Below are 72,089 nucleotides of genomic sequence, written 5' to 3'. Positions count from 1 at the left end.
CCCATTGGTGGCCTTCGACTGTTGTCTGCTCTTTTGTTGGGTTGTTGTCTTTTTGACACATTCCCTATTTCCATTCTCAATTTTATTTGTTCTGCTTTAACAATTTGACAGCTTTTTTTATTTACCTCTTTTGTGTTGTTTTGATCTTTTTGTATGTTATACTTTGGCTTTTTTTGTTGTTGTTTTTATTGGCGGTGGTGATGACAGTGATGATTGTTATGTGTTATGATTATTATAATTTTTCATTGGCATTATGTGTTACTTCTTTAGTTTGCTCGTTATGATCTTTAAAACAAAATAATTCAAATAATTCAAATTCAGATAAAACATTTAAGATTTATGCGTTATGATAACAGTTTGGATGACTATGGCATTCCATTTTTCCAGATTGTTTACAGCAACATCGTGTCTTTCCAATACAACCACAGAAATTCTCGAAATAGATAGTTCCGCTGGACCCTGTACAAACTGCCGCTCTCTTATCCGGAAATGCGGATGCGCATGTCACTGTCACCAATAACAGCATGATCAACATTGCTTTAACCATTGTTTCATCTGTCTACAATAGATATCAGAAGTCAGTATTATTTGTTTCTAATACACATAAATACAAAGATTGTCAAATTTTTCATCAATCATCATAGAAAACTAGACAAACTATGTGTATTTCAAAGGACGGTGTTCAATGCGGGGCCTTTGCTCACACCGAACAGCAAGCTATGAAGAGCACCAAAAATTACTAATGTAAATTCATTCAAATAGGAAAACCAACGGTCTTATATATTCAAAAAACGAGAAACACTTATGAACCACATCAACAAACGACAACAACTGAACATCAGATTCCCGACTATATACTAATAATGAGACGAACGGACGGACGAACGTATGGACTGACAGAAGGACGGACAGGGGTAAAACCATAAACCCTTCAATTTTTAGTTGCAGGGACATTAAAAGGTGCTTATATTCAATAGAAGACAAATCTAAAGATAATCATGTCCCGACAAATTTTCAAGGGACAAAACCTCAAAAACAAGTACATGGATCTTATATTATTTCTACTTGTGTAGTTCATGTAGTGCCGTTTATCATATAAGATCAATGTATAACAGTCCTTCAACAGTTAGGCTAATATAAAAAAGAAGACGTGGTATGATTGCCAATGAGACAACTATCCACAAAAGACCAAAATGACATAGACATAGGTCATCGTACGGTCTTCAACAATGAGCAAAGCCCATACCGCATAGTAAGCTATAAATGGCCCCGATAAGACAATGTAAAACAATTCAAACGAGAAAACTAACGGCCTTATTTATGTAAAAAAAAAAGATTAGTTTGTTTAAACATGTGTACATATAAATTATGTTGCAGGTAAATGACTTCTTCGTGTTGACTGTTTTATTCTGATTCAAGTTACATGTATTACATGTATTACTACGTAAATTTTTATGTATATACTTTAGGCAGGACAGGAGTTTAAAGTAAAATAAGTAGGATGAACAACTTTGCCAAAAAAACAGGTATAATGATAAGTTATGTAAAAAAAAGTCAGGATAAATTAAAAAAAAAAAAATGGAGAGAGACAACCGAGTAGAGTGGGAGAAAAAGGCAGGACAGAGATTACAACTTAAAAAAGATGAAGGACAAATTTGTTCATCCTTGACCCCTCTCGCTAAAAATCAAATTGTCGCTCCCTTATATTAAGTGTGTGTTGCGAGTAAGTGTATACGACGACCGCTGATTTGACAATTGTGACTGTCTAAATTGAAAAAATACTAGTAGCAGCTTGGTTTCTTTCTTATACATTTTTCCTTAATCATGGTGTTTTTGCCAATTAGTTATTTGATATGTTAATTATTTCACACATTTAACTTATTTCCCTTTGGCAATTGTAGACTGGTTTCATACCAAAGAACATAGCTTGCTGTACATGCATAGCAAGATAAATGAGAGTTATATATAGGCGTTTTATCCAATTGTAAATGAAACATGTGAAGTTTTAGCGCTTATAAATATTAAATGTAATTAAAATAATACAAACACTTTACACGGTTAAGTCTTCACCATCTACATTTTATACAAATTTGACTTTCAACTATTTGACATTGATCGTTCGTGATGCAAAGAAGAAATATTTATAAAAGCGCTGTGGCCACCGACCATAGGACAGAAAACAACCCAATACCATCAATGGGTCTTCAACAAAGCGAGTAAATCCCGTATCCCGTAAAAGAAAACATAGAAGCTTAACAAAGACCCGGGGTTGAAGTCATAAAACTTTGCTCAGTGCTCGGAGCACAAAAATCATGCTCGAAACATGAAATCAAACATTTTGATTGATTGATTTTGGATAATGAGTACAAAAAAACTGACTCAAAAGTTTTATGACTTCAAGGCAAGAGGCTCCTGACTTGGGAAAGGCGCAAAATTGCGTTGGATTTAAACATACTGTGTAGGAGCTCAACCCTCCCCCTGTACCTGTACCTTATAAGAAATCAACAAACACGCAACAATATGCAAAGTCGAACTCAGTCTAACAAAGTCCGAGTCCGCTGTCAGAATAGGTAACAGAAGAAACTATAGTAAGCAAAACCACACAACTCAATTTTAAATGATGATATATTAGAACGTATTCGTACATATTTATTCATGTTAACCCCTCCCACCTTTAAACACAAAAAAATGTATTCATGACTGTACTCACTGTTATTCAATTTTGATATTAGTAAATTAAGTTTCCGTGTTACATCAACGACAAAGTTTTAACTAATAAATGCTAACTTGGAAAATGAATAAATTGATCGCAAAAGGTGACCAATTTACAATAAATATTATGCGGATGTGTACAATCAAAGCCTAAGGAATAGTTCGCTGTTATTTCAATTGAAAAGATTAAATCTATCATATGAGTCGGCCCGTAGGTTTCAAACACGATATTTCTATTAACCATATGGCAAATGTTGATATGATCTAGTATTTATTAAAACAAGTGCAATAAAGCTACCACAATGCACGATAAAAAAGGGTCATCAAAATTTCCTTCTTACGCAATACCCATTATGTATGTTAATTAACCATGTATTTTTAATTTAAAGTGTTGCATGTTAAATCAGTACTTTTTTGCACAATACAATAGGATTGGGGGAGGGGATGGGTCCGGGGTTAGACTCTCCTTTTTTGCGTGAAAGGATCAAGACATTCGTATGGGGATATACATGACGTACGGCTGGATTTGGAAACTCCACCTCCTTTTAAAAATGGCTTATATTTGCCTCATTGTCATTTTTAGAAACAAATTACAAATGAAAGAAGAGTTAATTAATCAAGAACCTCATTTTCAAAAGAGAGGTAACGGTCAATTGGGAACAAAACATAAATTGAAAAGAATAAAAAATCCCATTGTTGACAAATGAAAAAAACCAAATGCAGTCACAATATTCAATAACTATTTTGAAAAACAAACCTCGCAAAACAAGGGCTATGTGCATGTTTTCCATATAGTTACAAATTCCTAAGTGGCACCCGTCAAGAAATAACATGTAGCTTTAATAGGGTTAAATAGTTCGTAATATGTGTGTGTGTGGTTTTTTTTTTTTTTTAATTGATTTAAAACGTTGCTTTCCATCGTGATGGTTTTGTTCTTACGTAAAATAGTTTATCTTCAAATAACCGACTTTGTCCCAAATCTTATATATAATTTTGACTAAAATTACTACTGCTCACAAGCCAACCGTGGAAGTGATATTTAGCCGTCAGGAAAAACCTTCATCGTCAATGCGAACAGCAAACTGAAAAGTGTGTGCATTTATTAAGTCATTAAAACAAATGTTTTGGGTGTACGTCACTTCTATGAATGTCAATAATGTGTCTCGTATGGTACATAATTTGTAATACGATACACGGACAAAATATCCCAAAGCTATGACATACATTTTGTATCTATAACTTATCACATATTTAACAATTATCGAGTACGTATTCAATTTGTCTTACTCAGAAGTAAAAAGTAAAATCACAAAAATACTGAACTTAGAGGAAAATCAATTCGGAAAGTCCATAATCACATGGCAAAATAAAATAACAAAACGCATCAAAAACGAATGGACAAGAACTGTCATATATTCCTGACTTGGTACATGCATTTTCAAATGTAGAAAATGGTGGATTAAACCTGGTTTTATAGCGCTAACCCTCTCACATTGATGAGTAGAGTTATTTACAATATCACACAATAGTATAACATAGTGTATCATTATCAAATATTTACATGTTTCATTATAATACTTTATTCTGATTGGCTAACTGCACATGACGTCTTATTCCTTAAGCAATTGCATTACTCAATAAAACTGTTCATTCATGGTAACACGTGGTCCCACAATAAAGTGCACAGGTGAATTGAATACAACAATTATAAAATTCGTGTTTTCATGATCATAGTAAAAAAAATGTAATTAAAAGTATTGAATACTTCTTTTTGTAACTTCATAGGGTTGTAATAGCGTTGACCGTGCGTACATTTTTAGAATAAAGACTTCAGTGTTTCGATCAGTGCTACTGATGTAAGAATAGTTTGTCGGACAGACAGACGGGCGGATTGACAACGGTATACCGTAATACATACCGTAAACGGGCGTATAATAAGACATTCATATAAGGTTGTTTGATTATTGACGTTACACACTCACGTATTACAATGTTCTAAAACATACCGAGGAACAGTACATACGTCTTACTTTAGCCTGGATTTTGAGATTTTTTTGTCATTTGATAGAGCTATGCTGATTATAAGGTGCACAGTTTGCTCTGCTTCAAAATCTACCACATCGTCGTATTTATAGATATAACAAAAAAAAGGAACAAATGTTTTGACGGCCTGGCTTTAACAAGCTCAGCTTCAGTCAGTTTTCAAATATCTATACATAATTCTACTCTAAGGATACTACATACATACAAATGTGTCATTAGTTTTGTCAGCAATATATACTTGCTTTCCTTTTTCGATTACTAAATAGGAAACCATCTTTTCTCCAGATAGTGATTTTAACATTTTGAGATGAATGAATTAATTAAATATCTTACTAACATGCACATATTTGATGCATGTTCAATCTATATCAATGAAATGTTTTCCAAATAAAAAACAAAATAAAAAAACCTGCAACATATAAAAAACGAATTGTGTTTTTGCATATACGTTTACTGTATGCCAATTTAAATATATATATCTCAAGACTAGCAATAAATGCGAGGAACCATAGAATTCGTCCGTCTGACTTGTAAGATATATACAGACGCTTATAATGACATTTCCATTCTTTTTCTTAGTGTTGAGAAACTATGGCAATACGATGAACCTTGGTGCTATCGACCATCTTAAATTTGGAATGGCTTAATTTTATTTTATTCACCGAATTTGGCGCTGTTTTCTCTGCTTTTGTGTAAGTTGGTGTGCATGCACTTATTTTGTGTTATAGATCATGTATACCCAATATCATTTTTGTTCTATTTGGATAGAGTTAACTTACAATTATTTAAGGGAGTTCGCTTCTCAGTTTCAAAGTAATTAACTTTTCAAAACACTAGTTTATATAGGTAGAGGATTAATAAAGAAATCCAAAGAGCAAAAAAATTATAAAGGTCACCGTGCTTGTTTTCGAGATATTAGCAATTGAAATTTTGGCGGGAAAATATTCTCTCTTGACTTTTCATAGCTTTATCATTGACAAGAAGAAGTTCTCAAAAACTCTTTAAAAAGTAATTAAAATTTTATAAGACTTTTACAAATGGCTTATCATTATACGTGTAAAAGATTTAATAAAAGAAAAATGGGGGTCACCGGGCAAATTTTTTCAAGGCATTTAAATGGATAAAACCAGAGGATTCCGAAAATCTGACAAAATATCTAAATCATGACAAGCCAGCTTCCTTAAATGTAAGACAACTTAGCATCAGATACCAACCTTGAATAACAATTAAACGCAAGTAATTAAACCGACAAACACAAACACACCTACATGACGTATTATAGAACAATGATATTTTTGTTTTGAGAAGTATTATTAGCAATCTTGATCAGATTGTTCAAAAGTGAAATTCGAATATATAACTTTGATAGCAAAATCGCTATCACAAAGATAAAGATATACATAAATAAACATCAAAGTGATAATTTTTCTTCAAAAGAAAGAAAAAATATAGAATCAACTTTCCTTAATCTGACAGATGAATAAGCATCAAGTGAATTAGAATCAAAAGTCTCGTATAATATTTATCAAACGAGCACAAAGGAGAACAGTAGTTCTGTCTATAATTAAAAATGTCATCTGATTCAACTTGTATGATACATTGTATTTATACGTGTTACGCCTCCGGGTTCGGGAATTTCTCGCTACATTGAAGACCTGTTGGTGACCTTCTGCTGTTGTTTTTTTCTATGGTCTTTGGCACATTCCCCATTTCCATTTTTCAATTTTATATAACGTCAAAATAACAAGATTTGTATGCTTACAGATGAGACAACTTCCAACCAGAGACCAAATGATACAGATGTTAACAATATATATAAAGATAAGAAGATTCTTGTCCGTATATTTTTTTAAGATATGGTGATACGCTGCACACTAGGTGATATTGGCCATCTCAAACCTAGAGAGACAAGCGCCGTTCTATTGCTTTTGTATTTCTTGTTGTGCATGTACGTATTTTGTGTCAGGGATCATGCATACTACTACGTGCAAGAAATAACACAGACAAAACAACATACAGTAAACACATTATACAGTAAATACATTATACAGCGTGTTTTGTTTTAAAATTTACTTGATAACCAGTGATACCATTTATTTTAACACTCAAACGGTGACGGGGATAAACAAAAAATTGTCACTTTTGGACCTCTTTCAAACAGCTGTAAATCACCTTTTAGCTAATTGGGACCCGAAGGGCATCATCTGAGCTTAAGCCATACCTTAGCCTCCGTCGTCGTCCGTCGTCTGTCGTCGTAAACTATTTTAAAAATCTTCTCCTCAGAAACTACAGGGCCAAATACCTTCAAATTTAAACTAAATGTGCCTTAGGGTATCTAGTTGATAAATTGTATACGCAGTTTTGATCCATCGTATTTTAAGCTCCGACGGCGTCAATTGGTGATTTGATGGTCGCAAATACCCTTTTACTGGATACGTAATAACGTCGCCTGTAAACTTAATTTGCGACCACCAAATCCCAAATTGATGCCGTCAGTGCTTAACATACAGTTCCCCCCCCCCCCCAATTATGTATTATCAAAACAAAGGGGCGTACGCCTTCTTCGTCCCTCTGTTTTAATCTGACGTGGCAATTACGCAATTTAAATAAAACATTTTTTTTGTAATCTCATAAAATTTCCAAAAGAGCTACATGTAAAACATGATTCGGATTACTTTTGTTTTCAGTGGAATTTATACGACAGTTGAAGACAGTTTTAAATCCATTTTGATGATGCATGTGTGTGTAATAAAGTAAGTTTTAAAACACACACATTTTTAAACTAGGTGTTTGGAGTGCGATCTGATTTCGTTTGACCTCAATCTAGAACTTATTTGTATATATGATTAAGCGAAATTAGAGATTACCGATAGTAGAAATAACGTACTAAATGTATGTTAATTATTTTCGGGATTACATGTCATTACGTCTATAAATACTGTTATTACATGTAATTTACCAGACAAGGATGAAATTTACAATTATCCCCTGATATTAAATAGCCTAATTACACCTTATGTAAGAATCCGGGGTTTTGATTGGTTAATAGCCAGTGTTTTTTTCACCAATTTACTGTTATCAAATGAAGATCGTTCATTTTTAACGCCGTCGGGGTATTTGCTAAAAGGATATGCCTTTTTTACCCTCTCTGCCGTGGTATTTGCCAAAAAATACTCTATCCGACTGGACGCTTGTAACGTCACGATCATCAATGCGTTTTAGTACATTAACATTCGGTGTAATTAAACAGATATATCATGTTATTGAGGGGTATTTGCGAAAAATACCAGTCTTGAGAATGAATTTCCCTCGCCTTACGGCTCGTGAAATTTAACATTCTCTCGACTGGTATTTTTCGCAAATACCCCTCCTTAACATGATATATCTGTTCAATATATAACCGAGGTTGTTACCTGCACTTAATTATTCGAAATCAGTGCTATTTAGAAATTTTATAATAAAAGTCTAACAAGTATGCTAATCAAATACCCGTTTACTGGCTCCGTAATAACGTCGACGGTAAACTTAAATTGCGACCACCAAATCCCAAATTGATGCCGTCGATGCTTAACATGCAGTTATCTCCCCCAATCATGTATTATCAAAACAAAGGGGCGTTCGTCTTCTTCGTCCCTCTGTTTTAATCTGACCTGGCAATTACGCAATTTAAATAAAACAATTTTTTGTAATCTCATAAAATTTCCAAAAGAGCTAAAACATGATTCGGATTACTTTTGTTTTCAGTGGAATTTATACGACAGTTGAAGACAGTTTTAAATCCATTTTGATGATTCATATGTGTGTATTACAGTAAGTGTTAACACACCCACATCTTTATACTAGTTGGTTGGAGTGCGATCTGATTTCGTTTTCATAGGACACGTCTTCAGAATGAATATGTATAATTATTATGTATGTAAACAAATTTTAGTGGAGCGGAAGATTGGAAAACAGTTTTTGTTGTTGTTGTTAACTTTGCAATGTGAATTTTAGTACATGTCTCTTCAACAAATCATATTCATTAGGGAAAGGAGAGCAATCAATCTATACTCAACAACCATTTCCAAATTTGTCTAACACCGATTTAAAAGTACATTACACGAAACCAAAATTGTGTGAGATACATGTATCATATGGAAACTTCTGAATCGTTTATGTCGTTTTATAAGTTCACTCGGACAACTTAGATCAAATTGTGAATAAATTTCACACAAACAACCAAACGGTTTATTTAATGTAATTTTTAATTTTGTTATGTATTGGACCAACCAAATCGGTAAACATGAATATCATTTAATCTGCACGGCTGGGATTACCCATTAATCCAAACAAACATCCGAATCAAGTTAGGAAGGGGGTTCACCCTAGCATTCCAATTATATACTGACTTGATTAGTAAAAACTGTCACTAAATAGCTGATCACGCTTAGGTTATACTTGAATTAACTGCACTTAAAAGGGGGTAAAATGGATGGTAAATTGAATACGGAATAATTCATCATCGATGTTTGTTAGATTATATCGTCAAGATCGAACTAAACTAGCTACTTCAAGCAAATTAATGAAAGTGAAATAGTAATTCGCTTTAAGTAGCAGGTTTAGTTTGAGTATTTCACTTTCCTTAATAATTCAACAAAAAACTAGACACAATTAAATGGCCCCGTCTCAAAAAGTTGAAAAATCTGCAATTTCAATAACGCATGTGGACATTCACTTTCCTTAATAATTCAACAAAAAACTAGAAGTGTCAAAGCGACACAAATGACCCCGTCTCAAAAAGTTAAAATATCTGCAATATCAATAACACACGTGGAAACAAACATGATGGTAGTCTTACATATAAAAAATCAGCTCAAAATCTGGATGCGTATAGAACAAAAGTCCGCATAACTGTGATTTTCAACAATTTTCAAAGTTGTAAAGCTATAATTTTGGCAAAAATTAGCGGAGCTGAACGCAACTTAAACTTGATCTGTAATTCATCATGAGTGACTCACATACCAAAAAACGGCCCAATATCTGAAAGCGTTTAGGAAAAAAGTCTGTACATGTACATGTATAACTGTGATTTTCAATAATTTATCGTAGTCCATAGCACGTAATTTTTCGGAAAAAATTAGCCGAGTGGAAAACAAAACTTAAACTTGATCTGGAACTCATCTTGATTAACTCACATACCTAAAATCATCCCAATATCTGAAAGAGTTTAGAAAAAAAGTCCGTATAACTGTGAATTTCAACAATTTATCAAACTCCAAAGCCTGTAATTTCGGCAAAAATTAGCGGGGCGGAACGAAACTTAAACTTGATCTGTATCTGATCATGTTTAATTCACATCCCAAAAATTATCCCAATATTTGAAGGCGTTTAGAAAACAACTCCGTATAATGTTTTTGGCGGAATGACGGAATTACGGAATTTCGGAATTACGGAATTACGGAATTACGGACAAGGGTAAAACTATATGGCACCGACATGACGGAATTACGGAATTATGGAATTTCGGAATTACGGAATTTCGGAATTACGGAATTTCGGCATATCGAAATTACGGAATTTCGGAATTACGGACAAGGGTATAACTATATGGCTCCGACAACTATGTTGCAGGGCCATACAAATCATATTTTAGTTTTTTTTGTTTTTTGTCTCGTACCTAAAATCTCTGATTATTTTTTACCGGAAACTCGTTTAATATGACCTCAATCTTGAGCTTATTTGTATATATATGATTAAGCGAAATTAGGGATTACCGATAGAAGAAGTAACGTGCTATGTTAATTATTTTCGGGATTACATGTCATTACGTCTATAAATACTGTTATTACATGTAATTTACCAGACAAGGATGAAATTTACCAGACAAGGATGAAATTTACAATTATCCCCTGATATTAAATAGCCATAGATAACCGAGGTTGTTACCTGCACTTATATAATTATTCGAAATCAGTGCTATTTAGAGATTTTATAATAAAAGTCTAATAAGTCTGCTAATCAATTTTGATTTTCTATGTTTTTCCTGTATAAACCCGTTTCTAAATTGTTAATCTAAAATTAAAAACAAAAGTATTTCCCTTCACCATGCGATATACATGTATGCACTATTTGCTGTAATTAAAATCAGGGATTCTATTGCATGTATTTACCACTTACATACCTGCCAACTTTTCAAAATGCCCATGGTTTTTTTTTCGCGCAAGATGGTTGGCATAGTCCTAAAAAAAAACCTTCAAATTCATGTTAATGTTGTTTTTTGGCTTCTTCATACTTTTATAAGCCTAAAGTCATTGTAAATTTAATTGTTTTGTTTAAATTGTGGACAAAAATGCTCTTTCAAAATTTCAATACAGGGAGCCTCCATGTGACAGTTGACAGGTATTCACTTACTAAAATCTACTACGGTAGATAAAAATAATTACAGAATATGATGACGACGATATAGACCCCTACTAAAAGTTAACACCGCACGAATAATCAATGAACAATAATCAAAGAAAAAAGATGTATGCTTATAAAACTACATATTTGCTTGCCAAGGGTTACGATCCACTTAGGAGGGAAGTGGATCATAGCTATTGGCTAGCGAAGTTGATAAAGCTATTGACCGGTGTAATAGTCCTTGAAACTAATCAATAGTCTATGGAATTAAATATCACAAATATTTCCCTTTTTTATGTAGAAAAAGCATACTGAGGTTTAATTATTCAACTTGTTGTTACGGAATGACAAGTTACCTTCATAAGTTGCACAACACGTTTGCCTCACAGGTATTTGGGGCATGGACCCCCCTTTTTTGGACCTCACTAACAAAAAAATTGTTTGGTGTTTTTTTTATTTATTTTCAATTTTCTACAATGTATAAACATATATCAAGTCTCAACAATCCATTGCTAGTCGATTGCAATAACTTTTTTACTATCCATACGAGCCCCAAGTGAAAAAAGAAGCTTTTTTCACTTGGGGCTCGTATGGATAGTAAAAAAGTTATTGCAATCGACTAGCAATGGATTGTTGAGACTTGATATATGTTTATACATTGTAGAAAATTGAAAATAAATAAAAAAAACACCAAACAATTTTTTTGTTAGTGAGGTCCAAAAAAGGGGGGTCCATGCCCCAAATACCTGTGGTTTGCCTTATCAAAAAACACTTCAGTGAGCTAGATTTACATCCTGTTTTAATACACATTTTGTTAATCATGGACAATCTCCAATCGATTCGTTGAGCTTGTGGTGTGTTGTGTCTCGCCGTACAATGTATACTTTTCCCAATTAGTAAGGGAGCTACCATTTGATTATTATGGGGGGGGGGGGATGAAAAATGTTGTCCTGCATTTTTTTTAGTTGTAATCTCTGTCCTGCCTTTTTATTTTTCACTCTATTCGGTCCTGCTTTTTTTTTTTAGTTTAACCTGACTTTATTTACATAAATTGTCATCCTGACTTTTTTTTTTTTGCAAGTGTCTCATCCTGCCTTTTTTTTATTCAAAACTCCTGTCCTGCCTATTTTTTTCAAATTTCATCCTAGCACCCCCCCCCCCCCCCCCCATAAAAATCAAATGGTAGCTCCCTAAGGGCCATTATAATACTAAAGTAAATGTTGCATGGATCACAGCGTCTTTTCTCGACAGTTAATACTGTCACCAAAACACACAATAACAACAAGTGTAAACAATTCAAACAGGAAAACCAAACCTAATATTGAGATACGACAAACACTTATAAACCACTGATCAACAGCCTCCTGAACACTACATAGGTCCTATAAAATACCAACATCATCCGGCTTAATGATAGGCAGTTTTACAGTTTTTTTGGTTTTAATTGTTGAAGTTAAATTAGCTTTTTCACGCGATTAAGTATCAAAAGGTTCTATTTCCTTTAATTTATTAGAATGTGATTGAGAATAGAGAGTAACATTTTAAGAATTGAGAAATACGAGGTGTATAAAGAATTGAAAATTACATGTACGGACAAGCAGTATTAGGAAAAGAGAAAAATGGCCTTAAAATTGAAAATAATATAGAAATGAAGGTACACCCCCTACTGTTAGACATCCTGAGAATATTGGCCCAGTGGTCTATGTGTTCAAACTAATGTAGCATTGGTCTTCCATCGTACGTGCAGTTGCGAGCTCGAACACTGCGCGACGGGCGTGCGCTTTGCACGGATCTTAATCAATACTCCTGCTGAAGGTCGGTTGTTCTCTACCGGCACTCTGGATTCCTCTGCCAATAAAAACTGACCGCCACGATAATGGTGAAAGTGGCGTGAAATAACCATTAATCAATTCAAGACAGCTATAATATTTAGCACCAGTTAAATGCATACGTAAAATCAATATAACAAATTGTTTTTAAGAAATATTTTATGACCGTTTTATTTTCAATATTGTCCAATTTTGTAAAATAACACAAAATCATGACAAGGTTATGCTCGATTATTGAACTAGTAAAGTAAAAATACCAGATAGTACACGAAATCCCTATCTATATCTAGGTATTACATGTATTTATAACAATACTAGTAACTTACGTGTGATCCTTAATTTAAGGAATTACGTGAAATCCCAGATTAGACTTAAATCCTCAAGTATCATATACATAAAAGAAATTTACTAGAATTTAAACTTATGCAAATAAGCTATTGATCGTTACTTATTGAACTTACACGAGTTTGCGCTTTAACGACATAATACAGTGTAACCTTTTTTTTCTGTTTTGCTAAACATAACTTTTTTCTGTTTCGGGGAGATTTGAGTTGAAATTAAAGTAAATTTAATACTTACACATGTACCAGAACAGGCATTCTAGTTGTTTCAATGAAATAAACTCATTCAAACCCAATTTTTGGCGTTTCGTCACCAAGAGGATTTTAAGTAACTTCCGCCGAATCAGACAAGTTAAAAGGCCAGGAAAGTAGGAAGTTGTCGAAAATTCTGGACAAAAAAAAAAAAAATCAGAAACGGTTTGCCAAATACAACTTAAGCATTTTTTTTGGGAATGAAATCTTCAATTTTTCGAACAATTCAAAGTAAAATAGATAACAGAAAAATCAAAACAGCATACGGTAAAATTAAAAATAGAAATGGAGAATATGTCAAAGACTTAACAACCTGGCCAAAGAGCAGACGACAGGCAAAGGCCACCAATATCGGTCTTCAACGCAGCGAGAAAATGCCGCACCCACAGGATGTCCTCAGCTGGCCCCTAAATAAAATTGTGAACTAGTTCAGTGAAAATTTACGTCACAGTAAATAAGTTATACAGCGTGTTTTGTTTTAAAATTTACCATATAACTCGTGATACCATAAATTTTATATATAACACTCCAACGGTGACTGAGATATAAAAATGGATACGTTTGGACTCCGTTCAAACAGCTGTAAAATGTTTGCAATTTTTTTTTATATTACATATTTTTTTTTCTCTGATTGTTTGAAAAAACCTAAACTGTTTTGGCTGTTTTTCCCATTCTACAACAAAATGTATTGATGAATGTTTGCTAAATATATAGTGACACATATCTTAGAACAAGAAAAATCATATTGATTTATACAATAAGCGAGTCCTTCAATTTATTTCGACTAGAGCAATGACCACACATTAAGGTTAAAAAAATAATAAAGGTTCTTCAGAACCCAGTGTCTCGCCTACCGTATTAATACCGTATTTAACGTTAACTGGATGAAAAACCTAAGCCCATTCATAAGTAAAATACAGGAAAACAAATACAAAATTGTATTAAATTTCCTTCTAGATTCTAGCTTTTGATCATTAACAAGCTTCTGTTGAAGTTTGGTACAAATCCAGGATAATGTAAGAAAGTTATTAAAATTTTAAAACTGTAACCACAGATTGAATGTAATAATGTTTCCTGTCAGAAAAACTTAGTCCATTTATAGGGAAATACGGAAAAAAATTGATTTTGTTTTTTTACTAAATTTACTTATGAGTACTATGTTATGATCATAAACAAGCTTCTGTACAAATTTGGTTGAAATCCAGGATAATTTAAGAAAGTTATTAAAATTTCGACAAAAACTTTAACCAAAGTGTGAATATTCGTGGACACCGCCGCCGACGACGAAGACGACGCCGACTACGGAATGTAGGATCGCTATGCATCGCTTCTTCGAAACTAGTTATTGCTCGAAAGGGGCAACATCTCAGCCTGACAACTGAAGGCAACTAAGTTATGGATATCGTAAAGGGTTGTTGGAATTGTCCTACAGAATGGCCATTCAACATGCACAGAACATACCACACACCCTACCAGGAAATAATTATTTTTATTAATTCCGACCGGAAAATAAAACAATATCACAAGGTGCAATACACATATGTCCTTTCTATTCAAATGTGAAACAGGATTTTTCACAATTCACCCATTCAAAATTAAAATTTCTTTTGCTTATCGTATTTTTTTTTTTTTTGAAAATAAAAGCAGAATATGTATGAGGAAACGAATGCTCCCGCGTTTGCTTTAGAAAAGTAAATTAAGGATTCTAATGCAATTTGGATGTAACATTTTTTTTCATTGGCTAACAGTTGCCGTCAAATACACAGTTGACCAGGCGTAACTAAGGAGGGACCCGCCATTTTGAATTGATTGAATCAACAAATGTTCGATTACTATTACATATTCGAAAATAAAACAACACCAACCTCGAATTCGCCGTTTTAATGTAATTTTATCCCAATTTGAAGCGGACAGGTAACGTAATAACCTCCAGTTTGTAAGTTTTCATTTGTATGACGTCACGTTTAGCCATGACGTCTTTGTGCCAAAATCATTCATGAAGTTTCGCGGATTTTTTTCTATTTGTCAAATTTAGACAATTTTTTCAAGTTTTATCGTAGTTTTTCTTTTTGTAATGCATTAAAATCGGAATAACAGTACTGTAGTTGAAGAGTTGCCACCGTCAATTTTGCTTTGACGGTCGCAAATCTCCGTTTTATTGTCTCCGTTACGCGTCGCCAGTAAAACTGCATTTGCGACCGTCAAATCTACAATTGACGGTGGCAACTCTTCAACTACAATACTGTTATTCCTTAATTAACGGATAAAAAAAATAGAAAGACGAACAGATGGTAAGATGGTTAGACCGACGCTTTTCGTGAATTAAATAAGTCAACTAGCGTGCTATATATATAAAATACCATTCGTTTTTCATCTTTTTAAAGTACAATCTGGTACGTGTATATCATATTTCTACCTTACAGCAGCTGTAGGTATTAATTTATTTATTTGTTTATGCCTCCGTCTATACTATGTGTTCAATTGTTGACTTATTTCAAAAAGAATATCTGTCATCTTACTGACTGTTATGATTAGTTTTATAGAAGAGACACACGATACCAAGGGGCATTGAAGCTCACAAGTGAAACATAAACGGACAAAGCCATAGCAAAACTTGAAAAACGTCAAAATAGACAAATAACATTATACAATACACATCATAAAAAGCCAAAGGCTAATCAACACGAAGACCTCTGACATTTTCATCTGTCAAAGAACTTATTTCAATACTATTTGGTAGGGTTGTCGCTTTGACATATTCCCTATAACCATTGTCAACTTTATAAGAATAATTATATCTTGGGTGATTACAATCATTAACTGTTCTACAGAAGAACTATTCTAAATGACGTAAACTGGTGTCACCGTCTTTGGTATCACTAGTAAATCCAAATTGGTGTAAATAGTTATCAAAGGTACCAGGATTTTAATTTAGTTCAAAATATTTATAAAGCCAAACTAGTACAACGTTGAAGAGCATTAAAGCGGTCATCTTGATCTTAACTGTGTGTTAATGAAGTTCTACTCGTCGTAAGCACCACCATCCACAGATGTGAGAGAGAGTAAATCAGTGTGTTTTTCAGTTAAAACGAGATTGTGAATAACAAGTTTATCCCGAATGACACAATAGTGCATGGTATTGACGATCTATCGTTGGTTAGGCGTGAATATAACTGTACTATTAGTAAAATATATAAGATTTGGACGCACAGTAGTCAGCACTTCGGTGTTGAGATGAATATCAATTGTGTGGGCATTTTTATAAATTTCCTTTTTACTAAACTTTGAATTTTTCGAAAAACTAAGGATTTTCTTGTCCCAGGAACAGATAACCTTAGTCGTATTTGGCACAACTTTTTGGAATTTTGGATCCTCAATGCTCTTTAAATTTGTACTTGTTAGGCTTTATAACTATTTTGATATGAGCGTTACTGATGAGTCTAATGTAGACGAAACGCGCGTCTGGCGTACGAAATTATAATCCTGGTACTTTTGATAACTATGTATATCATAGGGAGTTCAGATCCAAGCGAGTTGGAAAGTCGATAATGTTGTGGATCTGAACTATTTGAAGTTATAATTGTTTTGGTGGTGTTGGTTATCAATAATTATTGAAAATATTGAAGAGAGTTGTACAAAAGTGTGTATGATTTAAATGAAATTTGGTATCAAGGAATTTTGTTGTTTCTATTACATTTGTTTTTAGCTTTTCTGTATTGATGAATACATTTTAACATTGTCAATTTTTAATCAAAATCATTGGCAAAATGCAACTGACTCAACACCAAGTCTGTGCATTGGTTAGTATTGTATTGGAAGAAGAAAAAGTGTAAAAACTTGATATCATTTGATAAAATATCAAATTAGGAAAGTAAATTAAAGTCATATCGACATTTGTGTTAATATATATAAAGCACAAGAATATAACGTATAAGGGAATTGTAGAAAGTTGAAGAGTTAAAAGTACATAATATATGCTAATATAGTTCTTGACAGTTTAACTGCTAAATCTCATCGTAGAACGCTTCAAAACGTTTAATCTGAAAAAGAAAATTGACAAAATGTAACATAAACATTTTTTAAAACAAACCAAAAGTACCAATACAAATATTTTGAATAATGGATTATACTTGCGTACGTTTCCGAATGCGTTTCTTACAGAGAATAACAGTAGTGCCCGATCAAATAGAATATCTCTGATCGGGGAATGACGTCAGAAACAAGAATTTTCTTTTCAAAGCAACCTTTCCTGACAGTATTGAAATGATGTAAAATTCAACCAAACGGACTACACGAGGTCATACATTATCATAATCTCCTATGTCTTTCTACCAAGTCAGAAATATGACAGTTGTTATCCGTTCGTTTCATGTGTTTGAGCTTTTGATTTTGCAATTTGAATACGGACCATCCGTTTTGAATTTTTCTCGGACTTTTTGTTATTTTACTTTTGACATATTTATGTTTTAATTTGTAAAGCAGCTGTCTTTCATAATTCGGATGATTGAATTTTAATATATAACCACATTTTTATCCAATTGATCATACGAGGTATGGATTGCAGCTAAAGGGAGGCGAAATGTAACGGTAATTCTGACTCATCAGTCGAAAATAAACTTATATAATGCTCTATGTTGAAGGCCGTACTTTCAGTGATAATTGTTTTGGCATATCATGACTAGGATTGTTAGTTGTCTCGTTGACACTCATACCACATCGTTTTATTTCTATTTACAACGATATAATAAAGTATGAACAAAACAAAAAGACAAACACACCAATACACACAACATAACTTAAAAAAAATTAAGAACAACACGAACCTCAAAATAAACCGGATAAGAATGTAGTAGATTATTTTTCAAAATATTTTTATAAAAAGTTACATTTGTATAATAAGAACATATTTTCATCATTTTTACCATTATTATAATTATACAAAAGAAAACGCCTATATCAAGTCAGAAATTTGACAGTTGTTATCCATTCGTTTGATGTGTTTAGGCTTTCGGTTTTGCAGTTTGATAAGTGACTATCCGTTTTGAATTTTCCTGGGAGTTCGGTATATTCGTGTTATTCCTTTTTTGTTATTAAACGATGTGGAGACGAAAATCTGCATTTTAGTTCTATATAACGCAGCTTTTTTTTTTTATCGAATTGGTGACTCACCTATATGTTTCTATTAATTTATACACTCTGGGCGACCATTAACATCATCGCAAAATTGATTTTGTAAACACGGGTTTGGTGAGCATGGATCAACAACTACGTGTAAAAGAAATTAGGTTAGTTATAATAATAATAATGATAAGACAAATATTAATAATAATAATAATAATAATAATAATAATAATAATAATAATAATAATATATTTTTTTTAATTATTTGTGAAAAAAGGGAGATACTTCAGTAAATGTCACTATAAGTCTCGTATGTTGGTTTCTTTCATGCTGAATAACCAAATAATTTTGCCTAAATTTTGCCTAAATTTGCCTATATTGTCAATTGCCAGTTGGTTTAAAAAGATTGGTGTTTGTACAATGATTCCAATCATACGTTATGCATGTAATAAGGGAGATAATTAGATACATCCAGTTTATCTTATGTCATTTCCGGTCTTAAATGATAGATTTGCGTTTTAATATCTAATGTGCTTCGTTCGGCTGTTCTCTGTCTTTTTAGTTGGGTTATTCCCATGAATGTAGTGCAAATGCGGCATCTGCCGGAAGATTTACGCAATGTCACTTCCTGTTGTATTTCTGCAAGGTCATCATGGTCAGATGTCACCCAACATTTTACAATAGGACACTTTGGTTTAAATATGGACCAAGGTTTATCAATAAACCTTAGATTAATTCATTTCAAGGGAAATAACTCCTATATGTTATCATTGTATAGTTTGATAACAATAGTACAAAGAAAAGGATACAAATATTTACTCTATTAAATAAGATTTGAAAAAATTGAAAAGTTTAGAGATTTAACTGATTATTCGGTCCGATTATCGAACTTCAACATACAATAATATTTCTTTTATTCTAAATAAACAATTTTTTCAAGAGTAACCTTTGGTAGCTCACATTCAAATTGAACAATGTATGATTTATGTATTCGTACTTACGTTCACAATGGGGACCCTTCCAACCGCTGTGACAGCGACATGTCTCCGTGTTGAAAAAAACAAAACATGTGCCTCTATTCCTACAAGGACTTGGGTTACAGAAACTTGCTACATCTGAAATAATTTGAATATATTATTTTTTTAAAACACAACAGTTATAAATAGCAATAAACATGATAAATAAATAGATCTTGATGTTTATGTATCTTATTAACAGTTTTTGCAGATGAATTTTTTTTTTTTTTTGCCATTATTTTTTAATTCAATAATTGCTGACAAGAGGTTTTCAGTACTTAAAAATAATTAAAGTACGTTGCACTGATTTAGGTCTTTGTGCATCTCGAACAACGTACGAACACTTTTCAACATTTACTAGTTCATCAATTTTGACGTTATCAGTTCTTTTTATAGCAAACAATACATTGGTATGAAGTTTTTTTTCAAGCAAAAGTAAAATAACAAAAATACCTATAAGCATGATAAGTAAGGTGAAATATGGCAAAGACCGCAAACATAATTTTGATGAACGCAGCATTTGCATTCTAATTTAATATCATATGTGGTCTTTTGTCTTATTGAAACTATGCAAATGTTTAGTATACCAATCTGTTTAGTACTAATTGAGAAAACAAAACTGCTTACTTGAGCATGTAGGTCCAGTCCACTGGCCAGTACAAGCACACGAAAATCCCGTTGCAGTATTGGTACATACTCCACTATTCTCACATGGATTACCAGAACATGCATCTTGTCCTGAAAGTTTTAATTCTTTTATTTTAACTAACACAACAGAACAACATAATTTTTTTATGATGCGTCTCTCCATATCACCATCTCTCTCTCTCTCTTTCTCTCTCTCTCTCTCTCTCTCTCTCTCTCTCTCTCTCTCTCTCTCTCTCTCTCAAACATGCACACAAACACACATAAACACATACGCATACCAACAAACAACCAACCACCAAATACACACTTTAACAAACAAACAAACAAAAACCACACACACACTCACTTCATCTTTACTTCCCTATATTAAGTATAAAAAGTATCATCAACTTAATTAAAATCACAAACAAGACAATCAGCTTTATTGTGTTTTTTCATAAATTCTCTTTTTTTTAAATAAGGGGATTGATGCTTTTCCAAACTGCACACAGACGAAATCCATATCGTTCTTAAATAAAAAATAGCGAAGTTAAATCAAAATTCATCATTTGCGTCGTTTTCTTTTATAACCATTGATGTAATTAGTGTAACGTACCAGTTTGTTCAAGTAAACGAATTTTATAGCGGTATTAGCTATTTATACTTTGTACAGATTGGGACTCCGATGGAGAGTTGTCTCATTGGCACACATACTACATCTTCTGATTTGTACTTCGCATCCATACATTGTTTCTAAAAATATCTATAAGTAAGGTGCTATATGGCAAATACCGCACAAATACTTTTAATGAACACAGCATTTGCAGTTTGTTGTAATAATATATGTAGTCTTTTGTCTTATTGGAACTAAGCAAATGATGAGCATGACAATCTGTATAGTACAAATTTAGAAAATAAAACTGCTTACTTGAGCATGTAGGTCCAGTCCACAGGTCAGTACAAGCACACGAAAATCCCGTTGCAGTATTGGTACATACTCCACTATTCTCACATGGATTTTCAGAACATGCATCTTGTCCTAAAAGTTTTTATCCTTTTATTTTAACTAACACAAAATAACAACAACAAAAGATAATTTAAGGTAGCACAATATAAAGATGTTATACCTCCAATTCCCCAGTTTTAAATTGCCGTAACTTTCTTTATTATGCTTGAAATTTATAAAAGTGGTATTTATGGATAGCTAACAGATTACTCTTAGTATTATACAACAATTATGTTATCAATTATAACATTAAGTGTGTCTACAAAATTTTACAAGAAATTGCCACTTTCAATTGAAATAAGCTATTTCATGAAACTCCCGAGAAATCTTATTTTATTATATGTTGTTCCTTAAGCCATTATCTACAAAACGGTGTCTCAGAGTTTGGATAGAATGTATAGATCAAGCTTTACACATAATCAAATATTATCTACTTTTATGTGGTAAGGATGTTGATACTAATTAGAGATTTATGAGAGAATGGAATACGATATCGATAATTTTAGACACCCTTGTGTAGCTACTGATGGTTGATTAAGATTTTGTTAAAATTTCTTGTGTAGTTATAGGTATGAAAGAGCTAAATTCATTCAAATGAACTGATAAAGATGTTGCCCTTAGTTGCATAATAATTGATTGTATAATGCTATAATTAACTGTTGATCATTATGTAATCAATTATTATGCAACTAATGGCAACATCTTGGTCAGTTCATTTGAATGAATTTAGCTCTTTCATTTTGTATTGTGCTACCCAGGGTTTCCCCTGGGTCATTTATTTTTTTCGCCACCTCTTTCGCCAAAACAATATATTTTTCGCCACTTTATTATTTTTTTCGCCAAGTAACACACATATATTTTTCTTTTAAAATAGTCCTTTTTTTCAGCCCCCCTCCCCCCCTCAATAAGAAGAGGTTTTTACAACAAAACGAAACATTTTATCACTTGAAATCAATCCCTTGTGTAAGGTGTAGTGATTACATTGAAGGGTTACTCTCATGCCAACCGTTAGAATATATTTCTTTATAACGACAGTTTTCTTTTCTAAACCATTGTAAACAAGTAAAACTCTGCATGAAACACGTGTCACTGAAACGACTTTAAAGTACCCACTCAAATCAATTATCTATATCAAAGTTAAATGATAATGTTCAAAATCAGAGACCTTTCTTGCTTTTGAACCTTTTTCGGCATAACAACAGTTTTTTTTCTGGACTATTATTAAAAGAAGGATCGAGAGGAAGCGTCAAAATTTTGCTTCAAACACGTGCGTCGGAATGTTGTAAAACCTTGTAATAATAAATCCCTTTTGTGACATGTGACGGACGCCATTTAACCATATCATTTTGTCATATAATACAATTAACACCTTTATTAATTAGTCCTTTGATGTCGATAGCTATAAATGCAATCAGCTGATTATTGATTTTCTGTCAAATCCCTTAACGAGTTCAAGATGAATTCCGAGTATTGTCTGATCTGGTAAAGTCCGAGAAACCCAAAATAAGTAAACAAACAAGATGGTTGGAAATAAATCGTTATATATATTTCTTTCGCCAAATTCTATCGCCAATGACGAATTTTAATCGTCACAATTATTATTTTTTCGCAAATTGCGAAAATGGCGGAAACCCTGGTGCTACCTTAATTGATCAACAGTTAATTATAGCATTAGCATTAATTTTGCTTGTTTAAGATCTTATTTCAATCTTATTCTGAAAACCTAATATTAGAATTGCTGACCTTTAGCATTTTTCAATTTGACTTTTGATATTAAAAATGAAAAATAATCTAACGTGGAGCATTTTTCATTTGATTTTTAATATAGAAAAATGAAAAATCCTCTAACGTGGAGCATTTTTCAATTTCACTTTTTATCTTGAAAATGAAACTGCTCAATAGAGAAAAACAAAACAAGTGATGAATTGTCTTTAACTTCGCTATTGTTCTTTTAAGAACAAGCAGGTTTTTGTCTGTGTGTAGTTTGGTTAAGTATAATGCCATATATTTGTCTTTTTGGGGATTTTAAAGAAGTTTATGCTACTTTTTATATTAGATATGGAGATGGTAAAATAGAGTGAGTGTGTGTGTTTGTGTGTGTTTTATTTTTGATACACACAAGGGTGTCTAAAATTATCGATATCGTATTCCATTCTCTCATAAATCTCTTATTAGTATCAACATCCTTACCACATAAAAGTAGATAATATTTGATTATGTGTAAAGCTTGATCTATACATTCTATCCAAACTATGAGACACCGTTTTGTAGATAATGGCTTAAGGAACAACATATAATAAAATAAGATTTCTCGGGAGTTTCATGAAATAGCTAATATCAATTGAAAGTGGCAATTTCTTGTAAAATTTTGTAGACACACTTAATATGATAATTGATTACATAATTGTTAATAATACTAAGAGTAATCTGTTAGCTATCCATAAATACCACTTTTATAAATTTCAAGCATAATAAAGAAAGTTACAGCAATTTAAAACTGGGGAATTGGAGGTATAACATCTTTGTATTGTGCTACCTTAAATTATTTTTTACACAAACTTATTATCATTGTTCTTAATATCCGCGTGAAATCAAAAAATGTAATCTCATGAAAATTACAAATTTCAAATCTCATGAAAAAATGATTTTTATTAAGTGTCTTAAAAAGATTTTAGTTACATTATTCAAACCAATTATCGTTAAAAGTTCCATAGCATTATTTTGCAACATTTATTTTCATTTTAAAATGACAAATGTTGGCGTTAATGTACACGAACGGTGTATACCTATATATTATTATATATACATAGGTTACGATGCATTAGATTGATATGTCGACTAATTCACTATTCAGTTATGATATACAGAGGATGAAATAGTGTACGATCTGTTCGCCCCCCCCCCCCCCCCGACGGAATCGTTCACTGACCAAGCAGTTACGACATGGTTTCTCAATAAACAACAACAAAACAACATAAAGCGTGTTTTGTATTCCTTAAACTGGGAACATTTTATGCTGTGGACAATGTAAATCTGAAATTAGTGAATCGAAGTCTTGCAAGATATGCCAAAATAAAATTGTAATTCCTGCCAAATGAAAAGTTGAAAACGTATTTTTGAATAACCATATCATTGATTATGATTTGGATTAGTTTTGCGATCAGTGTAATTTTATTAGACTTATTAATTAACCTTTACAGTGACTATTTTGAGACCGAATTAAACAACAATATTTCTATGTTTTCCTGGGGTTTATTTTAAAGTCTCAAAAGTCAAAGTTTTGAAAAATTATATTTGAAGGAAATATATCATAATCTTGTTTGTATAACTTAACAAGTGTTCTAAATTTAAATGTATATATATATATATATATATAGGTGAACTATGTTATATGAAGTTATCAGCATATTACACATTAAAAACGTATTATCAAAAATAACAATATAGATCCCCAATCAAACACTCGACTTAAAGCCTGGTCGTTAAAAACTTCTATCAATTTATACTCGACTTATTCAAACAATGGAACGGAAACATAGCAACTACAGTGAAACCTGATTAAACCGAACCCTGAATAAACCGGAAACCTGTCTAATACAAACTTGTTCTGAAGACCAATCATATCACATTTTATGCATGGTTAACCTGATGAAACCGAATACCTGCCAAAACCGAACAATATCTCAAGTCCCGAAATTTTTTGACAAGCTGCTGAGTTAAACATTATTTTGTATTTAGCTAATCATAACTCTCAGATTTGTATGACAGTTTCTAGTTTTGATATATTGACAATATTAGATAAACAAAAAGTAGACATAATGATTACTTACCAACAGTTGGTCTTTGGCGACATCTTTTTCTTTTCACTAAAAGTATTTTTATGTTAATCAATGTGAAGTAATGAATGCTTATTTTCAAGCATATCATATGATATCATCTTCCGTGCAATACATTATTTGGCACTAACAGTTCTCAAAAAAGAAGTTTCGATACTTGAAATAACTTATACCGTTTTTCTCCGCTTCGAAACCTCCACGCCGTGTCAACCATAGCAGACACCCCGCATAATGCGTTCTACACGATGGGTGTTGACTGGCTAGTTATTACAGTAGTTACTTCTTAAACCACTACCCACGTTTGTTTATTGATCCACGGACAAAATTAAATCATAGTCTTTTCCTTCGTGGTGACCAGCAATAAAAATTGAAGAAAAAAAGTTTGATACGTTGAGTTTAAGGTGGTACCTAACACTACAGGGAGATAACTCTGTAAAATCAGCTAAACGTTTTAAATACGTTGTGTTGTAAAGGGAATATTAAGCTTCTCAATGATCAAAATAAGAGTTTGTCAAACTGCTATATAACCAGTGTATTTTTTCTGATAAAACGGTTGGTTCAAATTTATTGAAATTTTTATATTTTTGTAAAAGGGTCAAAGTAAATACTTTGTCAAAATTTTAAGAAAATTAAACGAGCCAAATTAATTTTAGTTAAAGTGTTAGGTACCACCTTAATTTAGATAAAGCATTCCACATGGTGTAGCTCTGATATAAATTTAAACATCAAAAACTTACTTTCAATGGCTGGAACAAAGAACATTCCCAAAAGAGCTGTCATAGTGAGAATCAATGACTTCATTATTGTCGCTTTTACTGATTAAATTTGAAGCGTTTATTTTCTAATAACAGCAGTTTATATAGTAATTTATACATGACGCATTGATTTAGGCATTTTTTTTAAACAATCACATCACAATCATACAACCAATCATACAATTACATGTTATGCATATTGATGGACATTCGAAATCGAAATTAACGATTTTATAAATGTGTTGAATCTTTTTTCAAGTGAAACAGTATTCGTTCTACCGTAAACAATGCTAGACATGTTAGCATATCAAAAGTCGACATATATAAAAGTTATGTATTAGTTTAACACGTAACTGAAAATATAAGCAAGAAACAAAATTATAATAAGATCTTAAATGGCACTGGAAACATAAGATCATGATATTGGAGTTATCATACAAAAGAAGGAATTGTAGTCGGTTTGTTTTTTATTGGTGGCGGACGCCGGAGAGCTAGGAGAAAATATACTAACTTCGGTAGGAAAACTGACAATCATAGTCCATTAAGTTTGAAGTCGAGCGTACTTGCAACATGTTGACAATAATTGCCAAAAAAAATCTTAGGTTTATTTGACAGTAAAATATGTTAAGGATGTACTTAGGTGAGGTTTTGGAATTTGTGTCAAATGTTCGGACTCCTTGGTGTTTTTCCATACAATACAATGTAAAATATTTTGCCCCATAACACCCAATTATTTTTTTCATATAAGACTCTACAGCTCATGAAAGGTCATTTACCAAAATTTCAGAAGATTCTTGATTTTCTTTCTTTTGTTTTGAGACCCAAATAATACCAATGCAAATGTAAGGTAAAGTCCGAGTCAGCCTTTTCCCGCCATATTTTAAAATTTAAATATCTCGAAAAGGAGGTCCATGACCTATCAATATGTTTAGCTTATCTTTATCCTTAATTGATGTTCTACCAGCTTATAGTATCAATTTTAATTTCTAAATTTTTACCTAACCTCACCTAAGTACATCCTTAACTGCCTTTTTTCAATGTGTTTCTTCATAATAAACTGAAGCATTATAATAAGATATTATTGCGGTAAAAATAGTGTTGTGGCTGAGTGTAGATTTGTTTTAAAATTTAATCATCTAAGACACACCTATGTAATTTTCCATTCGAAAGAGGAAAACCTGTACTATACAAATATGCCTGTCATAAGGAACTTCAATGGTCACATTCTTTTTGATTGAGTTCAAAGGTCATCTGTACAAATCAGTGTTTCAATTTTGACAATTCATTTACTGATTCTTATCTCAACCTGATTGCAAACGATACTGTTTTGGCTTTAGTAATGTTTGTTTTACATATATAAACCTTCATCATAAATATTCATCTCTCCAAAAAATTTCCAAATCGACGTTCTATAAACAAAACTTCAAAAACCAAGTTTTCAATCTAAAAATGATAACCTTTACCTTATAAATTATTTTAATATCTGGTAAAAACCAAATGTTATGAAGGAAAATACTTATTAATATTTTTTTGTTTTAAACTTACATATTGAATGAGGTATCCAGTCTGAAACAATAGTTCACTACCGTCAATAACACATCAAATTGAATTTGCAGATACTTTTGTTTTCTAAAGACTACTTTGTGTTTCAGTTTATTTTCACAGTTTGTTCCGCTTCCATATAATCATATGCTGTTGTCTATTTCAATCTGGTTAATGTCTATTACATGATCGGTTTTACACCAAATTTTCTTTTTCCGTTGTGATTTTCTGTAACATCAAACGATAATCAATATAAAATAAAATTTGGTAGTATTGTCAATGAGATAAAAGAGGGGCAAAAAAAACATGAGGAACTCCTAAATCGAAAAAATAACTGACAACGCCATGGCTAAAAATGAAAACGACAAATAGACAAATACACTAGGAACACCATATAAAACTAGACACTGAGCAACACGAACCCAATCAAAAATTTGGGGTTAATCTGAGAGCTCCGGAAGGGTAAGTGATGATTTTCTTGATAGAGGGTTGCTGCTCACAAGGAAGCTATTAAACCTAGCGTTCCAAATGGTGAGGTTGGAATCATCCCTTCGTAAATTTTACGGACGCCATCACGAGTTAGTTGACCGTTTTTTTTAACCGTTTCACAAATGATATCGGATATGTTCCTTACTTCGTAACTACAATCCCCTTCCCTTTCATGAATGTGACCTACCAAATTGGACTATTTACCGAATTTGTTATCACATAAGCAGCACGACGGGTGCCACATGTGGAGCAGGATCTGCTTACCCTTCCGGAGGACCTGAGATCACCCCTAGTTTTTGGTGGGGTTCATGTTGCTTATTCTTTAGTTTTCTATGTTGTGTCATGTGTACTATTATTTGTCTAATTGTCTTTTTCATTTTTAGTCATGGCGTTGTCAGTTTATTTTCGATTTATGAGTTTGACTGTCCCTCTGGTATCTTTCGTCCCTCTTTTACGCTGAGGTCCGATGGTTTGACGCTGAAGTGCGTTTTTGATCACGCCGAAGTGCGATGGTGTCTTTGTAACGCTATCTTCTTGATAGCTAAGCTGAAGTGCGATGGTCTACACAAACCTCATTTGCTAAGTTTTTCTTATCGATGTATAAGTCAATGTTATATAGAGACTGACATGGGGAGTGTGTCAAAGAGACAACAACTCAACCAAAGAGTAACAAAAAAACAACCGCAGTCCACCAAATGGCCTTCAAAACTGCGACAGAAAAAAACACACCTGAACGCGGTCTTCTGCTGGCCCTTAAACTAAAATGTGTACTAGTTCAATGAAATTGAACGTCATACTAAACTCCTTAACATAAAAATGAACTAAACTTTAAAAACACACACGACCAAAAAAAACCAGATGCTCCTGTCTTGGAACAGGCGCAAAATTGCGGCGGGTTTAAACATGATGAGTAAGAAATCAACCACGTATTCCTATACATCTAGTCAACGTAGATTAAACGAAAAGAAATTAATACACACAGTCAAAGTCAGTTTAAGAAAAGTTACAGTTCGATGGTAAAATAGGTTACATAAGAAACTAATTATATTCGCCAAATGACAATGAAAAACTAAATAAAAAAGGACTGCTAGCAATAACTGACATGATATAAATGGTCTTATAACTTTAAAAACTACGCGAAACGAGAGTATTTTTTGGTGGATTGAGGTAATCTACAAAAGGTTCTGTTTATCGTACGATGGTGCGTAACATTCTTTCAATACATTTGGGTCTGCAGACGAACTCTCTTCATTAAAATGTTATAAACGAGGGATTCATAAGAGATACAACGTATATGCCTAGATAACATGATAATCCAGAATTATGTCCACATGTAGGAAATCGAAGAGTACGATCTCTCATTTTGAATATAACTGAATAAAGGACAACAATAGACAATAATGAATGTAAATGTTTTTTAAATATTAAAAATCTACTTATAATGATAAGTAAACGTCTGTAGAAAGGAGATTAAACTTGTGATCATGCGTCACACAGACCATTGAACTTCGGTGTAGAACATCGCACTTCAGTGTGATCATCGCACTTTAGAGTGACCATCTCACTTCAGCGTCCTCATCGCACTTCAGCGTTACCATCGCACTTCAGTGTGACCATCGCACTTCAGCGTGACCATCGCACTTCAGAGTGACCATCTCACTTCAGCGTCCTCATCGCATCTCCGAGTCCTATATGTTGTGTTGGTAAAAATGTAACCTTTTCCCACATTGGTTGGGTTTTGTATGTTTTGTTGGAAAAGCGGATGATTTATTGCTAAGATTCTGGTTGTAATTTTTACTACTAATGATAATGTGCTGTTCGTTCGTTCGTTTGTTGTGTTTTTGTTTTGTTTTGTTTTTCATCATTTTTTTTTTTCAATTCCTCTGCTATCAGTAAGAGAGAGTAAAGAAAATGATGCATGAGAAAAAAATGGATAATGTTTGGATGATTTTAAAACTTAAAACAAACTTTGAACACATATTAGTGCTTTGAATTGAAAATATTTGTATATTTTTATTCTTTGTACTTAAAGATTTAATTAGTCAGTATTGAAACTGTCTAGATGTACGTTTGTGACATTTGTTTGATATAATAACTTGATCAGTATGTACTCTTGTATTTCATTTTTCGTCATTGATGAGAAAGTCAATCAGTACGAACTATGAGGAAAGCAATAATCACAAAAGTGCGAAAGAAGGGTTATTGGTTCTTTCCTTTTCAAATGTTTAGATAACAATCCGATGCCACCTTCTAATTGCATGTCTAGTATATATATATATATATATATATATATATATATATATATATATATATATATATTCTGAGTTACAGAAAGATTTCACAAATATATTATTTTCTTTGCCACGATAAATCGTTATATTGTTCAAGTTTGTAATGAACATGATAAAGTTTACATTTTGTGTACAGTTTTGATTGATATGATTTGTTTTAGCTGATCGTTCGTTCGTTTGATGTGGGTTTTTTTCATTATTTTTTCTTTAATTTCTTTGTTATCAGTCAAAGCAGGAAGAGAAAAGAATGCATGAAGAAAATGTTAATGGATGCATGATTTAAAAATTTAAATCAAACTTTTGAGATATATTAATGCACTGAATTGGAAATATGTTTATATGTTTTTCTTAATACATGTACTTTTAATGATTTAATTAGTCAATATTCAAACTGTCTTAGCTTACGATTGTGACATCTGTTTGCTAACTACTTGATCATAATGCATATCAATTTATACAGAGGTATATATAGATAGATACAAGAATAATTTTTCAAATGAATGCAATATTTTTGTTATGCAATCATTATGTAATCAATTATTATGGAATTAATGGCCAAATATTAGTCAGTTCACTTGAATGAATTAAGCTCTATCATCTCTATAACACTACAGGAAAGTTAACGCAATCCTAATCACAACAGCAGGAGCTATAAAGAGGTGTCTCAAATTATCGCTATCATATTTCTTGATCTCATAAATCTTTAATTAGTGTAAACATTCTTACCACATAAAAGTAGAAAATGTTTGATTAGATGTAAAATGAGATCTATACATTCTATCCGAAATCTCAGACACACTTTTGTAGATAATGGCTCTAAAAACTACATATAATAAAATCAATACCTTGGGGTATCCACGAAGCTGCTAATTTCAATAGAATTATAACATTATAAATGATTACATAATTTTTCAATACTGAAATTGCATTTATTTGAAAGAGAAATCTGTAACATGTAGCAATCCATTTATTCCACTTTTATAAATGTTCAAGCATCATAAAGAAAGTTGCAGCATTTTAAAACTAGGGAATTGGAGTTATAAATCTTTGTAGTGTGCTACTTTAATGAGATATTATTCGAATTTGAAGCGAACAAGCAATGAAATTATCTTTTGCATGGAAGCTTTTATTCATATGACGTACGTGTTTTGCCATGAGTCAAATTCGCTAAATCATTCATGGAAAACCCGGAATTTTATACATTTTAAAATTTTTTCTTTTGGGCTACATTTTCATTAAAATATAAATGAAACTATTATGTTTCTTGTTTTTAAAGCTCAATTTGCTGATAATCCCGATTTACCATCATGCATGTGTATTACACATAACTAGATCACAGTGAAGGTTACGAAACATAACAACAACTGATTACAACATTTTGTCGTTGTTTTGAATAAGAACATACTTTCATCGTCTTTATTCATTTTAAAACATTAAACATATATAAAGATTTTAACGGAAAACATATATGGAAGCCTTAGCGCACACAAACACATGATACGCATACACTGTTTCTTCATATACATCTAGCAGTATATGGTGTTTACCTTCAACTACACTTTAATATTGTCTACTGTGATGTTTTAGCTACTGTTTAATGTTCCACTAAAGTCAAAATACAGGACTTTATAAACATCTTATCTTTGCCCGTATTTCACAACCTATTATGAATAAAGTCCTTAACGATATGAAAATATCTTCATTTAAACATACTTAACACATACACACTACTGTGGATTTAATTTTTTTCGTGGGTACCAATTTTCGTGGATTGAGTTAAACTTGCATATTCGTGGATATTTAATTTCGTGGTTTTGGCAAAGTCTGCTTACATTCCTTTGGAAAATTGGCAATTCGTTAAATATTTAAATTCGTGGTTCCCCTGTACCCACGAATTACACGAAAATTGGTATCTAACAAATATTAATGAATCAACAGTATGTCAATTGTAAATAAACTTGCAATTGTTATGTTGTGGCCAAACCAGTTCATGGGGTGAAAAATAAATTTTCAAAAAATTGGAAGCCTGCTAGACGACTTAATTTGTTTAAAATTAGTAATGACGAATACTTGTACATGTTATGCAGTACAAGCTAATTGTGATTTTTCAGAAAAAAGTATTGTTTTACGAGTTTAAGTTAATTTAATGTATCTAAGTGAACGAATATCGAAGGTATAATACAGAAATTGGAGAAATATACCAGTGAAACATATTTATGAGACAAAACATTAGCTTGTACTTCATTACATGTAACAGTTTTCGCCTTTACCAATTTTAATCAAATTAAGTCGTCTCGTTGGCCTCTAGATTTCTTTGAAAATTCACCCAAAGAACCGGTTTAGCCGCATCATAACAATTTCAAGTTTATTAACAATTTACAGATATGTTCCTATAGATTAGGACTTTATTCATTATAGGTTGAACAATACAGGCAAAGTTTAGATGTTAATGAAGTGTCCTATATTTTGACTTTAGCTTAACTTTAAATGAGCCAACATGTATGATAATTTAAATAACAACAAGTGAAACTGCTAGCGTCTGCTGACTGGTGATACCCACACCCAAATATTTTGGTTAACAGGAAGTTGTTAATCGATGAATCTAAAAACGTGATATAGCTGACTATTATAAACCGTGAAACAAATTTTAGAAATCTTTGTATAGAAGTTTCTGCGAAAAATATGACGAACATTTTCAAATTGGCTATTCATGTGTCTAATGGTGTGTAAGTGTTCAGTATATAGGAAATTGTTGGGTAATGTGTGAACGTATCATACGGTAAACCTATGAACTCAACCCTGAAATCAAATTTCAGATATCCGTGTGACGTAGGTCCTGAGAAAGATGCGACGAAAAATGTTCATGGGGCATACGGATTGACGGACTGTTGGATTATGGACTGACAGATGGACCAACGGAAAGACAAAGGTAAAATTTTTGTAAAGTAGGGGTGTAATTATCAACAAAACAATGTATACACTTGAAAACAAAATTTAACAAACGACTGAATACGGTTGCTCATTTCACATTATGTGACATGTTAAACGATATTTTAAGTAAGATATCAATCCCTAATAGTCCATTCTGGAAAACAGTTTACAAAAATAACCTACTATTAGTTTATTTGTTTAGGGGCCAGATAAAGGACGCCTCCGGGTGCATGAATTTCTCACTGCATTGCGGACCTATTGGTGACCTTCTGCTGTTGTCTGTTCTATGGTCGGGTTGTCGTCTCTTCGACGCATTCCCCATTTCCATTCTCATTTTATAGTATATTCCGAATGATGTATTGAAAATTTATTTGTTGTCTAGTCATGATTGTGCTAAACAATTTATATCTCCATAGGTGACAATGATAGCCATTTTGGAGATGCAGAAAGTAGAAAGTTGATTTTTAAAACATTACTCTGCTAGAATCAAAGAAAAAAATAATTTAGGACAGTATTTTTTTATACAAACAAATAAAGGTTCCGGTGCTTTTTTTTAACTTAATTTGTACTGATCTCCCATGCCTATCAAAAAAGAGGGCGCGCGGGTATAAATACATATTTTTTTAAAATATAGGATTTCGCTATTTGTTTCTATAAATGAACTTTATCATATTCTCAATAAAAAACTAAATAAAACAATGGAATCACCTTTCATTTAAGCTCACAATCTGCCTTCGAAAGGAGCATACATATTTGTTAAGGGACTTATTTTCTGTTGAACTAGTAGGAGACATAGATGTAATATCGAAATAAAAAGAGACTAAATTACAGAAATCGCTTCAATTTTACAATTTTTTAGTTGTTGTACAGCTTTTTTGAATAAAATTATGAAAAAAATAGGTCACCGATGAGTTAATAAAATATTTCAATTTCTTTGCTAAAATTGGCATTTTTGAACCAAAGGAAGATAATTTGGAGCTTTTTCAATGATATAAACAAAAAGAATTGATTGTTTTGGTTGATTTATCATAAAGTAATTACTTATATTGTAATAAATAAAGGTTTTAATGAAAATCCAAATGTTTCAATTTTTGGTGAATTTATTGTCTCCTTAAAACACGAGTCTCATCCTAGCGTTGAAAGACAACTCAGTTCTGTTAGGGATCATGAAAATGATTTATTTGACCTTCGGTATAATGCAGTGCACGAAGTCTTTAATAATAAAAAATAAATGGGCGCACAAATCGACCAATCAGGATTAGCCATACTATAAATTCTGAATACCATGATCTTTATAAAATGGCTGCGCCCATAAAATCCAATGGTTTGTTTTAACCTCAATGTAACTGTAGAAGATCTAGGATGTAGACACTATTGATTATGTAGATAGTTAATACCCTTGCGATGAGAGATACATTTGACGATGTGGGTAACAAAGAGAAGTCTTTAAGAGCGTTGTTCAAAAGTGTGTATGATTTTAGTGAAATCTGGTAGCAAGTAATCTTTTTGTTTCTACTACATTTGTTTTTCAGCTTTTCCATATTGATGTATATATTTTACCATTGGCAATCTTGAATTCAATTTATTGGCAAAATGGTTGTAAATGAACAGCAAGGATCTGCATTGGTTAGTATTTTATTGGAAGTAGAGCATGTATAACAACTTAAAATACTTAAGAATGTTCGCTACTCTTGTTTTCGAATAATGTCAAATAGTCTGAATTCTCTGGTTCTATGCATGTAGTGTTATTAAAAAACAAATTGCCAAAATAACTTCTTCTTTTCTCTCGTTAGTATTATTACATATAGTTGTTACAGCCATATTTGAAAATTTTATGACATCATAGTTATTTTTTTCTTAGTTTATGAAATGAAAAAGGTGCTTATGTCAAATTTAAGAAAAATCTGGATTATATCTCGAAAACAAGCACACAGATCTTTCACTTTTTGACTTGTTTTAATTGCTTTGTTTAAATACTATCAATTTATAACAGTATTTTAGATAGTTTGTTATTTTGAAACCGAGTAGCGAACATCTATATTATCAAACACGGAGAGCAAAAGTTATATCTGAAGCATAAGAATATAAAGTTCATAAGGAATTGTAAGTACATAATGTATGCTAATAAATCAGAAAAAAAGTTCTTCACAGTTTAGCTGGTTAATATCTTCGTCGAAAGCCTAACAAGGTCTGATCTGAAAAAGAAAATTTATTGTGTTTAACATAAAACAATTTTAGAAAACAAAACAACAGTAACAATATTAATAAAGTGAATATTGGATACAATGTGCTTATGCTGTGAAATCACTTTTTTACAGGAAAATATTTGCCTGCTTACATATACGAATGTATTTCTTACATAATTGCACGATAAGATAGAAGATCTCTGATTGGCCAATGACTTCAGAAACAAGAAAATACTGATAACACATTTCCTTTTCTTGCGCTCTACTGACTCTATTGAAATAATGTAAAATTTAACCAAACAGACTACACGAGGGCAAACATTATTATAATCCCCTATGTCATTCAAATAAAAACTTATTATGACTAGCTCTAGGACCAGGTTTAATCCTCCGTTTTCTTCTTAATAAATGATACTACCAAGTCAGAAATATAACAGTTGTTATCCGTTTGTTCATGTGAGCTCTTGATCTTGCTATTTGATTAAGGACCTTCAGTTTTAAGTTTTTCTCGGACTTTTTGTCTTTTTACTTTTGACATGTTTATGTTTTGATTTGTAAAGCAGCCATCTTTTATAGTTCGAATGATTCAATTCTAATAGATAACCTCATTTGTTTCCACTTGATCATACGAGGTCTGGATTGCAGTTAAAAGGAGGCGAAATAAAACGCTTATTCTGACTCATAAGTCAAAAATAAACTATGTTGAAGGCCGTACTTTCAGCGATATTTGTTTTGGCATACAAGTTCTAGAATTGTTAGTTGTCTCTTTGACACCCATACCACGTCTTCTTATTTCAATTGACAATGACATGCCAAAAGTATAACCAAAACCAAAAGACAAACACCAATTCACACAAGACAACTTTAAATAAGTCAGAACAACTCGAACCCCGAAATAAACCGGCTAAGAATGTAGAAGATTATTATTTAAAATGTTTTTATAGAAAACTATATTTGTGAAACATAGAACATATTCTTATCATTCTCACCATTATAATTTTACGAACGAAAATGCCTGTGTCAAGTCGGGAATATGATAGTTGTTATTCATTCGTTTGATGTGTTTAGGCTTTTGGTTTTGCAGTTTAATAGTGGACTTTCCGTTTTGAATTGTCCGTTTGTTATGTACACGATGTGGAGACGAACAATCAGTATTTTGATTCTATATAACATGTATAACGTAGCTTTTTATCGAATTGGTGACTCACCTGTAAGTTTCTATTAATCTACACAATCCGGACGACCATTAACATCATTGCACGATTGAGTAGCAGAACACGGGAATGGAATGCATGGATCGTCTCCTACGTGTTAAAGATATGTTTATGATAAAAATATTAATACTACTACTACTAAAAATAATAATAATAATCATCAAAACAATCAAAATTGATTATATTACCACATCAAAAAAGTGTTTAGAAGCTGCTTTAAGTTTTGAAAAAGTAAACATTGAGGTCCAATCATAGGTTTCTTCATACTTATTCGAAACATAAATTTCGATTTGTTTGAAACCAGGGAGATACTTTGCTACTTCTTGATACGTAAATGTTACTTTTGGTCTTGTATATTGGTTTTCTTTTCACGCTGAAATAGTTTAGACAGTGTCCATATACTTTTGCGTAAAATAAGGTATATATTTGCCAACTCCCGGTTTTAAAAAAAACAAACTCTGATCTTAAAAGATTGGTGTTAGTACACTAAGTCGAAACATATCTGGTTTACATATAAGTTATGCCTGTAATAAGAGAGATACTTAGCTACATGGAGTTTATATTATGTCACTTCTGGTGTTAAATGATAGGTTTAAGTTATATATATATATATTAATATAAAAAGAGCCCAGGTGGTCGTGTGGTCTAGCGGGACGGCTGCAGTGCAGGCGATTTGGTGTCACGATATCAAAGTAGCATAGGTTCGAATCCCGGCGAGGGAAGAACCAAATATTTGCGAAAGTAAATTTATAGATCTAACATTGTTGGGTTGATGTTTAGACGAGTTGTATATAAATATATATATATATATATATATATATATACATAAACAAGTCTAAATTGAAAACTATATATATATGGTTTCTATATATATGGTTTCTATGTCCATCGTTCGGCTGTTTTCTGTCCTTTTAGTTGGGTTGTTGTCTCTTTGACACATTACCTATTTCTATTCTCAATTTAATTTTTTAAGGTGCATCTTCCCTTAAAACTATTGCAAATACAGCATTTGAAAGAAAATTTACTAACTGTTAATTCCGATTGTCCTTCTGCAAGGTTATCGGAATTCCAATGGGGGCTAACTGTTACCACTTATTGCGCACCTGTTTTTTTGTATTGCTATGAGTTACAATTGATGACTAAAATCGGCAAAGACCCATCGAAACAACATCTGGTACAACAATTTAATAATACTTTTAGATATTTGGATGATATATTGGCTCTCAATAAATACGACTTCAGTATGTATAATAAAGAAATTTATGCTGTTGAACTTACTTAAAATAAAGCTAATACTAACAATGACCACTGACATTTCCTCGATTTTGATATCTATATCATTAACGGAAAGCTTAATACAAAAATTTATGATAAAAGAGATGTTTTTCATTTCCTATCGTTAATTATACATTTTTAGATGGTGACGTTCCCTTGTCACCATCTTACGGTGTTTATATATCTCAACTTGTACGATTCGCTCATGTGTGTAACTTTTGTTTTCTCTTCTGACATCGGACTCGGACTTCTCTTGAACTGAATTTTACTGTGCGTATTGTTATGAATTTACTTTTCTACATTGGCTAGAGGTATAGTGGGAGGGTTGAGATCTAAAAAAACATAACCCCACCGCTTTTTTTGTGCCTGTCCTAAGTCAGGAGCCTCTGGCCTTGTTAGTCTTGTATGATTTTCAATTTTAGTTTATTGTGCATAATTCAGATTTTCGTATGGCGTCCCTTATCACTGTACTAGTATAGATATATGTTTAGGGGGCAGCTGAAGGACGCCTCCAGGTGCGTGAATTTCTCGCTGAATTAAAGACCTATTGGTGACCTTTTGCTGTTGTCTGTTTTATGGTCGGGTTGTTCACATTCCCCATTTCCATCAAAATGTTATCATGGTCAGATGTCACCCAACATTTTACAAAAGGATACTTTGGTTTTAATATGTACGTAGGTTTATCAATTAGCCTTAGATTAAATATTTCAAGTAAGAAAATCCTATAAGTTTTAATTTTATTGATTTAAAGCAAACAAATCATACCTTTATCATAATGACAAGAACCGTTTGCACTAGTTTTTTTAGTATATATCTTTAAAAATGTCAGAAGAGATCATAAAACAAGCAAAAATCAAAAATGAGAACGTGAATTTTGACCTTAACGTTGGACTCAAAAGTATTTTTTTCTGAAACAAGGACCTCAAATCAACATACTTTAGGTTTATAACTTACAGTGCATGCATTACATCAATATATAACTAAATGTAAAACATGGTCGGAAAATAAGTGTCATATCCGTTCCACTTCTGTCAAAATTGAACAAAACATCCTTGAGATATAATGAGCAATGCATTTAACTGGCAAAGGATAAAATGCAATCACAAGAAAAACATTGGTCGGAAATCTAATTCGTACACAGAAAAGTATTCAGATGATTACAACACGTTATGAATGTAATGCGTTTAAAGCGCTTTAATGTAAACATCTGTATCAGGAATTATCAAGGCCTTATATATTTGAAAGACAATGATGTCTAAGAATCTAAAAAGTTGAAGAGATGTATCTCAAAATAGCCAAATTCATTTTAGGTCAACTTTTCCTCTAAGTTCAAACCTCAGTCTCTTTAAATATAAACTTATAAAAGGAAAATTTTAGAAATGTTTGTTGTAAATCGCATCGATACCGAAGTACTGACTTCTGATATCTTGAAAACATCGAACATATAGTCCACCAGCCGAATTGTAACATAAATTTTGCGAATTATCATATACCAAACATATCAGCAACATCTTGCAAAACACATTTGTTCAGAGAACAATGTGTAGTCTTTCCACCCGAACGATCTATTTTGATACAAACTTATCAAAATTCCGTTTAAAATGGTATTTCCAGCGTTAAATGATTGCTTAGGATTGTATTATATATAATTTCTAGACTTTCTTTTTTAAATAAGGGAGATACTAGTTCTTTGTGATTTGAAAAATGTTACTTCCGATATTATTCGATAGTTTACTTGACACTGATTCCAAAAATATGTGGTTCTGAATACTTGTACATTACACAAGTACAACAAATAGCTTTCTCTGGTTTTCACAAGGTCACTTACAGTTAGATTTTTCAAGGTCATATGGCTTGCAACTTATGCAAAAAATCCCATGGCTTTATCATGTATCAACATGAAGTAAAATCAAAGGTCAAAATCTAGAACGTCAAATTAACCAATGACATTGATCTCAATTTCAAGGTCATAAACCAAGGACCTCAAATAAAAAAAGTCTACGTCTGAGTTATATCACCATAAGTGTTTTTTTAAATATAAGAGCGTAGAAAACTCCAATTCAATGATAGCTTCTCCTTTCAAACAAAATGTTTGTGTTACGAAATGTCGCAACTAACAATTTAGTAAAAAAATAATTTGTCGATTATTTATACAATTTAAAACAAAATGTGAAAATAAGTGAAACATTAAAATTACGTAGATGACCTTGACCTTTGTCCTTGACATAATTTTCTAGTTTTTGGACCTAGGACCTAAAATCAAAAGACCCTAGGTCTTTATAACTTATGTTTTACCAGTTATAAATACATATCACTTATAGCACAAGGTGAAATAACTCTCATATGGAGTCTCTGGAACGCTTCGGTGAAAACCAAACTCAACATACTAAAGGTTACATTTCTGTAAATATTGACAATGCAATTTCCCATAGGAACTCCTTTTACGGCTAAAACTGTACCACTTTTACTATGAAGTTTTGAAAAAAATCTTATCCTAGAATTGAAAGTTCATATGCACCACAATTTTTTTCAAAGGTCAAAATATAGGGCTGTGCGGCATATTTTCAACGTTTATATGCCCTGAACTTCTCAGAGTTTAAACTAACACTAATTTTCTTAACTACCCCTACCTCGAATGAAAGGTTACCACAGATTTCAATGTAAACAATATGCACATGTTTATTTACTGGTAACATTCCCAAGCTATGTATCTGTGAGATGGAACACTGAGAGCATAACTGGGAACCAGTATGTAAACAAAATCAATTTTCTATGAATATTCAAGATCTCCCCAAAAGAGGCGTGTTTTGAGAAACAGCTGTATTAACAAAGTGCAACCTATAGGTATAGCGAACAATTTAGTAAAATAAATTTGTTTTAATCATTTAGGGTTGCCAAGGAGTAATCGACACAAAAAAACTAGTATTTGGGGAGATAACTCTTACAAGAAAATTGTTCGGCTGAATAGGGTCAGTTTCAAAAGCGCATAAACTGTTCGATATCATATACAAAATATCAAAGCGACATCATGACAAATAATGAACTGCAAGAAAAAAAAATATGCAGAAGGAAAAACAATATTCAGAACAAAATCTAAAGGTTTTCAACGGAAAAGTGTAAATACCTTATAAATATAAGAATAAAAATAGTAGTTACAGAATATATTTATAATGTGAATATTAAATAAGATTAATTATACAAAATTCATATACTAACAACAACATGAATAATAAGAAGTAAAAGTTTCCATATACATTCTATTTGTAATAAGATAAGTATTTGTTTTAAACATTTGTAGATTTGGTCCGACTATCAGACATTAGCATACAGAGTTATTTCCTGTGTTCTAAATAAACAATTGTAGAAAGTGTTTTACTTTAAATATTGATTAAACAATGTATGATCTATATATTTATACTTACGGTCACAAAGCGGTCCCTTCCAACCATTTTGACAGCGACAGAACTCCATCATGATAAAAACAGTACATAAGGCTCCGTTTTGACAAGGACCTGGGTTACAGAGACTTTCTACATCTAAAAAAAAGTAATTTATTATTAACACAACCGTTATAGATAGCAGGTCCTAAATATGTATTGATTTTAATGTAACTTCTTTAAACCAGTTGCATCTAAAAATGATTTAGTTTTTAATTTGATAATTGTTGACAATATGGTACAGAGATAATAGAGAATTTGTAACGATATCAAACCACTTAACACAAATAAAAATAAATTTAAAAATTCAAAGCGACTTCCGTAAAAGTTTTATAAAAACATTCAGTTATGAATTTAAAAGAAAAAAACAGATTATAAAAATTTGAGTACCGTCATAACAATCAAAATGTGTCTTTTATATATTTTTGTAGAGGCTGTATATTAAACGGTATAACACAGAGACGTTACATATTAGTCAATCAAGTTATAACCATAAGCCCATCATAAAGCAGCTATTTATAAAAATTTTACCGAAAAAGTTGGCGTAGAAATAAATCAAATCGACTGCAAAATATATTATATCCGGGAATTGACCATGGGTTTCCTTTACACTTATCACTATGTGTGTATATCAATAACAAATATTATGTAAATGCATACATATATAATTAGACCGTTGGTTTTCCCGTTTGAATGGTTTTACACTAATAATTTTGGGGCCCTTTATAGCTATTTGTTCGATGTGAGCCAAGGCTTCGTGTTGAATGCCGTACATTGTCCTATAATGGTTTACTTTTATAAATTGTTATTTGGATGGAGAGTTGTCTCATTGACACTCACACCACATCTTCCTATATCTAATTATAAAAGGAGCATAGAACAAGTGAAACTGCGAGCTACTGCTCACTGATGATACCCCCGCCGCAAGTGGATAATATTAATAGTGTAAAAATATGGAAGTGTTCGGTAAACAGGAAGTTGTCGAGTGATGAATCTGAAAACGCATCACACGGTATACCTGACTTATATAAATCCTGAAACCAAATTTCAGAAATCCTTGTATTGTAGTTCCTGAGAAAAATGTGACGAAAATTTTCAACTTGGCTATCATGTGTAAAATCATACAAGTGTTCGGTAAACAGGAAGTTGTTGAGTGATGAATCTGAAAACGCATCACACGGTATAGCTGACTTATATAAATCCTGAAATCAAATTTCAGAAATCCTTGTATTGTAGTTCCTGAGAAAAATGTGACGAAAATTTTCAACTTGGCTATCATGTGTAAAATCATACAAGTGTTCGGTAAACAGGAAGTTGTCGAGTGATAAATCTGAAAACGCATCACACGGTATAGCTGACTTATATAAATCCTGAAACCAAATTTCAGAAATCCTTGTATTGTAGTTCCTGAGAAAAATGTGACGAAAATTTTCAACTTGGCTATCATGTGTAAAATCAGACAAGTGTTCGGTAAACAGGAAGTTGTCAAGTGATGAATCTGAAAACGCATCACACGGTATGGCTGACATATATAAATGTTGATACCAAATTACAGAAAGGGTGGATGTGTAGTTACTGAGAAAAATGTGACGAAAGTTTCATGGGACGGACTGACTGACGGACTGATGGACGGACTGACGGACGGACTGACGGACTGACAGACAGAGGTAAAACAGTATACCCCCTTTTTAAAGCGGGGGTATAAAAAGGAACAAAAGGCAAGGGTAAATTTTTAAATGAATGAAATATCACTTTGTGTAATATGTACGCCAGTATTTGTTTATTAAACAAATAAATTGCAGAATGAAACAAAAAAGAGGGACGAAAGATATCAGAGGTAAAGTCAAACTCTTAAATCGAAAATAAACTGATAACTCCATGGCTAAAAAATATTAAAAAGGACAAACAGACAAATAATAGTAAAAAAGACACAACACAGAAAACTAAAGACTAAACAACATAAGTAAGTTATGAAACACAAAAAAGGGGCCAAAGATAACAACTTTTTTTTTTTATCAAAACCACCAAAAACTGGGAGTGATCTCAGGTGCTCAGGAAAGGTGAACAGATCCTGATCCAAATGTGGCACCCGTCGTGTTGCTCATGTTATTACAAACCAGTTTTGTATACTTACGTTGACATCTATCCCCAGTTCTTCCGCTAGGACAGGTACAACTAAATCCGGAGGATTCCTGTCTGCAAGTACCTCCAGGTCCACATGGGTTGTTTATACAGGGGTTGTCTGCCGTTACCGCTAAAAAGCAACACAAAAAGAGTCGTAAAAACAAAATATGAAACATCTTCATTCAAAGGCTTTGTATTATGTTATTAAAATTTAACAACTTATTACCTTAGTTCGTCAGTATTCCTCTTAAGGATAAGAGCAGTTGAGTTTATTATTAGATTACCTCATTTCTGAAGCAAATGATTGAGGGCATTGAGATTTATTTTATATTTAAACTTTTGAAAAATTGAGAATACTTGAGGAGAGTACTATTTTAGATAAGTTTTTGAATGGTCTGACAGTATTGCATAAACAGTAAAATTATTAAAAAAAAACGAACGCGGACGAAAATACAAAACGGAATGACCGTTGTCAAATGGCAAAATAAAAAGCTCAAAAACGTCAAACTAATGGATAACAGTTGTCATATTTATGACGTGGTACAGGCATTTTTTTCTTATATACAGTCACTCTCTTATTGAGTAATTGGGAGTGAAGACCGACAAAAATCAATGCATAACAAAACTCACTTCCAATCTGAAGATATAAAAAATAAATTTATGTACTGTTTCTTTCTGATATAGTACTCAAAATTAATTATCCCTAAGTTTACCTTATTTTGTTTATTAGAATGCTGTCAAGAATTTTTTTTTTTGTTATATTTAAAATAGCTCTAGCCTTGAAGTGTTGATGTGTCGTAAAGCAATCACCAATCAGTGAATCAAGTGAAAATTAATTTATTTTGTATTTTGCTTGATACTGTGTTGTTGTTAATTTGGTAGTTTTTTTCATTTCGTTTAGTGGGCGTGTGTTACTTCCTTTTTCCAATCAAAACAAGTGACTCACTTTGACATCTGTTGCCGGTCCACCCTGTTATACAACTACATTTGCGTGTGAAATCAGCTTGGATATTACAGTGCCCACCATTCAAACAATAATCTGCTGTACAAACAGCAGTTGATGCAACTGGAAGGAGAATAATGTATGACACTGCCATTTTATACAGATTGTTTTACTACATTATCGTGCATGATCATGGTAGACATTTTGATTAAATTCCAAAATGTGTTGCTGTTAATTGAGATGCTACGATAACGTATGATTAAAGACATTATATGATATATATCTTAGATTATCAGACTATAGCTTTTACATAATGTCATGTTTACAACTGATTGAGAAATCATTTTACCAAAAAGAGATCAAAACTGATTTAGTTCCTCATTTTCTACATAAGGAAATGTCTGTGACAAGTCAAAAAAATAATGTTTACATTTTTATAATTCGCTTTCAGCAGCCAATATGATTTAATTTCATCACAATAAGCAATTAATATCGACATTTAATTATTCACTTTGTTTAAAAAATTACAAATGTCGAGTAGAGTGATATAGATTTTCAAAATTTTCATGATTTTTTTTCATAAATTCAGACAAATACAGGTGTTTAAGAGGATAGTATACTTACAAACATAAGATAATACATAGCGAGACAGGACAAACGAGACACAGATACATAGTATATTATAAAGGGCAATTGGTGTAATTAATTTAGGAATTTCATAATTTTCTTTACAAAAATTGATAATTTCTTTAGAGAGACGAGCATAAACACAACTCTTTAAGGAATGTTATATAAAATGCAATCGTTTATCGTATTGTCAATATAAATTCATCATATATACCAGGATTGAACTTTAGTATTTTCGCCAGACGCGCGTTTCGTCTACAAAAGACTCTTCAATCGAATCAAAAAATGTTATACAAAAGTTCTTCATGACTGACAACCTGAATAACACACATTCATTCATTTAATGAGACAGCTTACTTAAGCATGTAGGTCCAGACCACTGGCCAGTACAAGCACACACAAATGTCGTTGCAGTATTGGTACATTGTCCACCATTTGCACATGGATTCGAAAAACATCTATTTGGTCCTAAAAATATATATCATTTCTTTTAACAGCAGATTTGATGATACATGTACACTAACTCTTTTCCTTTTTTTTAACGTGCACATAAAAATGCTAATTAACAAATAAAGCCACACATCCACTCCATGTTTTCTTCTTTAAATTCAATATTAGAAGGAGCATAGACTTCACAAAAAGACGTTACATTTTAGTAGAAAATGTGGTATAATTGTCATATTGACACTTTTCCAACAGTTTAATTAAACTTTAAAATGTTGATAAAATATAAATGAGTGATCTGCAAAGACTCAAGAGTCTTGACACTTTTGAAACTTAACTACGTTTCACAAAGAGTTTAACTAACGCAGTATCTGATTTGTTTTTTTCATGTTATTCAAAAGGTACTTCATTATTAAATACACCAATAACATTTCACCAAAGTTTAAATATCATTAATTGATTAAAAGTACAACCCGCCCTTCGAATCAACAGCCAGTCAAAGTGTCTGATAAACTAGTTTCAGAAGTGTGCTATCAGATTTCGTCAACAAAGGACCAACTGTGTGAAATGAATAGATGTAAAGTGCAATGATAACTTGAAAAGGGTCAGAATTCAAATAGGATATTCGAACTCATTAATCGACAACTGTAGCTACCACGTAGCACGTTCCTCCGTCTTGATGTGGATATGCACTGTAAAGCTTGAGACTGACTGACGTGACAAGGATTATAGCACTGAATTATACATATTGTAATGTATCTGCACGGAACACTTTTATAGAAATTTTCAGGTTATGTTTGATATAAGCAATCTTTGAAATTCTACTTTAAACCTGCTTCATTTTGTATTTTCAAATATCAGTAAAAATAGCATTATAAAGTACTAGGTTGAAATCATTGCCACCTTCAATTCATGTGATTTATTAAAATAAGTCATGCAAATATTTGTTTTGTCCAGGAAAGAAAGATGGAAGATACTAAAAGGACATTAAAACTCATAAGTTAAAAATAACTGAGAACTCCATGTCAAAAACAATCAAAGAAAAGAAACAATTCACACTACACAAAACATAGTAAACAAAAGACTGAACAACACGGACCCCACTAAAAAACGAGGGTGAACTCAGATAATCGAAAAGCGACTGCAAATCCTGTTCCACATTTATATGACAACCGTCATGTTATTCAGTACGAAAACGATTATAAGTTGTGTGTAGTGGCATGCAATCATGAAGTAGCTGATTGGTAATTAAATTATAATGTTCATTTTTATCAATAATCTACGTACCAAGTTGAATTTTTTTTAAACATACAATTAAGTGATAGTCTTCGAAATAATCAGGCAAATGAGAAGATTTTTAAAACATGGTCGAACAAAAAACCACTGACCTTTATATATAACATGAGAGTTGCTCTCAATTCTGAGTTACAAATGGTAGGTCTTTTGTTTCAGTGAGTCTGGTAATTCGCGAAATCTGTATATAACTTTTGGTTAGATTTATAGCAAGTAACGGAAGTTCCCTTAATTGTAAATTGCTAGTGCATTTCAACTTGCTATGTCTTTTGTTTGATCATGTTTAATGGCAATCCAAACACATCTATGTTATTCATTCGAAGTATTCATAAATTGATTTACAAATATGTTCACAATTATCATCTATAACAAGGGGAATTTTACTAAAACACACTGAAATGTGTTTCTCCGAAATATTTCAGACCATTTGTCTGACTTGTAATACACAAACCAGTGTCTGACAAATCTAATGTTTTTTTCTTATATTATTCAGTTAGTTTGTATTTGGCCGTGTTATTATCGTACAGTGTAGTGTTAATATGATTTATTTTTTTGTCTTTTAAACACAGACACTATTAGATCAGTTTGTGTGTCTACAGTCTTTTGGTTTAGTTGTTTTTTTTTGTCTTTGTGTTGATCTGTATGTTCTTTTTTTTATGACTTTGACAATATTTTGACACTTATGTTGTGTTCTTATAACTATGTCATATTTAGGGCAAGTTAACATGCAACAAAATGATATTGTATGCAGATGTCACAAGCTAAGATAATAGAGGCAAACGAGGGGCTAAAGATACCAGAGGAACATTGCAACTCAAAGATCGATTATAAATTAAAAATAAAAATAAGACAAAGACAAACAGTCAAATAAAATTAAACAAAACTATAAAGACTAAACAACACGAATCCCACCAAATTTCTGGACGTGATATCAGGTGTTCCAGAAGGGTAAGCAAATCCTGTTCCACATGTAGCGCCGTTCCGTTGCTGTATAATAGCTTTCACATGTTATTCATATTTAGATTTTGATTGATCTTTATAATTTATTTTTCAAACATACTTTCATGACGACCTACATTCTAATATTTTCATAAGTTATGAAAATGAACCATACTTTTACACATCTGAACTATAATCAGAAACTACTTTGATACAAATACATGTACATGTATTTTGTAAATTGAATCGTTTCAGGTTTTCAATTCTTATAGGGATTGCTGTTCAAATCTTTTATTTTTGTTTATTTCATTGTATTCTTGCTCTACCATTGAATGATTCACATTATCAGTCAGGAAATTATCAATGTCGTCTAATGAAGTAAATGTTGTTTGTGTGTTTGCGGTTAACCGATGTTTTTTTTTCATTTTTTGTATATAATTTTTCATTATATTCGTGTTTGATATTACCATTATTGGTTATGTACTACTCAATGTATTCCCATATCTCTTTCCCTTACACCATACTTTACATCAATGTAACTTCCATTTCCAATTAAAGGAGGAACACTGGACATTTTTTTAAATAAATGTGATTTGAAATTCTTAAATCAGTATCTTTTATCCCTTGTATGTATCTTCTATTGCTGAATGAGCTGCTGTAACTATTCCAGGCAACTACTGAGGATTCATTATTATTCAATGGATACCATTTTTTATGGTTTTGTGATGACCCAGGAACCACGAGTTCCAATGTCCAACGCATTATTCACATTTTCTATAGTACTTTATTTAGACATTGACTTAATCAAATATAGAAAATGCAAAATTTCCTCAATCCACAGGAATTGGTACCAACGAAAATAAATAAATCCACAGTTACTGTAAAAGATGTTATCCAGAAAACTTTAATTTGAACAGATTGAAAAACATACAGATTTTTTTTTATTTATCAAATACCAAAAACAAGAATGTGTCAAAAGTACATGGATGCCCTACTGGCACTATCATTTTCCGTGTTCAATGGATCATGAAAATGGGTAAAAAATCAAATTTGGTATAAAATTAGAAAGATGATACCATAGGGAACATGTTTACTAAGTTTCAAGTTGATTGGACTTCAACTTCATCAAAAACTACCTTGACCAAAAACTTTAACCTGAAACTCTTACTTTCATTTTCTATGTTCAGTGGACCCTGAAATTGGGGTCAAAAGACTAATTTGACTTTAAAATGAGAAAGATCATATCATAAATAAAGGCAACAGTAGTACACCGCTGTTCAAACTCATAAATTCATGGACAAAAACAAAATCGGGGTAACAAACTAAAACTGAGGGAAACGCATTAAATATAAGAGAACAACGACACAACACTACAATGTAACACACACAGAAACGGACCAAGCATCAGACAAAATTCCACGAGAATAAAAAATATAACATCAAATCCAAATACATGAATTTGGGATAGACAAGTACCGTGACACGTCTTGTCGCAATGTGGGAACATGTGTACTAAGTTGAAAGTTGATTGGACTTCAGCTTCATCAAAAACTACCTTGACCAAAAATTTTAACCTACAGCGGGACAGACAAACGGACGAACGGACGGACGGACAGACGGACGAACGAACGGTACGACAGACAGACGAACCGACGCACAGACCAGAAAACATAATGCCCCTCTACAATCGTAGGTGGGGCATAAAAAACTAAAAACATACAAAACATCTACAACAGCATAGTCAATACTATAAATAATGGACAGATGACTACAACGAACCAACGTAATCCCCACTAACAATTGTGGATATGTCCTGGTGTCAAAGAATAGTAGACATTTTCTGCACTGCATTTAACATCTGTCTTTTTGTTCGTGCAAGTACGTATCTGGTGATAAATGTAAGTTTTAATCGTACAGAGTCAACAGGTCAAGAATAAAAGACTTACTTTGACACTGGTTGCCTGTATGTGTAGGAGGACATGTACACACATATCCAGCTGTAGTTATGCTGCAGGCTCCTTGATTTTGGCAAGGGTTAGAATTACAAGCATTAGGTGGCGACACCGGAACTGTAATGAAGGTATTTAACAAGTTAATTTTTGTTTTGTTTAAGACGTCTTGTATATTAATTAGCCTTTTTACATTTTATTTAAACGTCGCACATGATATTTCAAAAAGAAACTCGTGTACGACAAACGACGATTTTGATTACATTTGAGATGCATTTGTAAATTAAGTAAACACATGTACTGTAAACCACAATAACATTATTTACAGACACACCCTTTATATGCACTTATTTATACAAAGGGATATATATATATATATCATCATTGTAGCCTCCCTCACAGATATATATGTTTTTATCTTGCAATTTCAAATTTTTTGCATTAAAGATACTTTTATAATGTATTAATACAATGGCAGAGCTAAATGTATGGCGCATCATATGAGCGTTTCGACACTAAATGTCTAAATGTCTCTAAATCTTAAGTGGTATTCCAGAGTGAAATACTTCAAAGTGTATGACCTAATAAATTAGTTAAAGTGCTGACAAAACAAAATTAACCGTTACTCCAAATTCAAACAAAGATTCACAGATGTGCATTCAGGAGATACTTTCATTAATTTAAAAGATTTGATATTGAATAATACAAATCTAACTTAAATTATATCCAAATGATCTCGCCAGTGTGGAAATACCAAGTCAAGAGAAACGTATTGAGTCGTTGTCATTGATTGCCGTCAAATTTGTTTTGTAAAATAATGAGCCGTTGTTTTTTCTGGTTTAAATCGTTTTACTTTTTTCTATCAATTAGTATCCGTTTATAAATTGACATAAAATTAAAGTCATTTGGTGTTTGATAAAAAAAAACCGTCAAACTGTAAATTATGACCTTAATCTATTTTTGATTTTAATAAAACGTTGTAAATCCTCCACTATTTTTTTCTGTAAAGTGAAGTGTTTTTAAGACATTTCATTTAATCATATTTCCACGACGACAAAAAGTATAAAATGTTCATAAATGATACAGAGGGACCATACTTTAAACACTAAATTCAGAAACTGAATAAGATAATGAATGCCAAATTTGATACTAGATCATATCCGATTTTATATAGTAATCTTTTATATTGTAAAGTCTCTTTTTTTGTGTGTAAGTTTATTTAATTATATGTTTGTTTTAAGATTTAATGATGCTCAAAATCTGTATGGATATTTTAAATTTCGTCATGTGAAGTGTTTTTATACGTGGTTGGCTGTTCAATAACTTTTGTATTTTCAATTTTATTCTTGTTCAAAATTTTATTATTATCATCTGATTTATCGGATTCGTATTATTTGTTCAATGTGTATCCATGTTCATTACCCGAACACTATGTTTTACATCAGTTTAATTTCCGTTCCAAATAATATAAGGAATATCATTTATGCAGAAACATTTTCTTTAAATATCCATTATCAATTAAAGTGACCTAGAAATTGTCCTCAAAATCTGGATATTCCACCCTGTTACGTGCATTTTACTTCAAAATAAATTGTTGCAATTATTGAAGACTATTCAATGATTTTAAACAGAAAACATTCATTTTGAACGGAGTGAGATTCAGACATTCATTTAAGTAAGTTCAATACATTTTGAATCTGATGTTTTTTTTTATTTACATTATTTGAAATAAAAACTTCCACATTGGCCATTGAATATAATTTAATTCAAATTTATCATTCTTAACTCATGAAATCTACGACAAACTCAAAATTTCATTGCGAAAACCAAGACACAGCGGAGCAAAGCCAAATTAAAACCGTGGATAATCCCTGGAGATCAGGATTGGAAAACAGTTTCTGCTATACATATAACACCCGTCGTGCTGTTCACAAAATTTCATAGTTGGTGATAAGTTCTAATTGTACAACGTAAGTAAATAGATCTTTAATTATACTAGACTTACTTTGACACTGGTTGCCTGTATGTGTCGGAGGACATGTACACAAGTATCCACCTGCAGTTAAGCTGCATTTTCCTTCATTTTGGCATGGATTTGTATCACAACTGTTAGGTGCCGTGTTCGGAGCTGAAAAGGATGTGTAATTGCATGTAAGATGAGTTTGTTTTATTTGTTTCAGACATTTTGTAGTTTATTTTACCCTTTTTACATTTATGTGGACGTCATTGATGAGAATTCTAAAAGAATGTTTTGGCCAATGTCCAGCAAACAACATTGCAATCCTCGTATCTAAACACCTTGCTTTCATATTCGTATGCAAGTATCACTGAGCTGATCAATGAATTTAAGGAAAGACCTTAACAAATGATTTGTGGATATTACAAATGCATACAAAACGTTATGTGAAACAACAACGCTCCCTGGAAATAATGTTTCATTAACCATTTAATACATTTACTTTATCAATGACCGATTACATCTGCCGTTGACTTTAATGTAAACGGAATTTAATGTATTTTTTTCCAGAAATAAAAAAAATATATATGAACAATGTCTACATGGACATGATGGAGTACATTTGTTAAGAACATATGGTCTTTCTCTATTTGTGCCATGGTGATGTCAGATCATTTTCAACTAATGCTATTGAAAGGTCCTTAGGTATAAATGGTCTCTCTTTTATTTAATGATAAATGATCAATTTGATATCAATTTTGAAATGAAATGTATTAATTTACATCAACCAAATCTGTAATTTAACAGAAATTCATTAATCAGTTTTCAATATATCTGTATTGCCTAATAATGAAGGGACATTACATTAGTTGAATCGAATAAAATTACCTGGGGCTATGCTGATTCTCATAATTAAAAAAAGGAAATAACAGACTACATATCAATAGTTATCATGTAGTAGCACTATCTATGAGCTAATAAAACAATACTTTCTTTGAGGTGGATTCGTTTTATTTCTGGACAACTTGAGGATAATAACAAGTACTAAAATAAAATACCCTTGCATGAGGTGCAAAGGCCTCCTGAATTATCTATTCAAAATTATAAATATAAAAATATACACAACTACTGTAAAACCTATAAAATACAGTCTGCCACAATCACACACGTTAAAAGCTCTTTCTGTGTACAGAGAATATTTGAAATGTTGTGAAAAAAAAGAGAACATATATTTTTTGGATACTGTTATCTTTCGTCGGGAAAGATCTTTACAATTTTAATCAAATGTTGACAATGAAAATAAAACAGGAGAAAAACTGCAAATGACATTTCTTTTATATAAATCCACGTATTCGGTTTTTTACTATTACTTACTTGTACAAAATTGTCCTGTCCACTGCGGAATACATTCACAGAAGGGGTCGCTGCCTCGAATTGCACAATGTCCACTGTTTTTACATGGATTTGGATAACATGGATTTTGTTCTACAAGTACAGGGAAACTATACTATAAGTCAATTTTACTTCTAAATTACAGTTGATGCAATGGATATAACTTTTTTCTTGTCGCACTGATGTTGTTGTGTTGACTTTTCATTCACCTAAAATCCCATCTTCCTAATAAATATGTATCATTTATACAATTCAATTCACATATTTCGACATGTTCTAATGAACAACATTGAGGTTCTGAAAAAAGAAATTACCAATTCACCAACATTCCAACTGACTCCATTTTCAGAAATCGACATCTGTAACAAACATAAACTTTTTTTAGCTACCGCTTTACAAGCAGAACCGAATACAATGAAAGTCCCTACTATGTATTGGCTTCCGCAGCTACACAAAACACCTTACAAAGATAGATTTATTTCGTCTTCAAGCCATTGCGCCTGTCCCAAGTCAGGAGCCTCTGGCATTGTTAGTCTTGTATTTTTTTAATTTTAGTTTCTTGTGTACAATTCGGAAATAAGTATGGCGTTCATTATCACTGAACTAGTATACATTTGTTTAGGGGTCAGCTGAAGGACGCCTCCGGGTGCGGGAATGTCTCGCTACATTGGAGACCTGTTAGTGACCTTCTGCTGTTGTTTTTTCTATGGTCAGGTTGTTGTCTCTTTGACACATTCCCCATTTCCATTCTCAATTTTAATATTTTTTTACATCCATTATTTTGCTAATGTCAACTTTGCATTCATTCAATAATCGTTGTGTACAAATTTTCATTGATGTTGTGGCTACACTAACATACGAATACAACTGTGCCTTATGGCATATATGCATTTTTGAAAAAAAAATATGAAATCAATATACACAGTTTGTTTCTCAATCAGCAAAATTGCATTCTAGTAAATCCACAGAATATGAACGTTTCTTTTTAAATACCAAAAAAGATGAGAGTGTAGACTATATGATAATGCAAACAGGCTTTTGGCCTTTGAAATCCCCATGTTAATGTGATAAGAACCTTGTCTTTTTTGCTACGATACAAATGTAAATGTTAGGAATCTGGTAACGATTCAAAGACAACTTTTATCAACTCGATAGCTAGCTCATGGAGCTTTATATTTACCCGAAATGGTTCATTCATAAACATAATTTAACAATAAGATCAATTGTGCTAATACACGACATGTGAAATGTCATATATTATCAACGCCTAAGGGAGTTTAAAACTTAGGTTATGTACAATGTAAATAAATGTACTCTGCTCTACATCAAGACTTACCAGTACATGTCCGTCCAAAGTATTCTGCCGTACATCGACAACTGTAGCTACCGTCCTGTCTAGTTTCACACGTTCCTCCGTTTTGACATGGCTGGGTTCTGCATGGGGTAGGAGGGACTGAAGAAATAATTGTTACAGTGTTAAATCAAACATAATTTGTTTTATGTGTACGTAACACATCTACAGAAATTTTCAGATAGATTGCTGTGTACTTGAGCAGTCAATTTATAAAGAGATACAGATAAAATTTAAAAAGTTGCTTGTTATAAATGTTAAAAATCGAGAATTAATTAAGTAAATTATATCCCCTTGTTATCTGTGTATGTATCAATATCTACATTACCTTCACATGTAGATCCTGTATAACCAGTTTTACATCTGCACCAATAGCTGTGACCATCAACTACACAGTATCCTTCATTTTGACAGGGATTTTCCTTGCAAGGATCCGGGACTTCAGTATCTAAATAAATTGTTACACGTATCAATGGATATTAATACTACCAATATAGACTCAGTACAGTTTACATCAGTGCAATCCATAATGATTTAGAAATATATAATTCAAATTCATTAAGCTATGCTGAATTGATAAAAAAAAAATCAAATATGAATAAACCAAGCACTCAATATGTTATTGCATACACAAATAATGTATTTCAAGCTGTAACACGTCTTCTGATTTGCAGGAAGCGTTTTGTATATCAGCTCATATATATAATTTTGTCGTGACCGTGACGAACCTTTTTTTTTCAAGATAAACTACTTAAAGTGTCTAGGTTTATTGTTCCACCTAACAGAGGTTCCACTAGAAACTTTGTAATAAACATATATGTTACTGTTGGAACAAATATTCTATGCCCTTTATTCTGTAAGGAACAAATACTGTAATATCTGTTTCATTGGAAATAATGTTACAGAATATTTCTTCTACTTGGAACATATACTATGAAGGAACTTCTATTTCGTAACAAAACATGGAATTAACAAGAATGTGTCCATAGTACACGGATGCTCCATCAGCACTACCATTTTCTATGTTCAGTGGACCGTGAAAATGGGGTAAAATTAGAAAGATCATGTCATAGGGAACATCCGTACTAAGTTTCAAGTTGATTGGACTTCAACTTCATCAAAAACTACCCTTACTATAATATTTAACCTGAAGCGGGACGAACGGATGGACGCGTGGACGAACAAACGAACAGACGGACGAACTGACGCACAGACTAGAAAACATAATGCCCATAAATGGGGCATAGAAATAAAATTAAAAGGAATGATTTTTGTCATTTGGTGCAGACTTCATATAAACCGATACGGGTCATGTCAGAGTAAACGCATTATTCAGAGTGCTCATAATGGTTGATGTTATTTCTTCATAGACAGATAAAATATTGCAGTCATTCCTTAAGAACGAAATTTACCAAAACAATTACATAAAATGTAGAAGCTACTAGCTTCCAAAATAATATTCTAACGTATAACATTTTCGTTAGTACTATTTTAATACGCCAAGATAACAGGGATTTCAATAAGTTCTTCTTGTTTGGCCAACCATATAAAAAGGGACTTCACGGTTTATATAATATATATTGGAAAATGTACTACAAAACATCCTTGTTGACAAGAACATTGATAAATGTTTTTTTAAGATGCCCTTATCCTACTCCACTACACGTACGAATCTTGAAACTACTGTTATAAGTGCTGCCACTGTCAATGACTCTTACAGCTTAACATACTGTTCAGTTTTGCAATAGTCTTTCGAAACATGCAACTATAAACTATGATGAAGCTACATTTGATATAACAAAAACAACATGTATATAAACAGCATCTTACTTTGACATACTAGTCCAGTATATCCAGTTCTGCATTGACATACAAACTCATTAAATGGCTTTCGGGTACAGGTACCGCCATTTCTACATGGATTTGGATAGCAAGAATCGACAACATCTGATAATATACAAATACACAGTTTACTCTAGAGATTACTATTATTGTTCTATATATCTTAGACCAATGTAATAACTAGCTTTAGAAATAAATTATATATTATTTGGTGGTGTTTGTGTTGTTCTTTCTTTAGTTTAGCAGTATCTGTTTTGTGTGTAATTGTTTGTCTTTTGTTTTTTTGACAAATAATATATGTTAAAGTCTTCGAGATATGTGGTAGCCTTGTTCTTGTTCTTTGGTATTTATTGGAGGCATTCGTAACTGCATAAATTGATTTGAGATAATATTGAACACTACCATACGCCAATTTAAAAAAAAAGTCATTAGGGAAAACTGCTAAAACACCTTCAAATTTCTCTTTATTCAGGTCCATCCGAATTTTCCTAAATAATTTTACATCTTTGATTATTTTTTAACATGTCCATCCAATACAAATATTACCGTTACAGGTTATTCCATTATAGCCTTCTTTACAGGTACAGTAGTAATCTGCTCCATGTGTATGACATGTACCACCGTTTTTACATGGTTGAGTTGAGCATGAATTTATCTCTCCTATTAAAGAAAATACACGAAGTGAAGATAAGTATATTTGTGAAATCAAAAGTCTTAAGATTGATCATGTACTAGTATCTATCAAATAATAGGTTGTTAGGATTTACGTGCACGGATTACAGACAAATCAACTTAACAAAGACTTTAGAAAGTATAGATGAAAATGGAAATGATTATTAACCTTGTACATTCAAATTGATTAGGATAGAACATTTCGTTAAAATCATGCTTCTTTGAAACAAATAATGATGAGTAAAGGAAATTTAGTTTGTTTCTAAAATTGACAAATATTATGAATAGATTAAACATGTAAAAACCAATGTTTCCAAAATGAATGAAGACACAGAGATTTACCTGACACTTATGATTAGGAACACATAATCATTGCTGTAAAATATGTCGTCAAGTCAATGGGATATATATTAAACAAACTTCAGTTTGGTATTAAAAGACAATGGCGATTACAAATTTATGTGTTTCAGGCTAGACTTAAACGACTGTCAGCAGGTGATTCTACATTATGATAGACAAGTGAAAATGATACTGTTCAGAGGGAACTGGCTGGTATTCAAATATAAGTGATTTATCTAAAAATAAATATCTAAGGAAGCTACCTTTGATTTTAAGGGGGGAGGATAGGATGAAAAAAGAGTTTTAGTTTTTATCTCTGTCCTGCTTTTTTATTGTTCACTTCATTAGCCTTTTGTATGACATGTAGTTTATTCTGATTTTTTTTAACATACCTGTCATCCTGATTTTTTGGCCAAGTCGCTCATCCTGCCTTTTATTTTACTCAAAACTCCTGTCCTGCCTTTTTTGGTTTTATTATATTTCACCATAGCGCCCCCGTCCCCCATAACAAAGGTAGCTCCCTTATGTAACTATTGATTCCAACTTACCAGAACATCTAGGACCAGTGTAACCTGTTTTACATGTACATTTGTAATAGACACCATCACGCTGGCAGCTTCCATCATTATTGCAAGGATTTGAACTGCATGGATCATTATAAGCTAAAAGTACAATGAAACATAAATATTATCTATCAATCTGATCCATTCCTTAATTTATGTACCAGTTTGGCTATAACCATTATCAGTCTAGGCTGAATAAACTTAGAATGGATAATTACTGTTCGAGTTTTCAATGTCTGCTGAATATTTTAAATGTTAAAAAATAATATATATATATATATGCACTGAAATTTTCAAATCTTAATACTTTTATACTTTGTGCAAATGTGGGTAATTGATTTTTTGGGTAAAATATTTCTCTTTCAAAACTTTAGCAATTATCTCTGTTTTAAAATGGTTTCTGAAACCTGATTATAAAATTAATGATATAAAAATTATTAATTTTGCATTACTAGTGTGAAGCTAGCCGTCGATAACAGCCAGCGTTAATATTCATGAGCCGTCAATAAAAGAGGGACGAAAGATACCAGATGGACAGTCAATGGCTAAAAATGAAAAGGACAAACAGACAAACAATAGTAAACATGACACAACATAGAAAACTAAAGAATAAACAACACGAACCTCACCGAAAACCAAGGGTGATCGCAGGGTAAGCAGATCCTGCTCCACATGTGGCACCCGTCGTGTTGATTATGAGATAACAAATCCGGTAAACAGTCTAATTCGGTAGGTCACATTCATGACAGGGAAGGGGTTGTCGTTACGACATAAGAAACATATCCGATATCATTTGGGAAACGGTTATTCCATAACGGTCAACCAACTCGTAATGGCGTCCGTAAAAGGGAGGGATGATTTTAACTTCACCATTTGGAACTCTTTATTTAAAAGCTTCCTTGTGAGCAACAACCCTCTATCAAGATAATCATGATAGGAAATGAAAGCACGGGAATATCGTATCAATTGGGAGATATATACACCGTATGCAGGTGCTGCTGGAATGTTGCTACTTAGAAATGGAAAGTTCACAATTGGAAAGCTAATATTCATGAGGCGACTTGCGTTCCATGAAGTGTTTTAAGAAGCTATGAACGCGTACTATGATTAAAAAATGTTTTTTGTTTATATTTGATATTGTTTCAAAAAGACAAGTCAGTGGGTGTCTTTTTCGAGGTCCCCGTTAATTTAATCAATTATAAAAGGATCTATTATGGTGCGTGTCTTGTTTAGTACAATTAACAATAACGTTTTTTTATGTGATTGCTTGACAATACAAACTGTGTTCATTCAAAATACAATTATTAGAAAATTCAATGCTTACTTTCACAGTTGTTTCCATAGTAATCGGAGGCACATTCACAGAAATAACTAGTTCCTTGCCCGGATGTATAACAATTCCCGCCATGCTTACATGGATTTGGATCACATGGGTTGTCATCTAAAAACAAAACAAAACAACATTACTTTCGATAGTAAAATATGTTTCTATACCATTTTTGTTCGAGTGTGTGAGTGTATAATTATAAATCATTCATAGCAATATTTGAACATTTGGTTTTGACAAATTATGACTTTGTGTTACATTTTATAAAAAATACAGCAACTCTACGAAAAAGCTTAACAAAAAATGTGTTGAGGTCAACATAATATATTATATCTTTATGTCGAGCTTTGATTCATTCCAGTACTGTAAGTTAGTAAATGCATTTGATCTATTTCGAATCGAGCCATACCATTTCTAGATCATCAAGTGAACTCATCGAGCTGTCACTCTGCGAAAAAAACTCATAATGTTAAGTACATTGAAAGTAAATTTACTCCATATCTTTGGACAAATTTAGCATACGTATATTTAGGCAAGCCACATACATTTGAAAGATCAACTGAACTACAAACCAAAAATAAATATAATACATACATATATCACAGAGTAATCCCGAATAGCCTTGTGGACATTTACACGAGTAGGTACCACTAGAATAAATACATGTGCCGCCGTTAGCACATTGGTTGTAATCACAGGAACCTGGTGATGCTATATGAATACAGAACACATAATATGGTATAGCTAGTATAAAAATACAATTGTATTATTAGAATAATGTGTAAATGTGTTATGCTTGTCAAAATACAGAAGACGATAACATTCATTTCATACAAATGAATGTATAATTTTATCCATTAAAAAAAATATTCTTGTTCTCAATACATAAGTATTGTCGTAAACTTTTTAATCAAAATATACTGCAATTTGACACTTTTCAGATAGACATCGTTTTGGAATATTCGGTTTTTAAAATCTGTGCAATTTCGTATTTTCATTTGTCCTAAGACCTTCCATATATTTTGATTCTGGATCCGCCACTGCTAGGCGTAATGTGTGTCTGGCATAAAACCAAAATAAGTCTAGTATGCTGCCTTAATTAGTAAATATAAAGTCTTTATTTAATTCAAACAAGGCTGGCAGCTAAATGTGTGGTTTATATTATTGTTCATTCTTGTCCGTTGGTTTGTAGTAGATAGTTGTCTTTAGTAAAACTATCACATCTCCTCAATTTTGTTTAGTATGTTTCATAAATTCCTTTTTGGAAAAAAAACTCTGCTTTTTCTAGACAATTATAGCTTATCATAGAATACTATTTATGCAATTGCAAATTTTGCTTCTCAATGCCTACCACAAATGGTGTTGCCACAGTTACAGACAGCGTATGATCAATCTCCAAATACTAACATGACCGACAACACTTCCACTGTTGACGTTTTTGTTTTTTTTGTAATTGAACTTTTTCAAGCATTGTCAAATATAAATGCAAAAACAAACATTTTATTTTACCAACCTAAAGCTCCGCCCATACATTGGTGTCCACATCCATTAGAACAGCACAGTTGTCCCGTAGGACACGTGTCGTCACTACTACATTTCTCGTCACAAGTACCGACAGTACCAACTAGTATTACTGGACACTTCTCTTCCTCTTTAAACGAAAATTGAATTGGTAATACATTAACCATAAATAAGTGGTAACACACAAATTGTCTGTTATTATATTAGTAGAACTTCTAAGGGAGCTACCATTTGATTTTTAGGGGGGGGGGGGGGGGGGGGGGGGGCTAGGATGAAATTTGAAAAAAATAGGCAGGACAGGAGTTTTGAGTAAAAAAAAAAGGCAGGATGAGACAATTGCCAAAAAAAAAGTCAGGACGACAATTTAGGTAAAAAAAAAGTCAGGATAAACTAAAAAAAAAAAGCAGAATCAAACAGAGTGAAAAATAAAAAGGCAGGACAGACATTACAGCTAAAAAAAAATGCAGGACAAAATTTTTCATCCTAGCCCCCCCCCCCCCCATAAAAATCAAATGGTAGCTCCCTAAGTTCATTCAAATGTGCTTATTGCTAGGATATTGGAGCTTGTTATGTTCTTTTATGTTATTCACTTTACGAGTCATTTAATCGTACATTCATCATAAGCAAGTGGTAACACACAAATTAATTATACGCTATAATGTTAGTAAAGCTTCAACGTGCATGCAAATGTGCTTGTTGTTAGGATATTGGAGCTTCTTATGTACCTGTACCCCTTACAATAAAGGTACATGTATTCATTTAATTCAATTTACGAGTCCTTTTAAATATTTTGTGTTTGTTTGCGTATTCATTTACTGGTACCTCACATTGTTAATAAGTGATCAATATAAATGCTTATTCTGGTGCGGAATTGTCTTGCTGTATTGAAGACGCCTGGGTGGCCTTGGGCTGTTTTCGCTACATGTATTTGGTCGGGTTGTTGTCTCTTAAACATATTTCCCATTTCCAATTTCATCTCTATTACAAGTTTTCACGTCATTTGACCTTTGTCTTTGGAAATCGTACCACATCTTCTTATCTTAAGGATGTTTGCTTGTTCTGTTTTGTAATTTTTGTCAGATTTTAGAAATCCTCTGGTTTTATCCATTTGAATGCCTAAAACAGTTTTGGCCATTGACCCCCATTTTTCTTTTTATAGATCTTGTACATGTATAATTATAAACCATTTGTAAAAGTCTTATAAAACCTAATTTATTTTTTAATAGTTTTTGAGAACTTTAACTGGCCAATGATAAAGCTATGAAAAATCAAGAGAAAACAAATCCCCACCAAATTTCCAATGGCTAATTTCTCGAAAGCAAGCAAATTGACCCCTATATTTGTTTTTGCTTTTTTTATTCCTCAACTAATCCCCTATCAATATAATATTATACTAGTGTTATGGAAAGCTATTTATTTTGAAACTGAGCAGCGAACTTCCTTAATATACAAAATTAAACTCTAAAGTTTACAACTTATCCTTTGATCACTACCTGAGCATTCAGATCCGTAGTATCTTTTGGGGCATTTACAGGACCAGTTTGTACCATCAGTGTGACAAGTCCCGCCATTTTTACATGGGTTATATGGGTTGCATGGATTCCCTGTAAAACGTTATAGAACAACTAATTTAATACATCAGAGATATATATCTTTAATCATAGGTTGTGCATTCAAAGAACAGTTGACCTCTGATATCATTTGAAATTAAAAAAAAAACGCTTCGGCATCGACTCCGTTTATAACGTGCATTGCTTTTTCCTCAAACGGGAAACGTTCTAATTATTTCAACTATATAATAGCTAAGGAATTAAAAGTATGTCTATGACAACCGAAAGATTTGTTTTCTATAGAATATTCTTTTGGTTAAAGCAAATTTCATAACAAGTACAAATCAGAATTAAAAGATGATTTTGATATTTTTATAGTATAAGAAGTTTTTTTTGTATTAAAATAAAATTGATATTATCAAAAGATCCAGCTAACGCCATGAATTACTCCTTAAATGCATGCTTTACTTATGTTTAAATAACAGACGTTAAAACTTTAAGCTATATTCAAACCAAAAAACATAAAGCTTAGATATGTCCTGACGAAAACACTAATAGCATCATCTACTAACATATTTCTTCAGTGTATGATTAACTGACCGTTCCGTCATGTAACAAATATATAGTTACACAGATGTGTATACACATTTAACAGTGATAAATGGCCGTACAGGTGATGCTCACAATTAAACGAAAACTAAAACATACAGTACTGGATATATTATGTTACTTACATTCGCATAGTTGACCATAATAACCTTTTGGACAAATACATGTATAGGCACCGGTATCAGTTGATCCTACACAAAAACCATGTTTACAAGGGTTAGGGTCACAGGGGTTTGCGATATCTGAAAATGACAAATACATGTATAAGATGGCGTAAAAATTTTTCATCCTACCAAATCTTGTGACTCCGATTCTAAATGAAGTGTTTTCGATTTTGTTTGTACGTTTTTATTTACAAGAATGTATTTGCTAAAGGAGTAGGTTCAGTAAGACCCCTTTTTGGCCCCAAAATATAGCAGTTTTACAAAATTATTTAAATGCAAACTTTTAGTTTTTTTGTAGAAGGTATAATGCCTCTGCTACATAAATATTGACTGTTTTTGGCAGTACAATGCACATATATCAGGTACTTGCATCAATAAGTCATGCTAATTTACTGAAATCTTCACAATTTCAGCATTTTAGTTAAATTTTAGACGGTTTCCGTCTTAAATGAAATTGGCCACATTCGTGTTCATTCTTGATATTGAAATGTAGGTTGTGTTTAATGATAATACATAACATATATAAAGGTCGGGGATGAACACGGATGCGGCCACTTTCATTTTTTACAAAAAACATATGAAAAGTGACAGTTTTTTGGCATATTTGATAGATTTTTCATATTTTAGCTAGAATCGGAGCATTTTTAATGAGTGAATCAGTTTAAATCTTCCACAAAAAATAATTGAATCAATTGAAATAAACATTTAAGTGTTTAAAAAATGTCCAAAATCTTTTGTCAGATAAACTTGAAATTTGAGGCCAAAACAGGCCCTTACCGGACCTACTGCTTTGTCAGTCTGCGCGATAAAAGGTTCGTTATTATTGTATGTTTCAAAGTTGTCGCCTTGATTGTACATGTAATATGCATGTAATATTTCTTCAAGTACGTTAACCGAAAAAAGATGTGGTATGATTGTCAATTTGACACCTCTCCAACATTTATGAATATGGTTCATATGTTGTTAAGGCAACCTCAATGATTGCATTGTTAATGATGTATAATAACAATAATCTAGTATTTAGTAGCAATAAACATTACATACAGATAAAATTGAGAATGGAAATTGGGAAAATGTCAAAGAGACAACAACTCGACCAAAGAGCAGACAGCAGCCGAAGGCCACAAATGGGTCTTCAATGCAGCGAGAAACTCCCGCACCAGAGACGTGCTTCAGCTGTCCCCTAAACGAAATTCATACAAGACTAATTTGCTCGTTAAGAAGTAGCTAAACGTTTATGTTTGTTACAGATGTCGTTTTCCGAAAATTTAGTCAGTTGGAATGTAGGTGAATTCGTGATTTCCATTTGTAGAACCTCAATGTAAAATTTGCGTCAAACAATACATTAAAATGATATTATTAGCAGCTTTATCAGCCGGTACAAAAAAAAAATCCTTGGTGAGTTCTTTTAGTTTATGTTTGATACGAGAAATAGGTTTTTATGGTGTATCTTTATTTACACCTTTGAACATTACGTTAATCAATTGTCCTACCACCAACTAATTTAATCAACCTACCACCAAATAATTTAATCAACCTACCATTGCATGTTTTACCAAAGTATCCGGTCGTACAGGTACATGTATAAGTACTATCACCTGTTTTAGTACATACTCCACCATGGTTACAAGGATTGGGATCACATGGGTTACTAGATTCTGAAAAAAGGGAGTACCTTAAGATAATAGCCGACACATACAGTAGAAAATATAAAATTAACAATGTTTAACACAGTGCACTTGGCTCAATGATATTGATAGAACACCAGCAGTATACAATTAAACTCCGCGAGTCAAGAAACAACTTATCAACACCCGAAAAATAAAAAAGGGACAAGAAAATAAAAAATATAACAATTACTATATTTACATGAAACATTGTTTTTTTCTTGTTTTTCACATCATATGTTTTATCCATATATTATAGATGTATGTATGCAAAGCAAATCAACTTGATAAAATATTTAGTATAGCTATTTTTAAAAACTAAACATACGGTCGCAGTTAATGCCTTTGTAACCACCCATACAAACACAGCTATAACCGTCCTCTTTAAAGTTGTCTTTTTTAAACTGTAGGTAACACACGCCCCCGTTTTTACATGGGTTAGGCCAACAGTAATTCTTTTCTTCTGGTTGTAATCCTGAAACGAGAATATATAATATGCACCACAATGCATACATATACATGCCTTATAAGTTGCGTTCCCGGGCGGTCCATGATTTTTAAAATGGGGCGTATAAATTCCCGATAATCAATATATTGTAAAAATGTAAAAAACCGTAAAAAACACGTTATATTTTCGTTTGTTTTCCAATCAAAGGATAAGCGTACGTTCTCTCTTTATCGTCCCCTCACCCCCCCTTTTTTTTCCCCAAGTCCACCCACCCACCCCTCTAAACTCCTCCAACCAACCACTGGATCGGCAACTGCATTGTATAAGAAAATGTGGAATGCATACCAAATGAGACAACTATCCACAGGAGACCAAATGACAGAGAAATAAACAACCGACAAAGTAAGGATATCATATTCGATATGTGTTATACAGTACGTTATCAATATTGGATAGGTGGACGTAAAACACATGAATAAACCTATATCTCATAAACATGAATTTGAAAATAAAAATAATTAAAGATTACGTCAATTACATACATTGTACTGATTTTAACAACCACACATTACAAATGTGTAATATTCACTGATACAAACAAGTGACTGTCGAGACAATATATTGAACTTGAATGTATATTTCCCTAAAATAATCTTTTTTTCTTTGCTCATTGTTGAAGGCCGTACAATGACCTATAATTGTTTATTTCTGTGTCATTTGTCTCTTGTGTTGTGGAGAGTTTTCACATTGGCAATCATACCATATCTTCTTTTTTATATTTATGTTCAGTAAAGTCTGCACTAGGTGTAACACGGTCTACTGACTGCATAACTTAAAGCTGACTGGCACCAAATATTTGGCATCGATTTTTTTCAGAATCTGGCAAAATTTAGAAATAGCTGTCGGGTTAAGTTTGGTGCTAATCAAACGAGTGTTGTTTTATTTTCGGAAGTTGCAATTTGTAGCCCCCTCACCCCTCCCCGACCCCCCCCCCCCCCAAAAAAAAAAGAAAAAGAAAAGGTTCCGAACACGAAATGAATTAGAGGCCTTTGAAAAATCGAGATATTACATACCTTGACAAGTTGGTCCTATCCAGCCAACTGGACATTTACATTCGAAAGTGTAATCTTTCTTGACACATAGTCCATAGTTGTGACACGGATTAGGTTTACATGGATCTGTCGAAACTTGTGTTACTTGTGTTGCTGGAAAAAGGAAAGCATCGAACTAGATATTTATTTTAAAATACATGTACATGCATACATGAAATAACGAATAATATTAAAAAGAAATGCAGTCTCAAAAAATCTGGGCAGAGGTTATAATTAAGACAGTATTTAGCAGTAATAAGATGTCTGAATATACAATAAATAATATTGAAACAACAAAGATTATTTTCATCAAACATATGTTTGTTACTTTAAATGTTTAATTGCTATAAAGTTAATATGGTTTTATTATATATTTGTTTGTGATTTCTAAATGGTTCATATTTTTCAGTAAAGAGGCAGAAAATACAAAAATGAAATTCACAAATCTCATATATCGCAGAAAAAAAATACAAAGCCATGGCAAAACAGAAAAAAAAGAAAAGGACAAACAGATGCAAAAGTTCACAAAACACTATATAGAAAACTTAAGAGTGAGCAACACGAAACCCTACAGAAACCGGGGGAACTCACTTGCATCAAATGAGTTTACTGTGTCTGCTCCTCGTCGCGTGACACTTAGTCTTCGACTTACCATTTGTTCCTATTTTAGTGCTGCAGTCGAAATAAATAACAATTAATACTTACATCCACATTGTGCTGCAGGTATTTTTATTCCTTTTCCGCCGGTATAGAAAAAGGCATTGCATCCACCACAATAATTGTTACTAGAAATATATATATAAACAGTTAATCAGTCGGAGAGTATATTGCCACATCTAAGGTGCATGTACGCAATAAATAAACGTATATAATAAAGAGGTAAGGCAAGTTTCCTTTTGACTTGAAGAAGACTGAGCGAAAGGGAATATTCTGGGCGTACAGGTTCACTTGCAATTATTAGACTTATATCATGAAAAGAACATGTTGACTTTGAGGTAGTTGTTGAAGGCCGTACGTCAACCTTCAATTGCTTATTTATTTGTCATTTTGTCTCTTGTGGATAGATTACTAATTGACAACCATACCACATATTCTTATTTGTATTGGTTACTAGTATATGAACATGATCCATTCTTTTAATAGACCGATACTCTTAGTCGGGTTGATTTACATGAAAAAAAAAACGTAAATTAAACACAAAGTATCGACCGAAAATTTAAGGAATATTTTATCTTACTAAGCTTATTTTGACATATTATTGGTATAATTCAGGCGCGTCAATAATTGACACGGACAGCATAGGTAGATGAAAAGATTGGTTGTCAATGTCCAGTCGCAAATATTACATTTTTAACGTGCTTGTATATAAGGGTACAAAAGAGAAATATAAAAAGATATATTTGATCAATCGCCTATAGCATATAAAAAAGAAGATATGGTATGTTTGTTAATGATATAACTTCCACAAGAGACCAAAGGACGCAGAAATTAACAACTACAGGTCACCTTACTGCCTTCCGTAATGCGCAAAGCCCATACCACATAGACCGCTATAAAAGGCCCCGAAATGAGGCACCCAATGAATCACCGATGAAAAGAGAGGTTGAAGGAGAGTATGGCTACAGATTTAAATACACATTTATACTTTTGCTCCTATCTTTCTACGATCTTTTGTTTGAAGAAGGAACTTATAGTTTCTGTTAAATGTATTCCGCGTCCATGAGAAAACGAGAAACAATTGACAATAAATCATATAAACACAAGTGCTCAAAAACTAAGTCGACCAGCAAGAAAGGTTGGAACTATTGACTGCCATTGTACAGTATGGGCAGGTTGTCAAGGGGGTCTTATCTTTGAAACCTGCGGATTCCTCAAACAGTAGTTGCAAGGATTCTTTGTCATGTGTGTGTAGAGTATGACAACTCTTGCAAACAGTTTTATACCAGTCGAAAAAAGAGCCTCAACTAATATGATCACTAGAACATGTAATCCAGGGCATCATCTTGTGTTATAGATTTAGTGTTCAATTATATTTTTTTTCCAATGTAGCATATCCACTGTGCCTCATTAATCTCACACTGTTGCTATTTTTGCTTGCTTGCTGTTTTTTTTTTTTTCTTTTAAATTTTCTTGTTAAAACAATAATAATCACAAAATTATACATAATATGACTAAGTAGCATATAAATATGTCATTCTAATACAAATGTATCTACCAACAAAATGCGTTTTTGTAATTTGGACAGGTCTGTACGTCACAAGGAGCTATAGCACATGAGGTAAACGGTAGTTGAGCAGAACAGGTATAGACTGGACACTGAAACTCTGTTAAAAAAATCACATCATAAGTAAAGTATATATGAAAAAACTATGTTCTACATATTTGTTTTTCGTTCATTTTTTAAATACATAAGGCCGTAAGTTTTCTCGCTTGAGTTGTTTTACACTGTCATTTCAGGGCTTTTTATAGCTGATTATGCGGTATGGGCTTTGCTCATCGTTGAAGGCCGTACGGTGACCTATACTTGTTAATTTCTGTGTGATTTTGGTCTCTTGTGGAGAATTGTCTCATTGGCAATCATATCACATCTTCTTTTTTTTTTATATCTATGAAAAAAATATAGACGTTACAATATTATTTTCACAGCCATAGGGATCTTTGTATAACAATGTTATGACAGAAATTGATCCTAAGTTATACTGAAATGTTTATGAAATCTGTTTGTCCATGCCTATATTTTTACTGTAAAGATTTGTGTTGGTGAAATAATAAGTCGCAGACATCTGCAAACAGGTCAATGCTATTGCTGGTCTTCGGCTATTGTCTGTTCTATGGTCGGGTTGTTGTCTTTTTAACACATTCCCCATTTCCATTCTCAATTTTAATTCTAAGGATTATTTTGTAGGCTACTTCTGCCTTCACACGTAGAGCATAATCTGTTCATCTTCTGGGGTTCATGAGATCATTCTCGATGTGACCAAGTTGGTGGGTTCGACTTGTAAAGTCTTTAGTTTCATATGTTGTCTGACGTGAATTGCTGTCCGTCTTTTTTTTCATGGTGTTGTCAGTTTATTTTCTACTGATAAGTTTGAATGTGTTTTTATTATCTTTTGTCTCTCTTTAAATGATATTACCTCCACAAGTTAGTCCATGCCAGTTCCCTTTACATTGGCACACAAAGGCATCTGTCCCTTGTATTACACACGTACCATAATGTTGGCAAGGGTTTGTATCACATGCTGTATTACGGTCTATAAACCACAATAAAAACTATAAAAACACAACAACAACAAAAAAACAACAAAAGAGCAATACCATTACACTTACTTTGCTTGTTGCGTTTTTTACTTTCTGTTTTGGTCTATAAAAAGACACAGTAAACACAATTAAAACAATATAAATATCAATAATTTAATATTGGATGTAACGCGTCTTCCGATTGGCTGACGGTATTTTGTTATCAGCCCATAGACATAATTTAGTCATGTGACCGTGACGTCATCAACGTTTTTTCATGGTTTCTTACGGTTTAAAATGAAATTTAGAATTTATATATGCATATGCATTGCAAAAACATTTGTGAATATGCGAAATTGGTATTGTTTAAGGAATGACTGTAATATTTTTCTGTCTATTCGAAATAACATAAAAAATGTGGTGCACACTGTTAAATAACCCGCTACGCGCGTTATCCAGTGTGCACCAATTTTTTTATGTTATTTCTTCATAGACAGAAAAAATATTACAGTCATTCCTTAAATACAATCGTATTTTGTGTTTTTTGCAATGCATATGCATATATAATACTGATATTGTCTCATGGACTATTATCCTATATCCTTGCATTCTATTACAATAATTCAAACTACATGTATTAGTTTAATTATCCATATTTTCCAATAATAATTTTGTCATATTTACATCAAATAAGTAGTGTACGAATAATTTCAGCGTGTGTGTCAAAAAAATTATAAGCTATGCTTACAACTTAACGGAAGCAGGATAGTGCTTAGTGGACAATTCGCCGTTTCAGAATATAATGCATTCTGGGTAATATTTCCAAAAGCGTAAACCAAAACGTTGTGATTGGTTTAAAACGAGATAATCAATAGAAATTCAACCAATGACTTAACGTTATTTTCATTTTGGTGTACAAACAATAGTCCTCTAGATTCTGAAAAAGGCCAATCAAATATAGGTTACAGAAAGTGATCAGGGTTGATTATTTATAATGCAGTATCTGAAATGTTTATGTTTATTCAATTTCTGTTAAACGGACTAAATAAAAGTACCACTGGTATTGTAATAATTTAAGACTTAGCTGTATCTTCCGACTTTTTTAAATCATAGCCTTTAAAAATCTGAAAACGTGGTATAATTGCCAAAACGAGACAGCAATTCACCAGTGACCAAATGACAAAGGAATGTCACTTTACGGTTTTCAACAATGAGCAAAACCAATACTGCATAATCTATACTTCTAAAGAGAGAGACCGATTTTATTGAGTCGAAACTCCTCTGAAACCATATATAGAAATAACTGTGCACCTTATAATTAACGCATTTTTGCTAAATGACAATACGAATTGTAAAAAAAACTAGGCTTAAAATAAGGCGTAGGTTCTTTAATTCAGTCACAGACCTGTGATGTCGTAGGGCGTACGGTGACCTATAGTTGTTCATTTTTGTGTCATTTTGGTCTGTTGTTGAGAGTTGTCTCATTGGCAATCATATCACATTTTCTTTTTAATATATTCTTGTCAATTCAATTATAAAAGACAAAAGTCCCCAAATAATGGTTTGACAATTCAAACGAGAACAGGTCTTTGCCGTCACATTGTTACATACAATCAATTATTACATAGCTAACAGATATAGTCACGACTATGACAAAGTTTTCTTGGCTGATTCGTAGAAGACATTTGTCAGTATCATTAATGATATTAAACAATCTCTAGGCGTTATTCTGAAAACAAAATGTAAAAGCTTGACAAGTCAGTGAGTCAAAGGTGTCAAATTGTTATTAACATTTTAGTATTTGCGAAAATTTCATTAGTAGTGAAAAAAAAACCAACTTATGAAACTATCACAACAAATCCTAATGAATCGGCTAAAGCTATGTACTTGTTTACCTTATCTATAATACTCAATTGTCAGCCGTCATGGGGTAAAAACGACAAATCAAAGAATTCAACTTTATATATAGCTAAAATAAGACAATGTTGTTGATTAAGAATTACACCACTACAGACCCTTTTGTTTTCCACATAATTGATATTGCAAATAATTAACAAGTTCCGGGTCGAATCAGATACCGATACCAATAGTATATTCACCTGTTACCTATTACCTTATCTGAACGTTTACTAAGGCTGTTAATTTTGCAGGACTAATTTCCAAAACATTAGTTCTGCGATACAGCTCTAATAGTCTCTCTAGTCTGAATTTTGCTTGCAATGTACGTTAATAACACAAATTCAATTTTAACCATAAACGGATTAAATTATGTGGTAAAACACAAATTATACACATTCTACGATCATGACATTTTACATTGCTTTCAATGAAAGTGTTGCAATACTTTTTTCCAAGTGTATTGTTGGACTTGAATTATGGACCGATTAAACGCCATAGAAAGGAAGATTTTCAATTCCATAAATTTGTGCATAATTATCCCTACTTAAGTTATTATGTGTCTCTGGAATCTGATTATCTGATCATAAATGCGGATTAAAGCGTTCTACAAGGTAAATGACATGATTGTAGAATGTGTATAATTTGGGTTTTACCAAATACTTTTAATCCGTTTATGGTTTATAATTGAATTCATGGTATTAACTTACTTTTCATCTAATATTAATGCTACTTGGTTATGACAGAACAGCTGCACGGAAATAGTTTTTCGCGCTTTTCACTAAGGGTGTTAATTTTGCAGGACTCATTTTTTCCAAAACATTAGTTCTGCGATACAGCTCTAATGATGCGTCTCTCTA

General features: G+C 32.3%; 1 protein-coding gene and 3 long non-coding RNA genes across 4 annotated transcripts; all 4 read right to left on the bottom strand.

Annotated features, from left to right (window-relative positions):
• Positions 1-316: 316 nt before the first annotated feature.
• On the bottom strand, positions 317-2,824 carry LOC143052311 (uncharacterized). Its single transcript, XR_012971074.1, has 2 exons — positions 2,711-2,824; positions 317-559 (listed from the first exon to the last, which is right to left on the bottom strand). It is a non-coding gene; the product is annotated as an uncharacterized LOC143052311 (long non-coding RNA).
• A 16,862-nt stretch (positions 2,825-19,686) lies between these two features.
• LOC143051195 (uncharacterized) lies at positions 19,687-21,400 on the bottom strand. Its single transcript, XR_012970641.1, has 3 exons — positions 21,251-21,400; positions 20,323-20,433; positions 19,687-19,794 (listed from the first exon to the last, which is right to left on the bottom strand). It is a non-coding gene; the product is annotated as an uncharacterized LOC143051195 (long non-coding RNA).
• Positions 21,401-34,791: 13,391 nt separating this feature from the next.
• On the bottom strand, positions 34,792-45,446 carry LOC143051194 (uncharacterized). The gene is made up of 6 exons (XR_012970640.1): positions 45,336-45,446; positions 44,355-44,474; positions 43,419-43,538; positions 41,270-41,383; positions 36,567-36,662; positions 34,792-35,367 (listed from the first exon to the last, which is right to left on the bottom strand). It is a non-coding gene; the product is annotated as an uncharacterized LOC143051194 (long non-coding RNA).
• A 1,202-nt stretch (positions 45,447-46,648) lies between these two features.
• On the bottom strand, positions 46,649-69,341 carry LOC143050789 (uncharacterized). The gene is made up of 20 exons (XM_076223903.1): positions 69,231-69,341; positions 68,312-68,420; positions 66,802-66,881; positions 66,079-66,210; positions 64,886-65,032; positions 64,432-64,548; positions 62,852-62,968; positions 62,061-62,171; positions 60,560-60,697; positions 59,641-59,757; positions 59,044-59,160; positions 57,705-57,818; positions 56,692-56,805; positions 56,134-56,250; positions 54,632-54,751; positions 54,289-54,405; positions 52,935-53,045; positions 51,609-51,731; positions 49,601-49,723; positions 46,649-46,659 (listed from the first exon to the last, which is right to left on the bottom strand). The coding sequence occupies exons 5-20, from the start codon at positions 64,914-64,916 to the stop codon at positions 46,649-46,651; spliced, it is 1,698 nt and encodes a 565-aa protein (XP_076080018.1). The 5' UTR covers positions 64,917-65,032; positions 66,079-66,210; positions 66,802-66,881; positions 68,312-68,420; positions 69,231-69,341.
• Positions 69,342-72,089: the final 2,748 nt, after the last annotated feature.

Source organism: Mytilus galloprovincialis, chromosome 11 (genome assembly GCF_965363235.1).
Source record: "Mytilus galloprovincialis chromosome 11, xbMytGall1.hap1.1, whole genome shotgun sequence".
NCBI lineage: Eukaryota > Metazoa > Mollusca > Bivalvia > Mytilida > Mytilidae > Mytilus > Mytilus galloprovincialis.
Note: the sequence above shows the minus strand (reverse complement) of the source record. Positions and strands in the feature narration are given on the sequence as shown.

Excerpts from the sequence above, each read along its gene's own strand:
- LOC143050789 (XM_076223903.1), bottom strand. The coding sequence starts at position 64,916 with ATGGGTGGTTACAAAGGCATTAACTGCGACC. Across the intron at positions 62,969-64,431 it reads CTTTGGTAAAACATGCAATG|ATATCGCAAACCCCTGTGAC; the intron begins GTAGGTTGATTA and ends TGTCATTTTCAG. Across the intron at positions 60,698-62,060 it reads CTACGGATCTGAATGCTCAG|AGGAAGAGAAGTGTCCAGTA; the intron begins GTAGTGATCAAA and ends TTTCGTTTAAAG.